Raw genomic sequence first — 72,089 nt, forward strand, 5'->3', positions numbered from 1 at the left:
AAATGTTCAACATCATTAGCCATCAGGGAAATTCAAATCAAAATCACATTGAGATACCACTTTGCACCTGTTAGAATGGCAAGAATTGACAAGGCAAGAAACAACAAATGTCAGAGAGGTTGTGGAGAAAGGGGAACCCTCTCACACTGTTGGTGGGAATGCATATTGTTACAGCCACTTCAGAAAACAATGTGGAACTTCCTCAAAAATTTAAAAATAGAACTACCCTATGACCCAGCAATTGCACTACTGGGTATTTACCCCAAAGATACAGATATAATGAAAAGAAGAGCAACATGCACCCCGATGTTCATAGCAGTGTTGTCCACAATAGCCAAACTGTGTAAAGAGCTGCGATGCCCTTTAACAGAAGAATGAATAAAGAAGATGTGGTCCATATATACAATGGAATATTACTTAGCCATCAGAAAGGATAAATACCCAACATTTGCATTAACATGGATGGAACTAAAGGAGATTATGCTAGGTGAAATAAGCCAAGCAGAGAAAGACAATTATCATATGGTTTCACTTATTTGTGGAACATAAGGAATGGCATGGAGGACATTAAGAGAAGGAAGGGAAAATGAAGGAGGGAGAATCAGAGGGGGAGATGAGCCATGAGAGACTGTGGACTGCGAGAAACAAACGAGGGGTTTAGAGGAGAGGGGTTTGGGGGGACTAGCAGGGTAATGGGTATTAAGGAGGGCACGGATTGTATGGAGCTCTGGGTGTTATAACAACAATGAATTATGGAACACTACATCAAAAACTAATGATGTCCTGTATGGTGTCTAACGTAACATAATAATAATTTTAAAAAATGTACAGGGACTTTGGTAAATAAGTGTAAAGTTAAAGGTGAAAAAGAAAAAAAATGTGAACTTCTCCCTTTCCTCATTTGAAGGAGCTTCTCATATACTTTTCCAATTCAAGTTTGCACTAAATATGATGGCATTGCTATAACCGGAATGATTAAAACAGGTTTACATTGTTTATTAAAGGGGAATACACTTTTCTATACTGTTTCTTTTTTTTATATACATATATATGTTTTTACATATATGTATATACATATATATTTTTTTTTAAATAAAGTAAACTCTACACCCAATGTGGGGCTGGATCTCACAACCCTGACATCAAGAGTTATATGTTCTACCCACTGAGCCAGCCAAGAACTCCTTTTTTACTGTGTCCTTTCCTAATGTTGCAATAAATTTTATTGCATCCCATTTAGATAAAGTTCTCAGAAAAGATTCTTTTGGGTTTAATTTTTTTGTTTGTTTTCTTCCCCCTGCGTTGTTCATGGACCTTGGATTTCTACCTACACTAAGCATAATTGTGATTCTTTTCAGTAATTCTGTTATTTGAACTGTAATGATTTTATACATTTAATCATTATCTTCTTTGGGATTATCCTCATTCCTCTCATTGTCTCACTAATCTTTCTCTTGGCATAAGAAAAACAGTGAATGACAAGGTTTGGGGGTCTCCTAACAACTCGAAAAGCATCTAGCTGGTGGAGGTCTCATGGTATGGCAGGCTCTGAAATGTGATGTGTGACTGAAAAAAAAAAATTGATGCCATTCAATATGATCTGTGTTGGCATTTTTGAAACATGGAACACTTTAGTGAGAATAAGAACACATGAGTTCTTCTCTCCCACTCCTTCACTTCAGCTCATAATTTGAAATATAATGATAACAAATTTACTTCTACAAGAGACGTTTCTCCATGTGTACCCCAGAAAGGAAACCCTGGGTTAAGTGTAGTAAATAATATAATGGTGTAATCATTAATAAAAAGGCTTACTTCTTTTTCCTTCTATTTCTGAATGCAAGAAAACCTAAATTAGGGTCTGGGAAAGATTCTCTTTTTTAAAGCTTCCAAAAATCAACAGAATGTTGTCAAGTTTACAGTCAGAGGATGGAGTACTTCCTTCTTCATGCTAATGCGGAAATACGTTGTGTGCATTGATGATGGCAAGTTTTATATATAAGTAAATTCTCTGGTAATACCTCAAGATCCTCTGCAAGGGGAAGTCTAAACTCTCAGAGCATAAAGCCATGTGATAAACCTCCTTTATTTAGTTTAAACTGTCTCTTTCAGTGCTTCAACCCTGAGTGGGCAGTAAAAGTTTATGAAAAGTTTGTTCAAAAAGATGTCAATATGTGTACCCAACCTGAGTACCGCTGTGACCCAAATACTGGTGCTCTCAATACTTCAACATTGGAACCCAATTTGAAGCCAGAATTGATAGATAACCACTGATCTAAGTGTGATATTTGTGAATGTATTATTTTAATAAGCAGTAGAGTTATTCTTTAAAAGGTATGGACTTTTCATATCCTCCTGGCCTTATGAAATTAAAGGTAACTCAGTTTTTTCAGTCCTGAGTCAACTTCCATCTGTTTCCAATAGTCCACCCGCCAAATTTTCATTGCCAGTTTCCAAGGTCAGTAGTACCATTATCATTAGCTCATGTTATAAAAGTAAACCCATAATTGTGCTTTGTGCTGTACATTGTTTACATGGCAGCTATAATCTTTGTAGTAACTCAGTCTCCACTGGTATATCAGGGAGGTAAGACATCTACACATCATGAAAAAAAATCAGCTGATGTGATTTGGCAAAGTTACCATTACCTCTTTGATTCATCCATTTGCTTAACTAATGGTTATTGTGTATCCACTGATTCAGGCACTGGCCCAGGTTCTAGGGATAGGGCACACATAAAGTTCTTGCCCTCCTGTGATTAACAGTTTAATGGAGGATAATCAAAAAATATATGTAAATAAAAACTATTTATGTAAATAAATAATACTTTCAGAAGCTGTAAATGAACAAAAATAGATCATGGGTCACAACTAAGAGCTATTTGGTATGGAGCTTAACTTGAGACATCTAAATGAAGTGATGAAGTTAAGTCAAAGTTCTGGTAGAAGAACTTTCAAAGCAAAGATAATATATGCAAAGGTCCTGAGGTAGGATTGTGTTCAACATGTTCAAAAATGCTAGAAGGACAATGCGGCATGAGAAAAAGGACTGAAGGGAGACTTTTATCTTAGACCTAACTGGTAGCAGAGGAACTGCTGACAAGCTGTTCTAAGATTCAATGTGCAATCTTTTGAAGGTACAGCAGACAACACTTCCTGATAGTTTAGATATCAGATGTGAAGTCAAGGGCATGAGATAAAATGAAATATGAATATGAGATATATAATGTAAAATAAATTGGAAACTGTGAGAAAAAGAGATCATGAGACTGAAGATGATATTAGGTGAAAAACAATTGAAACGTTAAGTGACTGGTTTGAAGCAAAGGAAATAAAAGGGACAAATCACCAAAGAGCCAGGAGACTTATGTTGCTATAGGAGGTTAAGGAAGAAATTAGGGAGAAACCGAACATCAGTAAATGTACAACAGACTCTCAAGAGTATAGGCTACTCCGATTTCAAAAGGTTGGCCCTTGCAGACAACAATACAATCAGTCTCCAGAGCATCACCCCTTCTTCCCACTCCCTGATGAAGTATTTATGTCATGATCAGACTATGGCAGTAGTCACATTTGAATGTCAAAGGTTCTGATCCTATAGCTTATTACTGACACCAATGAGCTAAGTCAAATTCCATATGTTCAAGGCGAGGGAAAGTGAGAGCAGCAAAGCAGCCAGAACAGCAGGTGTATGGACTTCAAATATATCGTCCACTTCTCCAGCACCACCAGCCTCCTGACAGCAGCTACTGAAGCCCATCCATCTCTGGAGGAAGTAACAACCTATTTAAACCAATCCTTTCAAAACCAGTTTGTGTTAGTGCCCATTTACCTTTCTATTCTTGAAATGTCTACAATTTATTTCTGTTTTTATATCTGAAAAAATTGTTCCCTTATCAGAGAATATGAAGATGGCCCTACTTCCCCTGCACAATGGCACCAAGGCAACTGAGTTCATTTTGCTGGGACTGACCAGCCAACGAGAGGTGCAGCCTATCCTTTTTGTGGTGTTTCTCCTGATTTACCTCATCACCCTGACAGGGAACTTTGGCTTGATTGCATTAATCAGACTCACTCCCCGGCTGCAAACACCCATGTACTTTTTCCTCACCCACTTAGCCTGTGTGGATATTTTTTATTCTACTAATGTCTCTCCTCAGATGCTTGTGAATTTCCTCTCTGAGAAGAAAACCATTACCTACACGGGGTGTCTGGCCCAGTGTTTTGTTTTTGTGACTCTGCTCCTTACTGAATATTACATGCTTGGTGCCATGGCCTATGACAGGTACATGGCTATCTGCCATCCCCTGCATTATAAGAGCAGAATGTCCAGGCCACTTTGCATCTGCCTTGTCACTTTTCCCTACCTCTGGGGTTCTCTGGTGGGCACAATGCAGGTAATATTGACCTCTCGCTTGTCCTTTTGTGGACCTAACATCATCAACCATTTCTACTGCGCAGACCCACCCCTCCTCATGCTGAAATGTTCTGACACTTACATAAAGCAGACTGCCCTGTTTGTGTCTGCGGGGATTAACCTCACTGGTTCCCTACTCATCATCCTCATCTCCTATGTTTTCATTTTTTTTTTTTTTTAATCACCATCATGAGGATCCGTTCCAGTGAAGGGCAGTGCAAAGCCTTCTCCACCTGTGGCTCTCACCTGACCGCCGTCACCATGTTCTATGGGTCCCTATTCTGCATGTATCTGAGAACGGCAAATGAGCAGTCTGTAGAACAAGGGAAAATTGTGGCCGTGGTTTGTATCTTTGTGAATCCCATGTTGAATCCATTTATCTACAGCCTGAGGAACAAAGATGTGAAACAGGCTTTGAGATCAGTGTTTATGAGAAACCTTCGTACAGTGGAGAAAAGGTCTATTTTGACAGTCTCAAAATGAAAAAAATCTCAAAAACAATTGAAAAGCAATCCATGTTGGTTATATCCAAATGCAATTCTTTGAAGTAACAGTAACTTTTTTTTTATGTACACATTACTTGGAACCAAGTGATAATCCAAATGGAAACAATTAATGTGAATATTGTATGGATAGAATGACTGTTGGGAAGCACATCACCAGAAGTCAGCTGTTTACAATTAAGCAGGGCCTATGTTCAGTCTCACTCAAGAAATCACTTACATTTATTTGTAGGCAGAGAAGTTCTTCCTTTCAGTTTATAGGTCAATACTATTGACCATCACTGAGCTATTCTTATTAGCAAAGTGAGGTGTTTGCAGTAGGTTTTCTGAATATGAAAATGATTTACATCTATATGCTATATTACATAGTTTCCTTTAATGAAAGCTGAATATCTTCTTAAAAAAGGCTTTAAAAAGGCCAATTTCAGATGTTCATTCTCAATACACTTTTGGTGCATTGTAATGTCAACTGAGCCTAAATTGAAAACTGTCTGTATTTTATTATTTTCAAAAATAACCAAATTTTTTTTTACATTTTAATTACCCAAATTATTTGTTTTCTTAGTTTCCCCTAATCAAAACAGATACCTATATGAGTGGGAGATACCCATTCTGGATATAGAATTTTCATTCCTTATGTAAGAGGTTTTTATTATTTTGTTCCTACAATATTGACAATCATTTACTCTGTAATTCTACATATTACCATTCAGTTCTTGTCTACCCACAAACTATTTTAAAATAACAGCTGCTCTAGGGGTGCCTGGGTGGCTCAGTCAGTTAAGTGTCTGACTCTTCATTTCAGCTTATATCATGATCGCGGGGTCATGAGATCGAGTCTTGCCTTGGGCTCTGTGCTCAGCATGGAGTCTGCTTAAGATTCTCTCTCTCCCTGTTCCCTACTCCCTCCCGCTCACATTCTCTCTCAAATAAATAAGTTAATTTAAAAAAATAAAATAAAACATATTCCTTTCCTAAGAATCTCAGTTGATACAACAAAGAAGCAAACGATCTTAAATGATATGTCCTAATATGAATAAAGGCAGAGTGAGATAGTTACTCTCAAACAACCAGCCCTAAGTGCAAATGGCTGCCACTTCCTGAAAAGAATTTACCCCTAGAAAAAGTTAACCAAAACTTTAAAATTGTTCAGAGCATTTAATTCAGCAATTTCCCATCCTAAAGAAACAATTAGATATGTTCATAGAAATATGACTCAATCATAACAATAATGGATATAAAGATATGATGGAATAATGGTTTGCAAGACAAAGTATGTAAAAATCAAGTGCACCAAATGCATTTTTAATAAGAGGTTACAAGTAACTTTTGTTCTTATTCCAAAATTGAAACACTCTTTAGTGTATTTCAATTTGCTTTTCTACAACTAATAAGTAATATTTTTGCAACTAAATTCAAATATGATTTAATTTGGGGTATAATACTACTTTATAAGTGATGTTCACTAAAAATAGTCTGTATGAAAATACGAATATTACACCATTAAGTGGATACCAATGTTTAAACTTATAAATAGCAAATGATCCCCATTTTGTTTCATGAGTTATAAGAATATGCATACATATCAATTCATTGAGTAAAATATAACAAAATATAAACAGCAGTTACCCATTGGTTTAGAACATATCACCAAGGTCACTCCCTCACATCTGTTTATATTTTTATGTATGTATAGTTAACATGTTTGACAGAATCAGCCTTATTCAATTGACTGGGATGCAAGAATGGAGTCTAGGAGCCCCTGGGTGGCTCAATGGGTTAAGCCTCTGTCTTGGGCTCAGGTCATGATCCTAGGGTCCTGGGATCAAGTTCCACATCAGGCTCTCTGCTCAGTGGGGAGCCTGCTTCCTTTTCTCTCTCTCTCTCTGCCTGCCTCTCTGCCTACTTGTGATCTCTTTTTGTCAAATAAATAATAAATAAAATCTTAAAAAAAAAATGGACCCTGACTGCAGGTCCTTTTTTTGTTGTTGTTTTAAGATTTTATTTATTTATTTAACAGACAGAGATCTCAAGTAGGCAGAGAGGCAGGCAGAGAGAGAAGAGGAAGCAGGCTCCCTGCAGAGCAGAAAGCCCAATGTGGGACTTGATCCTAGGAGCCTGGGATCATGACCTGAGCCGAAGGCAGAGGCTTTAACCCACTGAGCCACCCAGGTGCCCCAAACTAACTGTGGGTCCTTTACGTGATGTTCTAGAAAATTATATGAATACATTATAGTAAGTATAGAAATTGATTTCATATAAGTGTTTAGTACGGTGGTCTTAGAATAAGAGCATACAATATAAGGGGCGCCTGGGTAACTCAGTTAGTTAACCTTAAGCTTGTATCTTCAGCTCAGGTCATGACCACAGGGTCCTGGGATCAAGTTCCTGTCAGGCTCCCTATTCAGTGGAGCGCCTGCTTCTTTCTCTTCTCCCTGCTCCTGCTCTCTCTCACTATCTCTGTCTCTGTCTCTCCAATAAGTAAATAAAATATTTTTTAAAAAATACACAATATTGGAATACAAAACATTTAAGGCAACTTAAACAAATTTAATATATATTTCAATACACAGCTATCTACTTGACTAATAATGCATAGATAGGTTAATGTGGATGAATTATGCATCTCTTCATATAACCTTATTTACTATAATTGGCACAATAGAAATTTGTGAACTACTGTAACATCCTTTTCTACAAAATAATGAGTCACAGACACTTTTATGAACCAAAGTAAACATTAGATGTTTTCCTCCAGAAAGATACAGAAGCTACTCTCATTTGTGTACTGTTTCAGGGCATTCTTAGGTCTACAGAACCAATTGATAGACTCTATTAACTCTGAATAAATTAGATCTAAATCAGAACTAGTACCTGAAAAATATACCTAGATTGCTATTACACTAAATTTATAAGCAGGTGTTGACAGTTTATTTTTAAAATCGAAGAGCATAAATAATATTTACCATAAGACAAAAACTCTCTCGGGATGTCTGCAATACATATTGGTTGGGAAAAATTTACTGAGTGCTTAAACCTAAGAGGTATCCATATATTTAAATTTCCCTAGCATGATTTAAGTGATTACTCAGGCACCAGAACCATCATTCTATATTATTCATTGGAGAATATATTATTTCATACTATTTTAAAGTAAAAAATTGATCACCCTATTTTGAAACTCACTGTAACTCTGTAGACCACATAATTCAGAAAAATGGATTTCCGGTGTTCTTACTGACTGAATTAATTCTAATACTTACTCCCAAGTAAGTAAAGACACGAAAGTATTATATGAAGTTATTGGACACCACTAATTTATATTCTGAGATTTTTTTTAAAACATTGTTTAACTTCAATGAAACAGTTTTTATTAAAACAAGTTGTCTTGGAGCTATTAATTCTGAGAGGAATTTGCGATTGTCATTATGAGTTTATGAAGAGACTCTATCATGACCATAGAGTGGTGGGTTTTCCCTGTGAAGAGATTTACTATGTTATTACACTTAGTAATTACAATGAACAGATGCCTACACTACAGTTTTATAAAAGAGATTTCCCTTAATGATTTGCTGCATAGCATGGATCACATCCCTGTTCCTTAGACTATAAATCAGTGGGTTTAACATTGGGCTCAAAAAAGTATAAAAGACTGCAAATATTTTGGACTCCTCTACGGACTTCTCAGATGGACTCCTTAAGTACATGCAGAAGAGGGTTCCATAAAATAGGGTGACTGTTGTCAAGTGGGAGCCACAAGTAGAAAAGGCCTTGCGCCTGCCTTCAGCAGAACGGATCCTCAAGATGGCTGCAATAATGAACAGGTAGGATAGCACAATGATGAAGAGAGAGCTTGACAGAGTCAAACCGGCAACTACCAGCATCGCCATCTTCTTGACATAGGTGTCAGAGCAGGCCAACAGCAGAAGAGGAGGATCTGCACAGTAGAAATGATTGATTTCAAGGGAGCCACAGAAGGACAAGTGAAAAGTCAGTAGGGTCTGGGAGAGTCCGTTAAGGTAACCACAAGCATAAGAGACCGTGACTAGACAGATGCAGATGTTCTTAGACATTCTGGTACTATAATGCAAAGGGCTACAGATGGCCACATAGCGATCCAATGCCATTGAAGCAAGGATGTAAAACTCAGTGATCACCAGGGCTATGAAGAGAAGACACTGTGTGAAGCATCCGGCATAGGAGATAGTTTTCTGGTCTGAGAGGAAATCGTGCAGCATATTGGGAGTGATATTGGAGGAATAGCAAATGTCTACAAAGGAGAGGTGGCTCAGGAAGAAATACATGGGCGTCTGGAGGTGAGAGTTGGCCCTGATCAGCACGATCATACACAGATTCCCTGCCAGCGTGACTAGGTAGATCACCAGAAACACCGCAAACAGGATCTTCTCTAATACTGGGTCATCTGTGAGTCCCAAGAGAATAAATTCTGTCACAGTAGTGTGGTTTTGAGAAGACATTTTCTTATTCCTTGAAAACTGAGAGTGGCAGAGAAATGAGAAATGCTGTCTGATTAAGATTCTGCATTTATTCCATCCATTTTATCATTTACTTATTGAAATACTCAGCCATTGGGACGTTTCCCTATTCAAAAAAACATATCAGTGGGGCTCCTGGGTGGCTCAGTGGGTTAAGCCTCTGCCTTCGGCTCAGATCATGATCTCGGGGTCCTGGGATTGAGCCCTGCATCAGGCCCTCTGCTGAGGGCCTCTCCTCCCCCTCTGCCTGCCTTTCTGCCTACTTGTGATCTCTCTCTCCCTGTCAAATAAATAGATATCTTTTTTAAAAAATCGAATATCTACATATTTTTATTCTGTATTTGCATTATCTTTCTTTTGTATCTCAAATGCATAAATACATAAACATATACTTTTGTGTGTGTATGTATATATTCATATATATGTATATCTTATATTAAGTGTAATAATGTAATAATATTGCATATTTTATGTGTATGCATATTCACACATTTATACCTGTCTTCTTGAGGAACTCCATATTTAATTTTTTTTCACCCTTAAGAAATAAAAAACAAAGGAACAAAATTCAGATATGAAAGTCACTAGTAATTGGCATCATTCAAGTGGGGCAAAAAAGGAATTAGGGTGTCTAGGATCCCACCAACTATGACACACTGCTGTTTCAGAAATTTTGTAATAGATAAATCTTCAGTACAGCATTTTACTTTAAAAAATTCTAGTTGTCTGGCTTAATTTCATTCAGAAACATTTATTTGGTGAAATTTATCTCTTGATATTTAACTAAGAGGTTACAGAATAAAGAATTCTTTCTGTTTTGTCAATTCACACATTCATTTATTCATTTACACTGTAAAAACTGATTTCTCTTCTGTTGTAGTTTCTGTGGTTACAGCAACTACCAGCCTCATGGAGCATACATAGTAGGAGACGGAACAGATTTAAACACACAGACAAAGAAATATATCATTATGTTAGTTAAAAATAAGTGGTATGAAGAAAAAATGAAGAGGAAGTACATTTAGATGCGATTTTTTCCCACATTGTTGGGATACTAATGTCCACACAAAAGAACATAACATATTTTGGTGAACAAATGTAGAAAGTGACCTACCTGTAAATAGGCGATTTACCATGTTTTGTAAAGACAAAGTGGGAAGATTTATACTGTATTTCTTAAGTATATTCCATAGAGTATTTAAAAAATAATTGTAAGAAAACAATTAAAAGAGTCTTTGCTCCTCATGGCCATAACCTTAATTTGATGCTTTGGGAACTGGATTCTCCTGTGAGCTCAATATCCCTACCTAACCTACACATACACAACTTAGTTCTGTCTGTGAAAGCTTTAGCATGATTAAAAAAATTAGCCATCTGTTTTAATACTATGGAAGGGGTAAAATAAAGGTAAATAAGTTTTGCTTTTTTGATATAGTAAAGTGGGAATTCCAATTAGAAAGCCTGTTTTTCCCTGTAAACCCTGAGGGGGCATCATGTCATGATGGTCCAGAAGAGGAAAGTAGAGTACGTGAGAGATCTGAGGAGAACAAAGACAAAACAAACCACAGACCAGGAAAAATTATTCATATAAAGTAATTCTGACAAAAAACCTAGATATTTAGAATATGTGCACATCCTCCACAACTCAGGGATGAAAATATAAACAGTTTCATTAACAAAGAAATAAGAATTGAACAGATATTTCGTAAAAGATATATGAGCAGACAATAAAGACAGGAAAAGAATGTCAACATCTATAATTGTCAAGAAAATGCAAATTACGACTACAGCTGGATACCACTTCACACCACCTCAGTGCTAGGAATTAAAAGACCAGCAGTGACTTTCAAGGAAGATGGTACATAGAAGGGTCCTAGGCTCTCTTCAGCCCCTGGATACACCTAGGTCACAGCCTCATCAGTGTAAATAACCCAGAAAATGACCAAAAGACTGCCAGAATAGTCTCTCCACAGTTAAATGTGTAGAAAAGGCCACACTGGAGAGGGTAGGAGGGGTGGAAAATGCAGTCCAGAGCCAAATAGACCTGTTGGGCTGGACACAGGATAGAGGGACATGGCAGTTGTGGGTAGGGGAGAGGAGCAGACCCCACACCAGGCACCTCAGATGGGGAAGACATGGGCAAGACAAATCCGTATAACATTTGGCTTTGAAAATCTAAGGGGTCTCTCTTCATAAGTTCTAATAGTCCATGGCACTTAACATCTAGAACTTTAAAACAGTGGGCTCAACTCGTTCAAAAAGATTGAAGTCCTTCATGCGTCTTTTCGGACCACAACTTTATGAAACTAGGAATCAACCACAAGAAAAAAATCTGGTAAGAACATGATGAAACTAGTTAACATGCTACTAAACGATGAATGGGTCACCTAAGAAATCAGAGGGGTAGTCAAAAAATACGTGGAGACAAATGAAAATGGAAACACAACAGTCCAAAATCTCTGAGATGCAGCAAATGCTATCTTGAAGGAAATTTATAGCAATACAGGCCTATTTAAAGAAGCAAGAAAAATCCCAAGTAAACAACCTCATCTTCTATCTAAAGGAACTAGAAAAAGAAGAACAAACAAAACCCAAAGCCAATAGTAGGAAGGAAATAGTAAAGATCAAAGCAGAAATAAATGATATAGAAACTGAAAAAAAATAGAACAGATTGATGAAACCACAAGAGGGTTCTTTGGAAACATCAACAAAATGGACAAACCTTTAGCCAGACTCATCCAAAAAGAGGGAGAGAGAGAACTCAAATAAAATCAGAAATGAAAGAGGAGAAATAATGACGCCATAGAAATACAAAGGATTATAAGAGAACGTTCTGAAAAATTATATGCCAGAAAATTGGACAACCCAGAAGAAATGGATAAATTCCTAGAAACATGTAACCTCCCCAAACTGAATCAGGAAGAGATAGAAAATTTGAAAAGACCAATTACCAGCAATTAAATTAAATGAATAACCATAAACTTTCAACAAACTAAAGTCCAGGACCAGATGCTTTTACAGGTGAATTCTACCAAACATTTAAAGAAGAGTTAGTACCTAGTCTCCTCAAACTATCACCGCCCCACCCCCACAATAAAAAAAGAGAGGAAGGAAAGTTTCCAGATTCGTTCTATGAGGTCAGTATTACCCTGATACCAAAACCTGATAAACACACTACAAAAAAAGAGAACTGCAGGTCAATATCTCTGATAAACATAAATGCAAAAACCCTCAAGAAAATATTAGCAAACTGAATCCAACAATACATTAAAAAAAAAAAATCATTCACCTTGGTCAAGTGGGATTTATTCCTGGGTGCAAGGGTAGATCAATTCTTGCAAATCAATCAATGTAATAAATTACATCAGCAAGAGAAAGGATAAAAAACATTTAATCATTTCAATAGATGCAAGAAAAGTATTTGACAAAGTACAACATCCATTCACAATAAAAACCCTGAACAAAGAAGGTTTGGAGGGAACACACCCTCAACATAATAAAGGCCATATATGAAAACCCCACCTTAATATCCTTTTTATTGCTGAAAAACTGAGAGATTTTCCCCTGAGATCAGGAAAAAGACAAGGATGTCCATTCTCACCACTTTTATTCAACATAGTACTGGAAATCCTAGTCACAACAATCAGACAAGAATAAGAAATAAAAAACATCCAAATTGGTAAGGAAGAACTTTCACTATTTGCAGATAATATGACACTATATATAGACAACAATAAAGACTCCACTAAAAAGCCAGTAGAACTGATAGGCAAATTCAGTAAGGCCATAGGATAGAAAAATCAATGCACAGATATCCATTGCATTTCTATATACTAATAATGAAGTAGCTGAGATAGACGAAGTGAGTTCTAATGGAAACAATACTCATTTCCTGATTTAGAATTTTTGTTGCTTACATAAGAGGTTTTTATCATTCTGTCCCTATGATATTGACCATAATTTGTTCTATAATTCTACATTTTTACCTTTCAGGTCTTGTCTATCTACTATCTATTTTAAAATAATAGCTAATTTAATAATCATGGAAATCTTTAATATTTTTAAATTTTAACTTTTAATTTAATTTTATTTTAATTTTTAATATTTTTATTATTTTTTATTTTAATATTTTACAACTAAGTTGTAGCATAGGATTATTCCATAGTGCTTGATACTTTATGAAATTGGTCTTTACTTAGGTGCCTAATGTAGCTAGATATTAGTACGACACATTTAATATATCTTTCCTTTTTTTTCTTTTTTTAATTTAAATTCAATTAGCCAACATATAGTACCTCTGTAGCTTTTGATGTAGTGTTCAAGGATTCAATATTTGTGTATAACATGAGTGTTCATATCACATGCCTTCCTTATTGTCCATTACTGAGTTACCCCATCCCCCCACCCACCTCCCTTTCCACAAAACATTTCTTGCTTTCTGATTTTTTTTGGAGTTTATTTTTTCTCTTGAAGAAAATCTTTTAATTTACAGCTTCTGACCAGTTATTAATATAGAGTTTCACAATTTTATTCCTACTTTTTGTTTAATTTCTTGCCTATTGGGTGTAGTAATGTGTACGGTAGCCATCAGTGAATGGATAACCAAGTTTTCCTTCATCCCCAATGGCACTAGGAGTGTTCATTTAATTGTGTATGTGTGAATAAAGTAGATATAAAGCATCATAAAAAACACTGAACGATCAGATATGATTTTTTTGGAACTGAAATTTGTTTCATTTCATCTCAATGTCACAGTATGATGATGATGTTCCAACACAAGAAGAAAAAAATATATATTTTATTTAAAGGAACTGTCTTTTAAGAAGTGAACTTCAGAAGGAATTAAAACTTCTGTTTCCATATGAAAACATTGTCGATACTGATATTGACTTGCTACAACCTCCCTCCTAACAAACAAATAAGCATTGTTCTAATTATCACTGAAGAATCTCAATATATTCAGAAGCACAACATTTTTAAGGGGAAAAATAATAAGACTTGAATTAGAAGGAACCTTGATGACCATCCAGTTCAATAACATATAACAGTTTGACCCCTGACTTTTCCTATTTTTATTTCTACATTCTAACTATTAATAAACCCAATCCTTTAATTTTGTATCGTGGGATCTGAATCATACTGGAAATATGCAGGTTTTTTGTTTGCTTGTTTTCTTGCTTATAAGAGATAACTGTTCATCATGGAAAACTGAGACATAGATACAAAGAACAAGATTTACTTTTCCTTAATCCACAATACAATTATCATATGTATCGATGCATCCTTCTTTTTTCATAAAAGACTACAAAATCATTTGCCCTGTCCTCAACTGGTCACTTCTTCATTTTAATATCAGCAGAACATTCTAATGTAAAAATCAGTCCCATGATATTCACACTCTCCTTTTTGACCTCAGCCAATACTACCTTGCAGAGACTCTGGTTATAGCTAGCTCCTGCTCTGGTTCCTAGGAGCATCTGCTTGTGTCTGTTACAAAATCAGCAACCATAACTGAGATTCAGGCAAAGCGGACATATTGGAATTCAGCACAAGTTTCACTTAACACAGTACTGTGCAAACTGAGGGCAGCCTGTACATCATAGATCATTCATTTCTTTTTTCTCAATTATAAAACAAAGATCACAATGAAAAATCTTCACCCACATGTTTTATTATGCTTTGGCACATTCTTAAAATTGGAAGAGCTGATTAAAATTATACAAACTTTTTTTTTTAAGATTTTATTTATTTATTTGACAGAGAGAGATCGCAAGTAGGCAGAGAGGCAGGCAGAGAGAGAGGAGGAAGCAGGCTCCCCGCTGAGCAGAGAGCCAGATGCGGGGCTCGATCCCACAACCCTGGGACCATGACCTGAGCCAAAGGCAGACACCTTAACCCACTGAGCCACCCAGGTGCCCCCCTTTTTTTTTTAAAGATTTTATTTATTTATTTGACAGAGAGAGATCGCAAGTAGGCAGAGAGGCAGGCAGAGAGAGAGAAGGAAGCATATACAAACATTTTTTTAAGACTCCTGAAAACATCCTGTTAAATTGATTTCCAGAAAAACTATATATTATTGTCTTCTTGACATCCGTGATGTAGAATGTACCAGTCTTTTGGAACTCAAATATAAATACACAAAAGTCTCTTATTTCAAGGGTGGTTTTGTTTTGTTTTGTTTTGTTTTTTGGTTTGGAATTATCACTATTTATTTAGTGGTGATTGGTTTTTGTCTTAGGTTTATTTATGGACATTTAGGACCAAGATCCCTTGAACTACACATTATGTAAGATTAATCTGATAATTACTGGAAGGATAAACCAGTGGTATAATAGTAAGCTGGAGGGAGCCCTGATAGGTAGCATTTTCCATTTTCATTGTTATGAAATGAACTTCCACACTGGCCAATTTCAAGACAATCCCTTTAACAACTGGCTTGCAAACCTGAATATTTAAGAATTGGCTCTATGGAGTCAGCTGAAATTCATCCTTAAAGAAAACCCCATCTAAACTAAACTGGTAAATTCTCTAAATCTCCACATTATTTGAATATTGGAGATAAAGTTCCTATGAAAAAGATAAACCCCAGTTCCAGTATCTTAACATATTGTTGCATTTCAGGTATGAAGTTGCCAAGTTGGAACACTTATTTTATATTTTTAATTATTAATATTTTTACTCATTAATTTTAGCATATTTTTACTTTTTTAAATTTAATTCCCTTTTTTTAAGATTTCATTTTATTTATTTGATAAAGAGAGAGATGACAAGTAGGCAGAGAGACAGGGGGAGAGATGGGAAGCAGGCTCCCTGCTGAGCAGAAAGCTCAATTCGGGGCTCAATCCCAGGACCCTGGAACAATGACCTGAGCTGAAGGCAGAGGCTTAACCCACTGAGCCACCCAGGTGCCCCGATGTATTTGTACTCTTATCAATATTCTTATTGATAAAATACTTTTATCAATTTTCTACACATAGCCTTTTATCAAATTTCTACATAATTTTCTACACCAATATTTATGGTGTTTTAATGTTTTAAATCATATCTTTATAAGTTTACCACTTTATCTTATCTGTGACAAATACTTCCCAAAATATGTTTCTTAATTTTAAACAGTTTTATGGTCATATTCAAGCAACTCTTCCATTGTGAATTTCTCTACTTGAATTGACCTCAGAAATATTTGTCTGATTATTTAAAAGCTTAATATTTACTTTAATTCAAATCAACATAGTTTTGGTATTTTTTCTTTCAGTGTTTGAAATGATACACAATTGAGGAGTATGTGTTTGCACATCAGTCTTTTGGGGGACAGTTGCTAGCAAAAGACAACTTAGTTGGAAATAAGATTCTATATTTAGATAGCATTGCTGAATAATAATGTTACCTTATGAATACTGGTGTGACACAAAAATAAATGTTTGTGTAACATGTTAATAAATATACCACATTAATATGAGTTCAACATTTTGCTCTTGATTTACAAGGCACAACATACCTTTGCTTCCCCCCCCCAAAAAAAAACCCTTAATTCACCCATCTGGAAATACAGCCATGATTCTATACATCTCCCTATTAGATGTGGGGACCAAATAATACAGTACTAAGACTAAAATATTTCTCCATATTTTTAAAAATAATTTACAAGGAGTACATATTAGAAGTATAACCATATTTGATTTTCATGTGTGTGTGCATCTGCTATCCAGATTGAGCTATCACTTCCATAATTTCTTGGTTGAAAATATTTGATGGTGGGGCACCTGGGTGGGCTCAGTGGATTAAGCCTCTGCCTTCAGCTCAGGTCATAATCCCAGAGTCCTGGGATCCAGCCTCTCTGCTCAGCAGGGATCCTGCTTCCCTCTCTCTCTTTCTGCATGCCTCTCTGCCTAGTTGTGATCTGTCTGTCAAATAAATAAACTCTTTAAAAAAAAAAGAAAAAGAAAAAAAATTAGATGGTTAGAAGCATTCGATTTGCATTATCCTACTATACATTGAAATGTCTACCAAAAATTAACACTTTTTAAACTTTATATTAATTATGTGAATTTGGTTTAAAATATATGTATCAAGTGGTCAAAGGAATCGAATCAGCCAGAAATAGATTCACTTAGTGTACAACAAAGGTGATGTCACAGACGAATAGAAAAACAAAGGGTTGCTTAATAATTAGTAGGGAAAAATGGTTTAAAAATGTGCAGAAAAGAGTTACATACAATATTACTACATATAACAGAATTGTATCTAAAATAATTCTAAAATAAGATACTCCTATAATAAATGGTAATGAAAAACACAATATACATACCTCCTTATTTAAATTTGAGTTGGAGAAAACCTACAAAATATGAATAAGTTTTTTCCAAATAAGAATGTAAATATTTTCATGAGAAGAATCATCAGAAATGGAAGACTATCAGCAAATTGATATATTCTCCTTACTTGTTAAATATATATTTCAAATATTCCTCTCTCATAATAAACAGACTACTCTCCTAAGAATTTTCTTTGAGATACAAAGAAAGAAATATCCTTAGAGGATATTTCCTAATATTATTAACAATATAGTGAAATGCTTACTTTCAAACATGACTAGTTATACATGTAAATGGCTGATGCTTTCCGGAGAAAAAAATTATCCATAAAAAATTTAGCTAGAGCTTTAAAAAGGGCCAAAACATTTAATTCAACAATTGCCTTCTAAGCTTGATCCTAAAGAAACAATCAAAAAAGTATGTACATAAAGATATGGGTCAGTCTTAAAAATAATAGAATGCATAGATAAGATGATATAATGGTTTGCAAGATAAACCCAATGAAAGAAAATACACCAAAATGCTGAAAGCAGCTATCTTTGGATAGGAGATCATAGGTAAATTTTGCTTTTATTCCATAGACATTTCAGCTTATTTATGTATTTATTTTAGACAAAGAGAGGGAGAAAGAGCATGAGCAGGAGGCATAGAAAGAGAGGGAGAGAAAGAATCTCAAGCAGACTCCCCACTGAGCCTGGAGCCTAACACTTTTGGGGCTTAGTCCCACAACCCCAAGATCATGGCCTGAGCCTAAACCAAGAGTTGGACACTTAACCAACTGTGCCACCCAGGCGCCCCAGACATTTCAGAATTTTTCAACTTGCTTTTCTATAATTAACATGTTGTTTTTGTGATTAAGTTCAAGGATAATTTAATTATAAAGTATTAAGTCACATTAAAAATTGTGTTCACTAAAAGTATTTAGTCTGTATTGAATGTAAACATTACATTATCAGGTGAAAATCAATATTCATATTTGTATTTGGCATAGGATTACAGTTTTGTTTTATTATGATCGTTCGATCATAATATACATGCGTATAAAATCACTGAGCATATGGAAAAACATAAACACAAATTGTCCATTGATTAAGACATTACTGATACAAGTTATTCCTTTACATCTGTCTGTATTTTCTAGTTGTTCCTAATGAATATGTGTGCTTTTATAATCTGGAAAACATATTTATAAAAGACAGTCTAAATATATCTGTCGTATATCAAAATTGTCTGCTTTACATGAGACAGTAAGACAGTTCTACTTTACACACAAACTATCATGTTTACCTGAAATGTCAGAGGAATTACACAGTCACTATTACACCCTCATCACAATAACCAAGATTTCATCTGGAGCAGTAACCTCATCCCTTCATTATCCCCACCATTCCCCCCAGCACTGCAGCATGCTGAATTGAGCCTCGGTAAATTGGAAAGAGGGAATTTGAAACAAGAGATTTGTCTTCTTGATACTTAGAAGCTGAATGACTGTAGAAAGTCATTTGATCCCTCTGTGCCTAAGACTCCAAATGTTATAAATAGAGATAATAATTTTGAGGGTCAAAATAAATAGTGATGGGGCACATGGGGGCTCAGTCGTTAAGTGTCTGACTCTTGATTTTGGCTCAGGTCATGATCGCAGGGTCGTGGGATTTAGCCCCACATGGGGCTCCATGGTGAGTATGGAGCCTTAAGAGTCTCTCTCTCTCCCTCTCCCTCTGCTTGTCCCTCCTGTTCATGCTCTCTCTCTCTAGAAATAAATTAACTAATTAAAAAAAAAAACAGTTATATAAAAGTGAGCATTCACTATAGAGTGACACATTTATTTTTGTGCACATCAATTTTTGTTGTATCATATCTCTAAAGAATTTCTGAGGTGGCCTTCATCCAAGGAGTTATACAATGGAAAAAATTAGATCACAAATAGAAGTAAATAAATAGAATATAAAGAAAGACTACAAATAGGTCAACCATTTGGTTTAGAAGACTTGACAAGATTAAGTTTAAAGATTGGTTCTTGGAAGCCCCAGTGGTCTCAGAACTAGAAAATAAAAGGAAACATATGATTATTTAGACAAAATATTTAGACAAAATATAAAGCACTTGTATAATTTTTCAGTTAGGATTCTAAATGTGGATATTAGCACACTTTGATTGCTAAAATGGGAATGCAACTCCTCGCTTAAAAAAAAAAAAGAAAAAAGAAAAAAAAGAAAAAAAAAGAATGAAAGAAAAGAAAAAAAAAGAAAGAAATTTTATTATAAGTTAAGGAAATGAACTAAATGATGATAATCCTCAAAAAGAAAATGGAACATAAACTGTATAAGAGGTAGCACTTCTCTGTTATTTATTTCTAATCACTGTATTATCATAGGCAGTCATTTCAAATGAACAGAGATTCAAATTTCAATTTTATAAAAGATATTTTCCTTAATCACTTGCTGCATAGCATGGATCACATCCTTATTCCTTAGACTATAAATCAGTGGGTTCAACATTGGGCTCAAAAAAGCATAAAAGACTGCAAATACTTTGGACTCCTCTACGGACTTCTCAGATGGACTCCTTAAGTACATGCAGAAGAGGGTTCCATAAAATAGGGTGACTGTTGTCAAGTGGGAGCCACAAGTAGAAAAGGCCTTGCGCCTGCCTTCAGCAGAACGGATCCTCAAGATGGCTGCAATAATGAACAGGTAGGATAGCACAATGATGAAGAGAGAGCTTGACAGAGTCAAACCAGCAACTACCAGCATCGCCATCTTCTTGACATAGGTGTCAGAGCAGGCCAACAGCAGAAGAGGAGGATCTGCACAGTAGAAATGATTGATTTCAAGGGAGCCACAGAAGGACAAGTGAAAAGTCAGTAGGGTCTGGGAGAGTCCGTTAAGGTAACCACAAGCATAAGAGACCGTGACTAGACAGATGCAGATGTTCTTAGACATTCTGGTACTGTAATGCAAAGGGCTACAGATGGCCACATAGCGATCCAATGCCATTGAAGCAAGGATGTAAAACTCAGTGATCACCAGGGCTATGAAGAGAAGACACTGTGTGAAGCATCCGGCATAGGAGATGGTTTTCTGGTCTGAAAGGAAATCATGCAGCATATTGGGAGTGATATTGGAGGAATAGCAAATGTCTACAAAGGAGAGGTGGCTCAGGAAGAAATACATGGGCGTCTGGAGGTGGGAGTTGGCCCTGATCAGCACGATCATACACAGATTCCCTGCCAGCGTGACTAGGTAGATCACCAGAAACACCACAAACAGGATCTTCTCTAATACTGGGTCATCTGTGAGTCCCAAGAGAATGAATTCTGTCACAGTAGTGTGGTTTTGAGAAGACATTTTCTTATTCCTTGAAAACTGAGAGTGACAGAGAAAGTGAGGATTCTGCATTTATTCCATCCATTTTATCATTTGCTCATTGATGAATTACTAAGAAATTTCTCTTCTGTTTTATGAAATACTTCAGAATGTCTATATAAGTATTTTTGTCCTGTGTCTCTCTGTTTCCTCTTTCTCTTTTATCACTCTCTCTTGTTCTTGCTCTTGCTCTCACCTGTGTGTGCGTGTGTGTGTATATAAAATCACATTTATACTTGCCTTCTTAGAGAACTCCATATGTGGTTTTTTTTTTTCAAATTTTATAAAAAGAAAAGTATAGGAATTAAAAGCAAGTATGAAAAGCAGGAGGTTGTTGGTATCATTCAAATGGAAAGATAAAGGTAGTTAGATGTCCAGGGTCTCTTTAGATCTGATACCCTATATTTCAGATACAAAGTAGAAGAAATAGGGGCACCTGGGTGGCTCAGTTGGTTAAGTGTCTGCCTTCAGCTCAGGTCATAATCTCAGGGTTCTGGTATGGAACCCCTCTTTGTGCTCCCTGCTAAATGCACAATGTGCTTCTCCCTCCCCCTCCCCATGCCCCCCACCTTGGCTCATGCTTTCCCTCCCACTCTCTCTCTATCTCAAATAAATTACTAAAATCTTAAAAAAAAAAAAAAAACCAACAACAAAACAAAATGAAAGAAATAATTATTACAGAATTTTCACCTGAAACCCATGGTGGGTTTTCTTAATTTTATTCAGAAGGCATTGAATTAGTAAATTTATCTCTTGATATACGACTAAGAAGGTACTGAATGAAGGATTATTCTCTGTGTTTTTTGAATCTACTCACTCATTTACATACACTTGTATGTGTACACTGAAAATATGTTTTTTTTCTGTTGTAAGTCTGGGTTTATAGCTTTGAACAAATTCCCCATCCTCAAGAATGATATGTTGTAGGAGAAGTACAGATATCCCCACATAGACAAAGCTATAGAATGTGATGCCAGAAGCAAGCACTATGAAGAAAAATGAAGGTAGGATGCTTTCAGGTAAACATTCAGAGAAGACTCTTCCAAGAAAGTATCACTTAAACCATAAACACAGAATCTCAGTATCTGGAGAAGAAGGTGGAGGGTTTTTCCCCATTTTTTGAGCAACTAACACATACATGAACATATTTGTTTTGAAAAGCACAGATGATGTTTAAATGTGGTCTTGCCTTTCAGCTGGAGCCACTCTCTCAATGCTTTATGAAAATAAGGTATGACTGGAAAACAACGTGCCTCAAAAGCTGTGCCTAAAGCTATTTTTGTTTGGTTTTCACATACACATCAGAAGGGCTTGCACATAATAATTGATTTTTAGAGATGCTATAAATAATTAACATGTGAATAGAAAAATCAAGTACAGTTGATGAAATTAATTTTGTCCACATTGGTGGGATATTCATCTTCATACAAGAGAACAAACCTATTCTTAGTGAAGAAATATAGAAAATGACATACCTGTAAAAGTTGACTTACCATATTTTGTAAAAACATGGTGAAAACATTTATAATATATTTCTCAGGAACGTTCTCTAGAGTATTTTAGAAAAATTTCTGAATGACTAATCAAAATAGTCTTTGTTCCTCAAGGGTACAACCTTAATTTGGTGCCTTGAGATCCTCGATTCTCCTTTGAGGCCAAAATCTCCATCTAATATCTAAGTACATGCTTGGTACTGAATGCATGAGATCTTAAGCACAGATAGTATAATTAGCCATCACCTTTAATTACCATGGAAGAAGGAAAATATCAAGTTTTTTTATATTTTGTTTAGTAAAGGTGAGAGAATTCTCATCAGAAAGGCTTCAGTGTTTCTCTGTAGATACTGAGGTTAGGTTATCTAATGAAGAAAGGTGGAGTAAGAGATTTGAGGAGCAGAGACAATGTAGAAAGCAGAAGAGCAATGTAACCAATGAAAGGAAGTAGAAGCACAGGTCAAGGGTGAGGACCCTTTAAAGAGCCGACACCATTATTTATGCTGGGACCAATCTGACCCACTAGTTAACTTCATCAACATGCTAAAAATCAAACATGAGAATGGAAGCCAGAATCTTTCATAAAATGGCTCATTCATAAAACTGGTGATTTAAGAGGAGGGTGGTGCAAAAATAATGAACACTGTTATGCTGAAAATAAAAAATAAATTTAAAAAAAAGGATGTTTGAACATTGGCACTGTACTTGGTAGAGAATAAAAGAATCTAGAGATATTTTCTCTGGTCTGTATCTTCTAGGGCGTGGATAGTTCCAGGTCAATACAATCCAAGGAATCAAATTGTAGGCTGCCCCAGACAAGAGAGCCATCTGGTTTTGTTAGATCTCTAAATGGTGGTGTAAACCTTAAAAATGGACACTGCTAGTTATTTTGCCAGCAAGTAAAACAAAGGAGTTTATTTGGGAATAAAAGAGAATTACAATCCAGGAAAAACTAGTAAAATTTTGGGCAAATCCAAGGAACAAAGGAGAAGAGCACATCTTAAGGAGATAAGGGGTACATTGGTAAGGGTATTAGAACTAAAAGTCCATTGGAGGAAAGTGGGAGTAGAGTGTGATGGCTTTTCATTGGTGGAGCTATTGCTGGGGTGTGTATAAAAGGAGCTGCTGAAGAGGACAGTGTCTCTTCCTCAGGCTATAGGTCATGTGCTAGGTCAAGCCCATGGTGAAGTCCATCCCTTCTTGTTGGGTCTGCAACTGACTAGAGAATTAGGACATGAGAGCTCTCCCTGTGGAAACCTCCCAACTCCATTTTTAGATGAATCAGTGGAGGATCTCAGTTCTGTTCAGAGATCAGTTGGGCAGAACCTTTGGCAGCGGCTACCTTTTTAAGTGTTCAGACATAGAGGGGTCATGGCTGAAGAGTCTGACAGTTGCTGCCAAAGTCTTCCCCTTTTTAAAGGAATTTGATTGGCTTCAGGTCTACACAGACCTCCTCTGATTCTGCTCCTTACCAGTTCTGGGTGTCTGCTGAGGCCGGTCCCAGTGATATCTCCTAGAGTCAGTACGTTTAGCTGTTTGTGTCATTGTCAGACACAGGCTTCTGCTTGACATGAGAGACTTCATTTTGCTCTCTACAACATCATGCTCCAAAACTCCAATATTAATGTGTGTGGATCACAGGAATAAATATAAACACTAAACCTACAAGTTCTCTAGGGACAAAAATAAAAGAATGTTTTCATGACTTTAAGGTAACCAAAGGTTTCCTAGAAAGGACAGAAAAATCATTCATTGTGAAACAAATACATAAATTTTATGTCATCAATTTCAAAACATGTGCTTTTCAAAAATAATGTTAAGTTAATAAAAAGGTGAGCCACAGAGTAGAAAAAAAAATATTCATATGGAGTTATTCTGACAAAGACTTGTATTCAGAATAGATGAAGATCCTCCAAAGCTCACTAATCAAAATGCAACAACAAAAGGTAACAAATACTTCATAAAGGAAGATACATGAGTGGTTAAAAACCACATGAAAATAATTTCAGTATCTGTAATTGTCAAAGATGGGTAAACTATAACTACAACAGGTAACACTTCACATCCAATCTCCACAGCAAGAATTGAACCAATTATTAAAAAAAAAAAAAAATGAAGCAACTAGAACTCTCATAATGTTATAGGATTACAGGGTTCTTGTCTCATGGTTTCAAAGAATGAATCTTGGAAACACAAAGGGGTGACGTGAAATGAAAGTTTATTAAGTTAAAGTGAGAGTAGAAAAGAGAGAAAAAGCTCTCTAGAGTGAGAGGGGTCCCTGAATGGGTTGTCACTGAGGGTTTCCAGGGCAGGTCCTTTATTGAAAACAAGTTGAGGAAGCTTGTGGCCTTGAGATTCTTGTGCCATCTTGGTTTGAGCAAGGACTATTGACAACACCCTTAATGACTTACTTCTTTCAGGTCTGGTCATTTTCTGTGATTACACCATGGTGTAATCCCTAACATCCGGGGCCAGGTGGTCTGGTCTATTCCCTTATCTCTTGTTCACTCTGGCTTAGTTCTTTTGCCTGCCAGGGTTTCAGAGCCTGGACCTCTCTTTGTCTATACCTTAACCCTTTCCTTACTCAATAATATACCACTTGATGGAATGTAAAATAATTGTTAACTACTTTAGAAAACTGGCTATTTCTTATAAAATTTCTTAGAAAGTTATACCTTCTTACAAAACTATGACCCAGCAATTCCACTCTCAACTATGTATCCGAGACAAAAGAGAACACATGCCCTCTGTGCTCTCCAAGAAGCTCCAATGTGTATTGACAGATGCATAGATATGTATGTCCATATAGTGGAACACTGCACAGAAATAAAAATGAGCATACTATTCATACATATAAATGAATCTCAGAAACATTTTAGATGGGGGGTTGGGAGGGGGCAGGATCAACTTCCTGGGTGGTAGAGTAAAGTCTCCTCCATAAAAGAAAAAAGAACACTGGCAAAAGGTATCTAAGTCAACTTTTTCAGAACTCTGGGAATTAACCAAATGATTGCAGCAATCCCAGGAAAATGGCAGGGAATCCTGCTAAGCAGGGTGAGGTTTGTGGCAGTTTCTACTTATTCTATTCCCACACACTCTCTCCAGTTATATCGGAGCCTTGAAAACTGGAATTAGGACTACCTGGCTGTACACATTGGTCAGTCCGCATTGGGCTTTACATTTAAATTTTCTACATTTCAAATTGGACTCTGACTTCTTCGGAGTCCAGCAGATCTAATTATTTACTGTTAATTCTGGGGTACAATGTTATAAGAGCTCTCGTATACTGAAATTATATGCTATAGATTAACATGCAGAGCAAAAAGTTTAAGCACTGAGAGCTAAGGTTTTCCTCAAACTCATTCTTTGGTAGAAATTTTTTAAACAGTTATATCAAGCATGGAACCCAGAAAGCTATCTGGCTTATGTATTAGTTCTTCTCCTGCCTTTGTTTCTATTGTCACTGAAGCCTGGGAGGAAAAGCGGTGTGGGGAATGAAAAAGAGAGAAAGAAGAGAAGTCCTTAAATGAAGAATTCTCAGTAGTGAATAGGGGTTGTCAAGGCAACTACTTCAGGGCTTTCTCTAAGCAATAGGAGCCCAAACAGTTTTTACCCAGCCTGCTGGGACCATTTACTTTTTGAAATCACAAATTGCATATTCTTAGAGAATCAAGTACACTGAATGTTCAGTAAAGGATGATATTTGTATGTTTATATACAGTCTGACAAAGGCAGAAAAGGGAAAGCACATGAAACCCTTAAATCTAGAAACTATAGAAAAACCAAAGGAGCAATTTTAAAATTTTAAAAATTTTAAAAGTTTTGCCCTAAAGGTCCTGTGTCTGTACTGCCTTGTGGCCTGTTTTTTTTTTTTTTTTTTTTTTTTGGTTTGTTTGTTTGCTTTTTTTTGTTTTGTTTTTTGTTTTTTTTTTTTTCCTGATCCTCTACCCCATAAGAAGAGCCTGGCTGCTAGTCTAATCCAAACATTCATGTGTAACTATCACAAACATAGTAAGAAGCTTCTGACTTCTGGGATTTGTTTTTAAATATATTAGAATAAGTAGCGGTAAGCAGGCTAAGTAAGCCAAAATGTAGTAATCTTAATACACTTAGTTGAGGGGACCCTGATCATTTCATTATGTGAAAAGTAAGCTCAAATCAATCATTTTCAATATAATAATATTATGCATCATTGCAACCCAGTGTACTTTTAAAAACACTGCACATACTTGTATTTTTCTACAAGCAGACTTCTATGTGCTGTGATAGGCATGGTAGAAAATATGTAGGAATCCACAAATGGTATCACATGGGAAAACATCTGACCCATCTACTACTAAAGTTAACACTAGTTTTAACATTCCTGTTGACGTGTAAGCAGCATAAAGTGCCAATTCCTAAACTAGAAGTCCGTAAATGAGCAGTAAGTAGGCAAGGAATTTAATTATACTGAGTAAATGTACAGTGGGCTGCACTAGCTATTATAAAGCAAGATTTCTTCTGATATTTCATAACTCCACCCTCACTTCCAACGTACACACACGTACACAAACAAATACATACATACCCAGCTTGCCTACACATGATGAGTATCTGAGCCATTTCAGGCAGTACTGTCCTTTCTAAAGAGATACAGCCTTGCCTGTAGTGCAATTGTCCTGAATGTATTTAAAACTGAGGCCACCATGTGAAAAGTCTGTGCAAGACAGTGAGTGAATTCCTAGTATGAGAGAGGAAGCAACAGACAGAAAGACAGAAGGAGAGATAGAAAAGACACAAAGGCCTCATGGCACTGAGAACTCTAGGCCTGGGTTAGTTTGAATTAGCTTTGTGTGCCTCCATTGAAAAAGTCCTGAGTGCTCTATTGCTGTACTAAAATCACATTTACTTTACATAATATGAAAGGTATAGGATGCTGAAACATCATGCTTATTAAAATGTTTAATATCTAAGGAGACAAGACAATTTGTTTCAAAAAGAATGAAACGATATCCAATACTTCATCCAACCAGCTACCAGGTAACTTTTCTAACACTGACATTCTAAAATGGTGGTTCTAGACAACTTTGGTTCCAGTGCTAGAAGACATTTTGTCTTCCATCACCCTGTGTCTTCAGTTGGAATGATCTCTTTCTTAATTTTTAAAACTTTTCCTGATGGCCTGCTTATAAAGGCATGGAGATGTGTAGCTTGATATAAAGAGGTTTTGCTTCTTAAGTACCTCTTAGTTTTTGTGTCTTCTTTTAAAGATTTATTTATTTATTTGAGATTGAGAGTGAGCAAGAACAGGGACAAAGGGAGAGACACACACAGAGAGAGAGAGAGAATCTTTAAGCAGACTCTCCAATGAGCGTGGAGCCTGATATCGGGCTCAATCTCACGGTCCCGAGATCACAACTTGAGCTAAAACCAGGAGTCAGCCACTTAACCTACTGAGCCACCCAGGTGCCCCTAGTCTGTATATATTACACTGTATTTTCATAATTTTTTTCTCTAGCCAAGAGCTTGATTAAAGCTGCAATATCTATAGAATCACAAGAATAGGCATAGTAAGTGTCTACCTTGGGAAGGATGACAGAGGGTCAGGGCAATCATAAAGGAGGTAATATTTGTGCTGTGTCTTGAACTAGGAAGAGCTCTCCAGAAAAAGAATGATGAGATAGAAAATGTTTTTTTGTTATGCAATGTCTGAAATAAAGAATAAAGGAAGATAAAAGGATAAGATTAGGATTTAGTTTCTTATCAAAAACTCTATCCTACAACGAAAGCAAAAATTATTTTTTCATCTTAAGTGCCAACTTTTCTATTGTGATCACAGTCTTTCCACAGCAAATTGGTACAACAGGTCACACTTAGTATACTTTACCCAGTTCCAAACAGTTTGAAACACTTCCTGTTTACATGTCAGTCATCACTATAAAGAAAATCCAGTCCTACTGTGGAAATATCCCAGTGAAGAAAATACCAGTCAAACCAACTGAGAGCTTTAAATATATCCCAATGAAATTGTTGCCAGTGTTAAAACAGATATGTATGATTGTTTGCTAAGGCACTAGGCAAAGTCTATCTATCTTGCTGTAGCTCTTTAAGCTTAAACTGTTTACCCATTCAAAAATCAAACAACATGACACTTTACCTACAGGATTTATAGGGTATACCTCTTTTCTAAGTTCAGAAACCTCTGCTATATAGATCCTTAGTGTTCTTGTTCTTTGATCCCTGCTTATATTTCCCTTATCACTTGTTCCCTCAGGGATCCAGATTACTTGTCTGGGTTAGAAATGCTTGACATGGGGGGCACCTAGGTGGTGCAGTCAGTTAAGTGTCCCACTCTTGGTTTCAACTCAGGTCATGATCATACGGTCATGAAATTGAGCCCCATGTTGGCTCCATGTTCAGCATGGAGTCTGCTTGAGATTCTCTCTTCTTCTCCCTCTGTCCCTCCTGCTCCTTCTCTCTCTCTCTCTCTCTGTGTGTCTCTCTATTTTTCAAAATAAATTAATAAATCCAAGAAAGAAAGAAAGAGAAAAACTTAACTTCAGCACCTCTGTCAGGATTAAGTTCTGATTTTATTTTCTGGTTCACTGAGGATAAGAAGCAGTCTCTAAGCCCTATTTGGGTCCTCTGGGTCAGCCTACTCCATATCACCTGTCCTCTAGCAGTGTATATATACCACAATTCAATCATGGAGCCATCTTTCCTCCTGTATTCTCATCCACTTTTTATACTGTGTCTTATGCCTCTGAACAGGGAGTTAAAATGAGATCTTTGATTATTTTCAAGCCTATATGTTTTTTGGAATTAGTGGGATTTACACAGGGTCACCACATTCCCCAGGATGCCAAGATGCTTGGTCCATCTCCACTATCAAAAACAACAATAACAAAACTCATGATGCAGTGAAGTAGACCCAGGGTGAACGGAGATGGATTTGGTCATTTCTATGTTTCCGCCGGAGTCCTAAAATCCCATTCTTTTCCTAATTCTAAGCACAGAAGTAAAAAGAGGTTGTTTTAAAAATTTTACCTAAGGAAGTTTTGACCTCCTTGTTTCTCAAACTATAGATGAGAGGATTTAACATGGGGATAATCACTGTATAAAACACAGATACCACTTTGTCTTGGTCCATTGCATAGCTGGTGCTGGGGCGCAGATACATGAACAGAATGGTGCCAAAGAAGATAGTGACCACCATCAGGTGTGAAGCGCAGGTGGAGAAGGCTTTGTGCCTTCCTTCAGCAGAATGGATCCTCAAGATGGCAACAAGAATGTACAGATAAGAAATGAGAATAATCAGGAGGCAGCTCAGTTCATTAAAACTGGCAAAGGCAAAAATGACTACTTCATTAACATGTGTATCAGAACAAGAGAGTTTCAGGAGGGGTGGAGTGTCGCAGAAAAAATGGTTGATGACATTTGAGTGGCAGAAAGACAACTGAAAGGTGAAGCCAGTATGAATGGCAGCATTCAGAAAGCCTGCAAGATATGTGACCAACACCAGAAGGACAATAAGATGAGGGGACATAGTAACAGTGTAAAGAAGAGGCTTGCAGATGGCCACATAACGGTCATAGGCCATCACAGCCAACAGGAAGCCTTCAATGCCAGCAAAGGAACCAAAAAAGAAGAATTGAGTGGCACATCCACTAAACGAAATGACTGGGTTCTCCACCCAGAAATTCACTAGCATATTAGGGGTAATGACGGAAGAATAACAGAAGTCAACAAGGGACAAGTTACTAAGGAAAAAGTACATTGGAGTGTGGAGGCGTGAGTCAATCTTGATTAATAGGATCATGCCAAGATTTCCAAACACGGTGATCATGTAGATGACTAGAAACACCATAAAAAGAAGGCACTGTAGTTCTGGATGATCCCCAAATCCCACAAGAATAAATTCAGTCACTGTTGTATGGTTGTTCATATCTTTGTCTCAGAATGGATGATTTTTTTGCTAGGATAAAAAAGAAACCAAAGGAATGAATTGGACAAAGAAAAAAATACCAGGAAAGTGAAATACGTTCATCACTGCTATAAGTAAGATTAGCTCTTTGAATGCCCTGAGAATATGTGTATTAAAGCTCTTAATTTTCTTATGGAGGCGGAAAGAAATTCCTTAAGCAAACTCCGTAACCCATTTTATTTATTTAAAATTAATGTGTGTGTGTGTGTGTGTGTGTGTGTGTGTGAAGTCTTTGATGATTGACCCTATCGGTCTATATCCTATCTGACCTCCCAACTTTTCTCTCCTCCTCCCTTTGTCCTACAGCCTTTACTTCCTACGATCCAATTCCTCACACTCGTCTTGGCAATTAAACATACAATACAGTTGAATACCCTTGCTGTATGCAGTTCTGCTCTGCCTGTTTTCTCTCAAGGCCACTCTGATCAGGTTTGCAACCTGTCATTCCACAAAATGTCTCTTGTCTAAGGCATCAGGAATCTTTACATTGCCAAATCCTGTGGTCAGTTCTCATTCCTCATCTTTTTGATCTATCAATAACATTCGACAGAGTTGATTTCTTAACTATTCCTTGAAAGATTTTCTTTTCTTATCTTCCCAGAAACCAGACTCCGAGTTTTCCTCCTACTATGTGGGTCCCTCCTTCTCAGTCTCTGCTTACTCCTCCTCTTCTCTCTGACTGTTAAGGTTAGAGTAGCTCAGTCCTTAATCTTTCTCCTTTTCCTCTTTACACTCTACCTTGGTGATTATTTGATTTTGTAAATTTAATTACCATCTATATACCTAAAACTCCTAAATTTATATCTCCCGCCCTGAACGTTTTTACAAATTCCAGACTTAAAATTCAACCACTTACTCACATCTTCATATTAATATCAAACAACATTTCAGCATGACTCAAAGCTGAATTCCTCATGCACGACCCTAATTTGCACCAAACACAGCATTCCTTATCTCAAGTTAATTACAACTCTATACTTTCATTTGCCCAGATGAAATTAAATAAATAGATAAATATTCTTACACACTATATAACCAGTCTATCAGATAATTATGTTGGCTCTACCTTCAAAATATCTGTATCAACCACGTCCTACCACCTCCATTCCTACTAAAAATCAAGCCAACATTATCTTTCACCTAGATTACTGCAATAGATTTTTAGTGGATCTATATTCAAAATTAGCTAAAAACTTACCCTGTAAAATAACCAATTTTAAAATTTTGTAGAGCTCAACTTTATACATATATATACAAACATACTTGTATTATATATGGCATTCTTGCTACAAAAAGTTCAGTAAATTCCCCTGTTTTGCACACAGACACATACGTGTATGTGTATATGTATGTGTATATGTATATATACACACATAGATATACATGTATATATACATTCATGTATGTATGTCTGTATATGCTGAATATTCTATAAAATTCTCATTTTTTATTAGTGATCCTAAATCCCTGTCATATAAAGACAAAAATCCAGTTTAGTTAGGAACCTTAAATTTAGTGTTTCAAACATATCCTAATGGAGATCTTTAATTACTTTATACGTTTTTAGTCCTCTTGGAAACTTTCTATATATGAACACTTTGAGATCAATTAAATCTTCTTACCTTTGTTCTTAATATTCACCTGTAGTGGTTATTAGTTTAGTTTTATTTTATTGCTTTTTGGAAGCACACAAGATTTCTGTCTTATAATGCAACAAAAATGGAAGTGGTAGAAGAGATCTAAGTATGACAGAATTAAGACATGGTTAATTAATTCAACAAAGAGTAGCAAATGCTGCTTCTGAATCTGAAACAGTCAGCCTTATTAAGTCTGTGATGATCCTCTTGAGATTTTGTTTCTGCAAAACACTAAAAATCTAAAGCTTGAAATGTGTTATTCCAAAATTAAAACATGCATTTATTTTCCACTGAGGTAATTGAACTATTTTCTCCCCAGTGAACCACTTACACCCTGGAGAGTAACAGGCATTTAGGGAAGTACAAAAACAATTTCATGGTCTTGAGATTCCATTGAGCATAACATTGAATTAAATGTATGAGATTGATGAGATCCTGCTCCCAAACTTCAGAATTCCATTAAAATGTGATTCTTATTCATTTCTACTAGAATATGGCTCTCAGTGCATTAACTGATTAGTTCAACAAATGATTTACTAGTCTTGTGTTATGGAGCATACAACTATCCTTGGTACTGGTCAAGTAGCCAAAGCATCGATCTCGTTTATTACTTCATGCAGCTTGCATTCTGGAGTTGGGGTTGGATGGCTATTGCAGGATAATAGGGAAAGGTAAAGTCCAAAGCCTATTCATGAACTACCACACTTATTTGATCAGTCACTCCTTCCCAAACACCTTGATTGCAATTCCTTTCCTTTTTTTCATTTGTTCATGTTAACCCACATGTTTGTTGCCTTCTTACTATTCTTTTAACAAACCAGGGAAGATCTTGCCTCAGGGCCTTTATATTTACTATAACTATACCTGGAATGCACTTCCTTAGACAGTCAGAGGATACTATCTTTAGTCAGTCCTTCTCAACCGTCATTTCCACAGAAAGCCTGTGTCCGATGCTACCATTCCCTATTCTATTGCCTGCTTTACCATTCTTCAAAACACAACTCTACCCACGCCAAACACACACACACACACACACACACATCTAACAGCTCTATACACACACAAGATTATTTGGTATAGACAGTCAAGTCTTCACTCAAATATAAGGAGATGGGAAGAAGTTTCGGGAGATAAGAAATTTTAATTTTTTACCTGCTAAATCTCCAGTACAGGTTGTATGCTGGTTTTTCCATTAGTAATTCACCAGTTTTATTGAAGTATGTGTATGTCCAAATGTAACAATTACAGACATTAAATGTATGCAGGGTTTTGTATATTTATGAATAATCTCTGAATGGATGATGGGTAAAGATATAAAGGGTGTCTATTGTCTTATTTTAAACACAAACTGGGGTATATGGCAAAAGATACAATTTATAACACAATGTGAAAAGGGATATTTTAAGGTCAATAACACACAAGTGTGATGCTAAGATACAGACCACCCTCATAGTACAAAAGGTACGATCATTCGATAGATGTTTGAGTATGATAACTAAGTGGAGGAAGCTAATTTTATAATCGTTTCAAGTGTCCAGAGTCCCTATAAACTAGGTTATCAATTCAATGTATGAATCCGGAACCCAAGGAAGAAGTCAGGGTTAGACATGTGGATTTTGGAATCATTGCAGAGCTCTCAGATCACCTAAGAAGTGGGTACAGATGGAGAACCAAAGTACCATGAACTAAGTACCATGAACTAAGAATATAGGATTAAACCTTTGGCTCCAAGATTTGGAGAATAGCCTGAGGAAGAGGAGGAAAAGCTATCACAGTCACCTGGGAAAAAGTGGCAGCAGAAAAAGAAGGAAAATAAGAAGACTGAAGTGACATAGAAATCTTAAAATGTGTGTTTTGGGGGATAGTTGAAGAAATTAATGATGGGAAATCATCTTGAGATACCAAGTACAAGTATGATAGAAGAGTTATCTTTAGAGGCAATAATGTTAAACTCTCATGTGTCCATGACAAGACTGGAGAAGTGGCAGAGAAATACAACTGGAACATGTAATGGGATTTGAGGAAATAAGGATAAAGATGAGGGGTAGTTCTTTTGAAAGATTCATTGGAAATAGAGCAGAAAAATATGTCAATGGCTGGACGGGACTTTCAGCCAAAGAAATTATTAAGAAGGGTGATATTAGATGATGTTTATTTACAGATGAGAATACTACAGTAGAGTTTGAGAAGCTGGTGCTTGGAGAGAGTAGAGATATGATTTCAGAACTAAAATTCGTGGAGAGCTCCAGAGGTGTGAAAGAAGCAAGGGACACATTATCCATATGATAAATGGGAACAAAAGTATGTGCATGAAGATTATAGATGGTAAGATGGGGATAATCTTATTTAATTGTTTTTATTTTGGAGGAAGAAGTGTGACACAAGATCAGCAATAGCCAGTGGCATGCTGAGAGCTTTTCTCTAATTGTACTAAGCAGCTTCAGCGTAGGACAGAACAACAACAACAAAAAAAAAACAATTAAGTTTCCCTAAGTTGGAATTTAATCAGATGAGCAGAATGAGAAAAAGTAGAACCATGGAATTGCAGGTGATTTAGAATGAGTCATTATTTGATGGACCACAGAATTTCAGTTGGGTAATGAGTTATGATGAATATTGATCAAGTGCCACTTTTCTTAGGTTTGTGAATAAGAAGCAGCGAAAAAACAGATACTATATACTATACCCTTTAGAGTAAAAGGGAACATGAAGAAAGATATCAAGCATGATACAATTTTGAATGCCTTTGAGAGAAACCTTGATTAACAGTTGAAAGTGGAGTGGTGCCTGCGTGGTTCAGTTAGTTAAGCATCTGCCTCTGACTCAGGTCATGATCGCAGGGTCCTAGGATTGAGCCCCAGGTCTGGCTTTCTGCTCACTAGAGCGTTTGCTCCTCCCTCTCACACTTCTTCTCTGCCCTCCCACCACCTTTATCTCTCTCAAATAAATAAATAAATAATATTTAAGAAAAATATTAAAAAAACAGTTAAAAGTGGAAGTTATAAGGTGATGGAAATATTCAGAGTGGACAACATGACTTCACACATCTTTTGTGGTCTCTAACCAATTTGGTGGGGGAAAGAGGTGTTCTTACGGGGAGCATGAGAAGCACTGGTGTTCTTCCTCAAGGTCTGCAGTGGCTAGAGGGATGGAAAGAAATAGGGAGTAGACATTTACCTGATTCCACATCATCAGGCCTCCTTTGACATGCTATCTCAATGAAGAACATGGTTTCCCCATTCCTCCCACATTGACAACCCCCATCCCACTACAGCGAGCAATAGATAGATAATTCATTTTCAGTAAATGTTTATTGAAAATTATGTGACACTCTGAAAAGTACATGAAAGATTAAAAGTTAAAGTACATTGATCACTACCCTCATAATATTCCAGTTAATTTACAAAATCAGTAGAACACACATAATATATTATAACCCATGATAAGACTCCTTTTTGTATCTTTTTGGCATGCTTGACCTCCAGGTGAGTAGAGTAGTGTTATTATTTATGAGGGATGCTGTGGCATACCATCCAGATTTGCCTTTCAGGATTGAAACATTTATTTTCTCAGCTTCCGAGCAGCCACTGACACTTCACAGTTGAGTTCCATTCTGGGAATTGCTTCTGCTGAAAGAAATTACCATGCCCAAGGGAGTGAGCCACTTCCAAAACTGGTCATTTTGAAGGTACAAACACCTTATATTTTTTCCCACAATTGGGGGTATCTCTGGAGGATCCTCTTGGAATGGGATAGGATGTGGGATGGGATGACTATTCAACTGCAACTTCATCACTGTTCAATATCTATCAACTCAACCCTGCTTCCCTCATTCCCTTCTAGCCATCTAGGTAGGATTCCTGGGAACGTTCTCCACTACATTTCCTGCATGCATACAGGTATCCATCTCAGAACCTGTTTGCTCAGATCCCGAAGACTATATTTTCTTTTCTCAAGAAAAGCTAAATATTGAAATTAGAACTTAAACCAGGTCAGCCAAAACCAAGAATTTTGATACTTTACCAATCACCGACCTCCCCATTATGTTTATTCATCAGGTGGGCCCATGGATACACATTTAAGACACCAGAAGATTCAGAAGTATACACCATTTTAAGCAATCTACTTTAACACATACATGCACACACACACATACACATACACACACACACACACACACACACACACACAGCTTAAGGAACCAGACAATAAAATTAATATGAAAGCATATTTTCTTCTGCATAACAGGATGATATGTAACGTGGCTTTACAGTATGTGTTTCTGTAAGATCTTCTTTAAGGCATCTTTCACATCCTTATTTTTCAAACTGTAGATGAGGGGGTTTAGCATAGGGATCACCACTGTATAAAAGACTGATACAATCTTGTCCTGTTCCATTGAATAGCTAGATGTAGGGCGCAAATACATGAAGAGAATCGTCCCAAAGAATATGGTGACAGCCATGAGGTGGGAGGCACAGGTGGAGAAGGCTTTGTGCCTGCCTTCTAAAGAAGGCATCCTCAAAATGGCAATGAGGATACACAGGTAGGAAATGAGAACAATCATAACACAACTGATGACATTAAAACTGGAGAAAGCCATGATCACAATGCCATTGATGCGAGTGTCAGAGCAAGAGAGTTTGAGCAGGGGTGGGGTGTCACAGTAGAAATGGTTGATCCTGTTAGAGCCACAAAAGGACAATCTGAAAGTCATTCCTGTGTGTATGGCTGCATTCCCAAAGCCTGCTAGGAAAGAGGTAGCTACTAGCAAAACACAAATTTTCCCAGACATGAGAACCGAATACAGCAGAGGGTTCCAAATGGCTGCATAGCGGTCATATGCCATCATGGCCAACAGAAAGCATTCAGTCCCCAAGAAGGAGCCGAAGAAGTAGAACTGGGCAGCGCATCCATTAAAAGAAATGGCTTTATTCTCCGCCAAAAGGTTCACCAGCATCTTAGGAGTGACGGAAGAAGAGTAAGAGGCATCAACAAAAGACAGGCTGCTAAGAAAGAAATACATGGGGGTGTGGAGACAGGGATCAATCTTAATTAACACAATCATCCCCAAATTACCCACCATGGTCGCCATATAGATTAACAGAAACAATCCAAAGAGGACAATTTGTAGATCTGAATTGTCCGAGAGTCCTAAGAGGATAAATTCTGTCACTTCTGTTTGATTTCTGCCTCGGACCCCCTTCATATATCTTATCATTTCAGCTGCAATACAAAAGAAGGGAAACATGGCAATTTGGTCAGATTAATACATGATAGAGCCGTAAACATCTTTTGTTGAGATATATACATAGACATTCTACAACTGTTTTGGACATGATGTCAAGTTAAAAGATATCAAAAGACTGTGCTAAGTTCTAGGTGTACTGTCCACTAACTAATAACCTTGAGATGAGTGACTTAATATATCCATTAAGTAAGAGCACTTCTAGCATTAACATTTATTGGATAATTATAGGAACTTATCTTTAAGATGTATTTCACTTCATTATTTATGACAAATAAATTCGTTGATATATATATTAGCATATTAGTTGATATATTAATGTATGCCTTCTAGGGGTGGGTAAGTGTGTGTGTGTGTGTGTGTATTCTGGAGAAAGATGGCAAATGAATTCAAGCTTCTGCCTGTTCCTCCACAGTATTAATGGAATAAGTAAAAAATAGCAAAAGTTAGTAAAATTAGTCAAAAGTACCAAACAAGAAGAAAAGAGTTGAATCTTCTGGGGATGGGGGGATTTTTAAAAACTGATATTCCAAGGAAAGAAACAGAGGAAATTTGCATGCAACTAGCACGATTGCAACCTTGCTGGAATTTCCCAGTATCAGCATGTACAGGAGGGGATAAATTGTTAGTTAAATATTGAGAGCGTTGAATAATTCCCTCCAATATTTAGAGAATGTGATTGCAGGAATGAGGTGGAAGGAATAGAATAAGCCACAGCAATGAGAACTCTACTTAACACTCAGATTCACAGGATTACATCAGACCCAGAAAACAGCAGCAGCAGCACATGGCATCTCCCAGTCACAAGGCTGAACTGGGGGAATAATGCACTGCCAGGTCATCTAAATGAAAATTAGATTCACCCCACGCAAAGTGTAAGAAAGCCAAATACAAGGCAAAAGTAAGAAGGGAAGGCAGGAAGGGGAAGGAGGGGGAGGGGAAGGAAAAAAGAAAACCCAGCATAGAGCTTCCAAGTCAACAGCTCCAGTGGAATTCTTCCCCACTTCAAACCCAACCCTCTACCCCTTCCACAACCTCAGATTATTGAACAGTAGATAATACTGTCCTGGGTTAGCTGTCCAGTCATAGCTCAAAGTGTTAAATCCTTTAACATTCACAACAGGAAATTATTTGATACTGTCTAAAATTAAAACATGGGACCAAAGTAACCCAATGTTACTCTGTGCTAACTCTGGAGATCATGGATCTTGAGCCCCGTTGGGGAGAAGAGTGGCAAGAAACTGATTCCATTCTCATAGACACTACCATACTCAGAAGTGCCTATCCCTGCTCTGCTCCAGCTGGTTTCCAAGAGGATAGGGACTCCATATCCTCACCAGTCATCAAACCCGCCATTGTGATAGAGTACTGGAATGCTTTCAAACTATCGGTGCACCCATTATCTTACCCTAGCTGTGCGGCAAATCCCTGCGGGAGATAAGCAGCTATTACCCTACAAGTATTAATAATATTATCTTTTGTTAGATGAGGTCAGTGAAGTGTAGGGTTTTCTTGGCTATTAGTCAAGAATGGTGAATTTGGGACTAGAACAATCCTGGGTTTGAGGCCAAGATATGGTGGTTCCTCAATACTGCATTGCCCCGTCTTCCTGTTTCATAGGACATATGTACAGCCCAAGCCCTCTTCCTTGGAATAATCTTGTTGTCTGAATTTCAAAGAAGACCACCTCCAGAAGGAAATAAAAAGAAGAAATGGATCGTTTTCTCTCATCTTCAATCAGAAACTTTCCCTGAGAGGGGACTATTCTATCAGCAATAGTGAAAAATAAATAAATGAAATGCAGTACACATTGCGTGTGCGTGTGTGTGTGTGTGTGTGTGTATGCGTGCGCTAGAGACACAAAGAAAGGTAATGATGAATTAAGTACTAAAGTATGTTGTGCTTTTGCTGTGCTCTACAGGCACTGTGTTAAGTACTTTTCCTGCAATATTTTATTTAAATCCTGTGAGACAGGCAGTATTATAATCCTCATTTTGCACACGAGAAATTGGAGCTATAAAAGATCTGTGACTCTCCCAGAGTTACAGAATTAACCTAATGGAATCTAATTTATACCCAACTAATGCAATTCTCCTTCTCTTAGCATTTGAGATTATTAAGAATGGCCCCATCAATAACAGATGTGAGCACTAATACACAGAACAATTGCTATTATAATTATCAGGGTTTCATTAATATACTAGAATACATTTAGTTACAAAAAGAAAAAAAAAAAAACTGTATATCTCCTAGAGAGAAAATTTAGTTGCAGTAGCTGACAATTGTCTTTCTTAGAACTTGCATTCATTATTTGCATTATTAGCAAAATACCACTTGTTTTGCACCTGCTGCTATGAATTGCATGCTACCATCTCTACTCTCCCCTGGAAAATACACCCTCCCCATAACCCCCTTGCTGAGATTTTGCGGTCATCAGTCCAGAGATTCTTATCAAAAGTTTTCAATTCCTAGGAGTTTCTGAAAACAATAGTGAGATCTGAGAATTTCTAGCATTTAAAAAGGCCTTCAAATCATATTATTTATTGCTGCTTATATTTCTCTTAATGACTTACAAATATTATCGCAAGAAAAACAGAACTTATTTAACATACCTTCTTACCCTCTCAGTGCTCCTGGTGCTTTGGGTATATAGGTAGTTGGAAAAAGGTGCAGCCTTGAGGATTTTTCTTCAGATCAGTAAGTTACTTGGGCAGAACAATTTATATTTTTTCCTGACCTTTCTTGACCGCTTGACTTCTTTTTGGTACTTTTGCTCGTTTCTTTCCAATGTTTAAACTCACCAAAAACAAAACAAAACAAATCAAACCTTCTTCTCAGAGAAGGCATTCATCAATTCTCCCACATCAAGAAGAAGATACTGGAATGGATTTAAGGCATCACCCACTACAGAGATCACTAAAACCCTTCACACCTTCCCTCTCAAAAGAGAATTACTTTACCTTCTTTCTTACTTCTCCTTGAAAATAAAAATCCTAATTTGTTATACCAGAGTATAATACATTTTAAAATATGGAATACATCACTGCAGTGCAGCTGTAATATTGTTTGCAATTATTTCCAATTGTAGAGTCTCTGGACCAGATTCTGGAGTAAGCATTCTGAAGTATCTTAAATAGGATATATTGCTTGTTCTTTAATGCCTGGGGACTGCATCCCTCATGTCATCTCATTTTAATCTACTTGTTTTTCCCCCTGAAGCTAAGGAAATCTTCTGTCCTCTTCACATGTCGCTCCTTTGCTCTAGGGGCACCAGTGGAAAATGAATTTCCAGTTCCATATTTCTTGCCCTCACTAAACATCCCTCTTATGTCTCCCCTAACAGGTGGTGGTCTGATTCCCTTAAGAGCATTGAAAGAATCCACAAAATAGCAGGTTAGCTCTACCTCCACCTTCTGGAAGGACTTTGTATACATCTAAGAAATTATGCTCCCTGGATCATGGTGGGGGGTCTGATTGGAAGAAATGCACAGAGGTAGCTATAGAGTGGGAAATCTCAACTATCTTCAGAATAAGAAGAGAACTCATTTCTAATCCTAGCTTGAGTGTCATTGAAGGAAGCACCAGATGATGCTCTATCTCCCTGACACCAAGATGGGAACCATCAGAAATTAGGGTACAATGTGATCTTCATGGAGCACTGAGAATTCACACCAGATATTAGAATATAAACTTGGTGTCATAAAAGATAACTCACTGACAGCTTGCAATGAACTTTTGTGAAGAACTATGGAACTCTAGGGGCTGCCTGGGTGGGTCAGTTGGTTAAATGTCTGCCTTCAGCTCAGGTCATGATCCCAGGGTCCTGGGGTCGAGTCCCGCATTGGGCTCTCTGCTCAGCAGGGAGCCTGCTTCTCCCTCTCTCTGCCTGTCTCTCTGCCTACTTGTGATATCTCTTTCTCTCTCTGTCAAATAAATAAATAAAGATATCTAAAAAAAAAATAAAAAGAACCATGGGACCATAAAGCCCAAGGAGGCAGGCAACAAGCTTTAAAATTAACTAATAGATACCACACTAACTTGTAAAGATGGGACCTCCCCTTTAGAGGAGCTTGTATATTAATATGAATTACAACCAGCTGGTCATCTCCCAGGTCATAATTAGAAGAGAGTAAGGCTAAGCAATAATAGCAACTAGTAGATTAACTGAGTGTGTACTATTTGCTGTGTGTCCTCCTAAACAGATGCATTTTCAGACTGCTGTTAAGCACCTTCACCAAAGACAAGTAAACTAGGGCCTTGAGAAGTCACTTGTCTAAATAGCTAATACACTCGACCTGGGACTCGAACATGATTTTTTCTCACTCCAGAATGAGCACTGCTGACCATTTTGTGTTACCACAGCCCAAAAGTAGCAAAGAGTTTGTGAAAAACATCCTTCTGTTAAATACAAAGAACACATCAACCACAATAATGACTAATGACTTCTCTGACATCCTCTGGACAAGACTGATTAATTGGGAGGAATATCTGTGGTACTCGTGATGGGTAATTTTACATGCCAACTTGACTGAGCTAAGGGATGCCCAGAGAGCTAATAAAACACTGTTTTTAGATGTGTCTGTGAGAGTGCCCCAGGAAGACATTAGCATGTGCATCAGCAAAGTAAAGAAGATCGCCCTCATCAGTGTGGACAGGCAGGATCCACTCCTTTGAGAGCCTGTCCGGATCTGCATATCCATCTCCCACTGGGTCTGCTTCTCTGGGGGTGGTGCTGGTTGCTGAGAAAAGAATGCATCTAAATATCAGTAGAGATATTAGGGGTCTAACTTAGCAAACAATATCACTCCTTAATTGAGAACTACTATTTAATAACAGATGCGTAGCATTTCAGAAAGATCTCCATGGAGGTGGTGTTTTTCCTCGGGGAGACATTATGGAAATTATGGAAATTGATGGTGAAGAGGCTACACTATAGAATCTGGTGAGTAAGGGGCAAGGATGCTAAAAGCCTGCAGAGTGCAGTACATTCCCTAACAACAAAGAACTCTTCCTGCCCCACAGAATGCAAGTATATCTCAAGTATAAAACAAAAAAAAAAAAAAAATCAATCAATCAATCAATCAATCAATACTAAAGTCTTGTGTTATAAATTATTTTCTTTTTATTTCTCCTCTTTAAGTTATGTGTGAAGGTAAATCATCTATGAATATCATTTCAGGGACATAGAGGAACAGCATAAACAATTTGCTATAAAACTGTCATTTCGTTTCTGAAAGAATACATGTCCACTGTCCCAGGGGATAGCTACATACCACTCACTAGCCACCAAGAGTTTCAAACAAACAGATTTTATATAATCTGGCAAAACTCAGATGAGAATTCTCTTGTTAAGCTTTGGAGGCTCATTTCATTTTAACTAAAGATTTATTTGGACAGCAGAAGATGCAAATACATTATAACACACCTAACATAAACATGCTACTTTGACTACTACTGTACTATGAATTTTAAAAAATGGAAAATTTACTGAATTAATAAAATGTAAAATTAACCTAATAACCTCACAAACAAACAAATCTCCAGTTAGAAAATTTATGTGGAAGATCCTGATTTTTGATTGCTAAACATAAAAGATCTAAGTATAAACCAAATAAGAAATATTCAAAACTTCTGTGAAGAAAAAGAGTAAAAGATACAGAACTAGACTTGAACAAGTATGAAGACATGCACACTATTTGACAGCAAGACCTGATGGCATAAATGTGGCAATTCTCCCTAAGTTAATTTATAAATGCAATGTAGTCCCAATAATAATATTCTCAAATTTGTTTCCCAAATAAGTTGACTATAAAGTTTACATAAAAGATTAAAAACAATATTCCATTATAGCCATAAAAGCCCTGGAATAAAACAAAAGAGAAGGAGTGGACATGGAGACTAGATTATATCACTGTTTAAGGGCACTTATAATTGAAAAAATTATTGGTGAATGAATTGTATGAAATGGTGAAAGAACAAGGAAACAGAATAGAATAATACACATATAGACAATAGGAAATGAAATTAAAATCCAATTCAAAACAGTAGGGAAAAGATCATTGATAACTGGGTAAGCCCAAGGTTATTTATTGCTGCATTTTTTAAAGATTTTATTTATTTATTTGAAAGAGAGAGAGTGCATGGGTGCTCCAGAGAGAGAAAGAGAGCATGAGCAGGGGAGGGGCAGAGGGAGAGGAAGAAGCAGACTCCCCAATGAGCAGGGAGCCCTACAAGAGGCTGGATCCCAGGACCCTAAGATCTTGACCTGAGCTGAAGGCAGATACTTAACCAACTGAGCCACCCAGGCACCACTGCATTTTTTTCTTCTGATAGCAAAAGATTAGAACCAACTCAAATGTGTATCAACAGGATACTTGATAGATAGACAATAGTACCTCTACACAATAGATTATTATGCAGTTGGAGAAAAGTTTGACTTAATAATATATATTATAAGTGAATATGTCAGTGGTATTAGGCATTAACTTTTCATCATAAAAAAAGATTTAAGAATACAAATAAGAAAGTCAGATAAAAACAAAAAAAGATCCACCATCTTCTACCTACAAGGGCTCACTTCAGGGTTAAGGGTTGAAAAGTGAAAGAATAGGGAAACGTATCACAAAAGGTTGTTTGTTTGTTTGTTTGTTTAATTAGCTTTTTAAATTTTATTCTTGAATCTCTTCTTTTAGGATGAATTTTATCTCAAGTCAAATAGCACTTCCAAATTAAGCACCTTTAAAAAAAAAAAAATACCATGCAGGCAGCGAGAATCTTACCACGGCTCACTTCCCTTTTCCTTCCAGTAATGGGAAGGTAAACCGATTCATGTGTCATCTCTCCCATGCATTGCATGTACTGGTCTACCACTCTTATGCCAGATTCTCTCAGAGAAAAGTCTGCTTTAAACATGGCTAATCCAGGAGCACCAGGATGGCTCACTCATTTGAGCTTTTGCCTTCAGCACAGGTCATGATCCCAGGGTCCTGGGCTCAAGTCCCACATCAGGCTTCCTGCTAAGTCTGCTTCTCCCTCTGCCTCTGCTGTTCCCCCTGCTTATGCTCATGCTCTCTCTCTCTCTCTCTCTCTCTCTCTCACACACACACACACACACACAAATTAATTAATTAATTAATTATCCATCTCCCATTTAATAAATAAATAAATGGAATTTTTAATGGATAAATAAATATTTAAATAAATAAATAAATAGATAGATAGATAGATAGATAGATAAATAAATAAATAAATAAAGATGGCTAATCCATAAAACATGGAAGGTATCACCCTCTGTGAAAGGACTTTCAGGCATCAACAGACCTTTCAAAATTACCATCAAAATTACACCCAGTAGGGAGCTTTTAGAGGCCAGAAAAACAATGCTGTACTAAGCTGCTCTTCTTCTCAATCACCACCACTCCCTGGAGTGGTGGAAAAGAATTCCTTTGTGTTTCCCTCTGTCACATTAAGGTTCAAGGCTCAGGGAATGAATTCCTCATGGGGTGACCATTCATCAGCTCTTCCAGTCTCCCCTGAGAGCAGAAATCATGTCATCTCTTTTCCTCTGGGGATAACGTGGGACTCTGAAACCTAATAAAGCTCCTGCACACAGAAGCAAAGGTGGGTGAGCAAGGAGCTCAGGCACAGCTACCTGAGTGAGACACTGTCTTCGGATCCTTCTCAGAATATGTGTTCACTGTAACTCATCAAGCGAAGAGGAGACAGTCAACCTCTCACCATCAGGTAGAAAACACGTCAGAGCACAGATCAGCACTGGAACAGAGAGAGAGAGATGACCTCTTAGGAGTGGAGCATGACCCCGTCCCTGCTCCTCTCAGCATGGCTTTGCCTGGCTTCAGGTCCATGCAGTTCCAAAATTTCAAGAGGAGACATGGACTCTGGGTTTGGCTTTCAGGTACCTCATAAGGAGTACGAACTCAGAAAAGGCTAGAATTGGAAAGTTACACAGAGTTTAAATTCTTCACCCCATTCATTTCAGAGATAAGTAAGTTGCATCTAATGTAGCAATTCATCAGCTCAAACACTACTTAGTGGAAAAAATAGAACAACAACAAAAATAGAAAAACAACAAGTTTTTTACTCCAGAATTCTTTTCATAGAAACATGCAAAAGCAGGTGATGCATAGAAATCTAAAATATCTTTGTCTTATATTTGTTTCTATAAGACAATACTTTTGCTGACCTTTTATTTTTAAAAAAAAAAGAGTTTAACAAGTTTGGAATATACTTATTTATTCACTATTCTACTATTTCTTCAAGAGTCAGATCGGTTGACATTTAGCTACACAAAACTAAAAATCTACATATAAGGATTTTCTTTTAACTCTGATTTTGAATTTGATAGCCTCATCTCTACTTGTTTTGTCATTTAATACTGTGGAATTAAAATCACACCTTCACTAAAGCCTAAAGCAGTCCATGATACATCCATGTATGGAATAAGTGTGGGAACTTTTTTTTTCTGGAAGCTGTGAGCACACAATCATCTACTGAGTTAAGTCTTACACAGTTACAGTTGCACTGACACAACTGCCAAATGAATTAAGCATTTAGCACATGACAATCACTGAATTTACTACCAGATGATTGATGGATTATTGATTAACTGGTTGATTGATGGTAGACAGATGATAGAATATACACATACTCTAACCAACTTTTTTGAAGAAAGTTACTAAGTAAGACATTAATCTCATCCATAGGTGAAAAGCTGAGACTCTAAGTAGATGCGTAGTGTGCTAGAATTCAAAAGCAGTAAGTGGCAAAGCCTGAATTTGTCCGCTATAAGCGAGAATGGGCAGGGTGCTTTCTGACTGGTGAAATCCCTGCTCATGCACGTCCTCTTTAAACTGGAACTTGAATTTATAAGGGAGGAAAGAATGACTTTCTGATCCCATTTTCCAATTGACTGAAATGAATTAGTAGACACATGCTCCCCTGAAGATCATTCCTGAGCCCCGTGCTGCATCCTGACCAGGAGTCTCTTACTCCTAAAACAGCTGCAGCTTGGCATCCCCTGTACTTTCAAGCTGGATGTTTGGGTCTGTCTCCTCCTCTATAAAACTGAGGTTAGACAGAATGAGTCCTCCCAATTGCAATAATAGCAATATTTTCCCTTTTTGCTAAAGGGAAAGAACAAGCTGAGAAGTGGGAAGACTGAGGTAGACCACTTATATCCTTCTCATGATGGGTTACTTCCCTATTTCTAGGTTAAGCAGTGAGAGAAAAAATGAACACAGTGTGGTGTATGAAATCGGTAGTCCCAGACTCACTTGCCAGTTCTGCTCCCAACTCACTGTGTGATTTCACAGGTCTCCTTATTAATATAACCTGTGAAGTGACATACCCATCCATATAGAGTGACAACGAGAGGAACTGAAGTAGGGACAAGTACTTTGTTGCTGGTTTTGTTTTGTTTTGTTTTGTTTTGTAACAGCTTTGTTGAGCTATAGCTGAAATACACTGTTCCTCCCACACACACCTCCACCCAGGCAATCACTGATTGGCTGTCACTATCGATTAGCTTGCAGTTTCTAGATTTTTAGAAATGGGATAACATGAGGTCTATCTCTCTTCTCTCAACCTAGTTATTTTGAGATTCGTCCATCATATTGCATGTATCAATCGTTTGTTGTTTGTTTGTTTGTTTAATTGTTGAGTAGTAGTCTATTTTATGGACATACTAAAATTTGTTTATCTTATTACTTATGGGTGGGCCTTTGGGTTGTTCCCAGGTTTGGTGTTTTGTGGGGGAAATGGCTGGATGTTTTCCAAAGTGGTTGTAGTATTTTATACTCCTAGCAACTGTGATGCAATTTTCAGTTCCTCTGCTCCCGGGTCAACCCTTAGTATGGTTCATCTTTTTAAATTTTAACCATTCTAATGAATGTGTAATAATATCCCACTGTGATTTTAATTCATGTGCCCCTAATACAAAAGATTTGAGCATTTTTCATGCATTTATTTGCTATTCATATATCTTCTTTGCTGAAGCATCTCTCTAAGTCTGGCCCATTCCTTTTGGATTGTTTGTTTTCTCATTAATGAGTTTTAAAGTCCCTTCCATAGTATGGGTACAAATTCATTATGAGAAGTGTATTTTTCAGATAATTTCTCCAAGATTTCTCTTTTTATTCTCTTTTCTAATTGACCTGATGTATGAAATGATGCATACGTTCACAATATATTAAGAATGAGTCTGAAAGTATTTTATAAACTATATTCACTCTCAGGCAAATATATGGTATTGATTATCCACTATTAGACCCCTTCTTCATTGCAGTTGATTATATTCTATGCAGAAACTGAAAGATGGGAGCACTACTTTCAACCATGCTAGGATTTAAGATAGCCTGTTATAAATGTCCACACCCCCCTGAAAGACACATTATACTATTCTGCTTTCCTGTCTTTTTTTTTTTTTTTAAGATTTTATTTATTTGTCAGAGAGAGCGAGCAAGAGCGAACACAGGCAGACAGAGTGGAAGGCAGAGTCAGAGGGAGAAGCAGGCTCCCTGCAGAGCAAGGAGCCCGATGTGGGACTCGATCCCAGGACGCTGGGATCATGACCTGAGCCGAAGGCAGCTGCTTAACCAACTGAGCCACCCAGGCGTCCCACCTGTCTTTCTTAAGCAGTAAACCAGATAGAGGAGACACAGTTGACTTCTCCCTCAGATTTAATAGAGAATGTTACTTATTTCTAAAGTACTGCCTGTTCTGTCCTGATTTGGTTTGGTGCGGTGCGGTTTGCCCACTTTCTTGTTACAACTCTTCAGTGGACTGAATATTCATCCAACCACAAAGGAAAAAGTTGATATATGCTGCTGTCTGGCCACAGAGTTGGATAATGCTTTCTCTATCCCCTGAGTGAGAATTCCTGAATCTGAACTCTGAACTAAGCTATGGAACAACCTGTTGGCTAATCCATAGAATTGTCCAAAGACACAGCTGTTTTTTCATCCTGATTATGCCCCACACCAAATCCCTGGGTGCTTCTAAGTATTAGGGAAATGAAAGGACCAATTCTGTGTCCATGCCTGATAGGCAAGACAGCAAGACAAAATGCAGGTGCAAAAATAAAGAGGTATAACCTTCATTAAACCAAATATACACAGAAGACAATAAAGTGAAGTGAACCCTGGAGTTCAGACAAACCCAGCTCTGCTGCTTACTGGCTCCTGACATTGTTGATATTACTTAATGTCTAACCTTATTCTTTTCAGGTATAAGATAGAGACAAGGGTGGTACCTGTTTCACGGAGTTGTAAGGATGAAATTATGTAACGTGTAGAAGCACTCAAAGGTCTGGCAAAGAGTTAGCACTCAGTAAATCTTGTTTTGAGTTGTTTTGTTTTGTTTTTAATTATTATTACCAACTACCTTTTCCAATATTGCTCACTTTTTGCTCCAAGTATTTTACTTTCTCCGTGTGTGTATGTTTGTGTGCATATGTGTGTGTGTCATATGCTATAATTCGAGATTTGAGGGATTTTCAGTTTTCATTTTTGTGCCTACCTGCAAAGAGAATTAATGTTTATTCATGATTTGTGTCCATATTTGCTTTGTTTTAGAAAGAAAGAAGGCATGCTCAAAACAGTCCTTTACTAATTAACAAGGCAGATAATTGCACAGATAACATCAAACAATTGGTAGCATGTGATAAATTGCCTCAGAGAATCGAGGTCCATGGAGAAGCAGAATTTGCCATCCCCACAATCCTAACATCTTCTATTTTGACTGGGCACCTAGAGAGGACACTTTTATCACTTTCACTAAAGTCATTTGAGTTACCCTATGGGTCACAGAATCTGATTTCTGGGAAGATTTTTAAAAACCACTTCAGACAATAAATCAAATCCAGGCACACATAAATTGAAAAGATGGATAAAGAAAACCACTCCGTGGTGACGGAGTTCATCTTTATGGGCATCACTCAAGACTCCCAGCTACAGACCATCTTCTTCGTGGTCTTCCTCTTGGTCTACCTGATCAATGTAGTAGGGAACGTTGGTATGATTATCCTGATCATAACAGACTCTCAGCTTCACACACCCATGTACTTCTTCCTCTGCAACCTCTCTTTTGTTGACCTGGGCTACTCCTCAGCCATTGCCCCCAGGATGCTGGCTGACTTCTTAACAGAGCACAAAGTCATCTCATTCTCTAGCTGTGCCACCCAGTTTGCTTTCTTTGTAGGTTTCGTGGATGCTGAGTGCTATGTCCTGGCTGCCATGGCCTATGACCGTTTCGTGGCCATCTGCCGACCCCTCCACTATAGCACGCTCATGTCCAAGAGAGTCTGCTTGGCTCTCATGTTGGGCTCTTACCTGGCTGGCCTGGTGAGTTTAGTGGCCCACACTTCCCTCACCTTCAGTTTGAGTTACTGTGGCTCCAACATTATCAATCACTTCTTCTGTGAAATCCCACCTCTCTTAGCCCTCTCTTGCTCAGACACCTACATCAGCGAGATCTTGCTGTTCAGTCTGTGTGGCTTCATTGAATTCAGCACCATCCTCATCATCTTCATCTCCTACGCTTTCATCCTCATTGCCATCATCAGAATGCGCTCCACGGAAGGCCGCCTCAAGGCTTTCTCCACCTGTGGGTCTCACCTTACTGGTGTCACCCTTTTTTATGGCACAGTCATGTTTATGTACCTGAGGCCAACATCCAGCTACTCCCTGGACCAAGACAAGTGGGCCTCTGTGTTCTACACTATTATCATCCCCATGCTGAATCCCTTGATCTACAGTTTACGGAACAAAGATGTGAAAGCTTCTTTCAAAAAGCTAATTGGAAAAAAATGTCAAGAGTAACAAAATATGAAAATTTCTTATGACCACATGTAAAAATGGTAGTGGTCAAAGGACAGTGGTAGGAGATAGAAAATGTAGATAGTTTCTAATAAACACAATTCAGCTACCATCTACTTGCAGTGTCGATCTTAAATTCTATAGGGTTTTCTATAACCCTTAACAGTCTGATATAAAGGAAATATAAATTAATATTTTTGAAAAGCATGCTAAACTAGATGCATTTGTACTTTACTTGACTTTGGCTCACCTATTTGTTAGAAACTAAGACAAAACTTGAAAGGGGAAATAAATAGCCACTCTAAATTATAGTTTTTCAGTCATGAGGTATGACAGATCCAAATGTTGAAAGTTTCTCTACTCTAAAAACAAGTCAGAGAAAATATAGTCAAATATGTAGGGAATGGAACTTGTATGAGAGATTACCCAACTCAGCCTGGTAGCTGAGCTATATGTATTCCTATATTCAACAAAAACTTCTAAGTGCTAAATACGGGCCAGGTTCTGGAGGATAAAATCATAAGACGCATTTGCCAATGAGGAGTTCGTTGTGCTTCCAGTTACTGTGCTCTCTGAAACTGCTGCCACCAATGACCAAATCATGAGCTATGTAAACCCCAAGAATAAGAGCTGCAGACTGAGGCTCTACTGTTTATTGTGTGTGCTCAGTTTTCCCTTCTGTCTAGCACTTGGTTTCACCTAATAATGACTGGATCTCCTTGGTCTCCCTTGCCTAATATCCAAAAGAGATGGGCATCTGGCTTTTGTTACCTTCACATATTGACATCATTTTAACCTTCAGGGAAGCCCAGGGACTCTGTGATCCTAAGAAAGAGACAGTCTGGATCAATCCCTGAGGCCAACTTTAGCTGGATTGTAATGTCTGTAAGATTAGTAGAATTAATGTCCTACTCCTCACATCCTAAATCCCTCATGCGCCACCACCCTCACTTCTATACTACCTTTTTAAAGATTTTATTTATTTATTAAAGAGAGAGAGAGCACAAGCAGAGGACTGGCTGAGAGAGAGGAAGAAGCAGACTCCCCACTGATCAGGGAGCCTAACACAGGGCTGGATCCCAGAACCCTGAGATCATGACCTGAGCTGAAGGCCGATGCTTAACCAGCTGAACCACCCAGGTGCCCCCTCTTCCTCTCTTCTAATAAGAGTTAAACCCTAGCTTTTTCCTAGGGCACCAGGACTCTTCATGCTTTCCACCATTATCTCCAGACCCTTATCCAAGAATAGTTTCACTAACCCTGAGGTATCAATGACCGACAATAGAGGAGACAAACTCTTCTCTGCAATCTTGACTTAAAAATCAAGAGTGTTCAGGGATCAGCAACAGGTAAGGTGGGCAGACCGAGATGGAGGAATGCGAACTTTTTCTTAGATATGCTAAAATTCCATCTGATGGTGTCATCAGTTACAAATACTTCCCAGCAATAATGTTGCTATGTCTCCTTCTCCCAGTGCCATATAGTCAAAGGTCAAGGAAACACAAGAACTATCCTAAAGTGTATAGTGTTCCCATTCATTGTGAAAGGTACAAAAGAGTTTTCGGGATAAAAGACCCAGGCTTTCTAATAGATATCATTATACATGCGATGAAATTTACCTGGTGCAAAATTGCACAGCCCTATCATGAATTTCTAAAAACATATTTCTGGTTTCACGTTATGAAGAAAGTACAGCAACTAATGGACAGATGTAGAGCTGATGGTCCAGAAATAGTTCAGAGATTCAGGCTTTGGTGTCTTTTTTTTTTTAATATAATCTAATGTGCAAATCTACATGATGTGTAAAAAATTTAAAAATAGAGCTTTCCTATCTCATTAACTACATTAGCAACTATAATGTAAACCAGGGTCTACATTATAATTGAAAGAGTAGTTGATTTAGAATCAAGGAGACCTTTGTATCCCAGTTCTGCAATTCTAGTAGTGACCATCCTTCTGGAGGACATCTCTTTTTTCTTAATCGATTGCTGTATCCAAAGTTAATGATAAAATCTAAAAACTGACCCTAGGGCTACCCTTGCCACTCTGACTAATAATGGTAAGTATTCAGACTTTGGACTATTTAGAAAGAAGCTCTCATGTAGGTTCTGCTGTTTTCTTGCTCTGTGCCCCTGGGCAAGTTACTGAATCTCTATCAGACTAAGGTTCTTCATCTATTAAATGAGATGATGCTTACATTCTAGCATTTTTCAAAGGATGTGATGTCAACTCTGTAAAGAATCTGCACGTAAAAGATAATAAACATTAGTTGTTTATATTTTTCCTTCACTTATATATTAAATATTCATGATTCTGCTATCGATGTGATGCAATATAGAAAGGAAACTCATTTTTCCCAAGTAATTGGTAATGGAGGTCTGCATATCAAATTTATAATGGCAAGAAAAAGATGGATAGAAGTTGGGTCACCTTAGTCTTCATTCCCACTTCCATCAATAATTATATCAGATAAATCCCCTAACGATCTCTGTTCCTGAGTCTCCTCATCAATAAAGTAAACACTAGTATTTATACCTTATCAATCCTATTAGTTTTCCCAAACAAGTGAATATTATTATAGACTGCAAATATCACATTTTTAAAAAATTTTATTTATTTATTTGAAGAGAGAAAAAAAAATGAATGATGGGGAGGGAGGGGCAGAGGAGAGAGAGAGAGAAGCAGACTCGGCTGAGCAGGAAGCCTGATATGGGGCTTAATCCCAGAACCCAGAGATCATGACCTGAACAGAAGGTAGATGTTTGACCAACTGAGGCACCCAGGTGTCCCCAAAATTACCTTTTCTATAACTAAAAAAAAATCCTACTCATTCTCCTGGGAGCTTTGGAAAGCAAAAATTGATGCAGAAGTGTATTAAGAGGGGAGATATCAGAATGAGATAAAGCTGAGACTACATTCTTTCCTTTCTGGGGCACCTCCCAGAGAGGGCTTCTTTTCCTGCTTCTCCTGCTTGTGTTCCCTCTATCGCTGTCTATTTTAAATAAATAAATAAAATTGTTTTAAAAAAATAAAAAATAATAATAATAAATTCTTCTCCCTCCATTTTCAAGCTATGTGACTTCAGCTGAGATTTTTTTAAACAATCTTTGCTTAAGACTTGGAGATAGATAGATCTATATATATCACATATATATCCTGGCTTCATGGATTTGATATCCATAGGGAGATAAAATAAATGCAAATGTCTTATACTACTGGGGAAAAAACTGCCAAAAGAGAATTGCAGACAATGGGCTGTGAAGTCTCACAGGCAACACTCCCTCTTGGGAGATCAGGGGATTTCTATGGAGAAGGGAGCTTGTGAGTTATTTTGGGAAGCAGAGCCTGGAAATTAAAGAAGGAAGCAACTGGCAGAAGGAAAAAACATAGTGAACAAAGGCAAAGAAATTGGAAGCCAGGGTGGGCCATTTGCCTGGGTGTCCGTGGAAGGATTTGGTGGTGAAGCTGGAATGTAGGTCAAGATCAGACACAAATTTAGGAAACGGGAATTTATTGCTTGGGGAGTAGGGAGTTTATCACTGTGGATTCAAGAGAAGTTTCCTCTTTGTTCCTTGAAATTCTGTCCCTTATTCATCCCCAGAGCAACCTTTGGGGAAACCAGTATAACAACATGGACTTCAGGTTGGTACATTCAAGTAGCTTCTGACAACTTCAGGCAGGTTTACTGACCTAAGATGGTGTGCTCTTCTTAATGGAGCTTGGATAAATCTCATATTTAGCTTTCTATCTCCTAGGGGAGGAACCCAAAATGAAGTCCTTGCCTTCATTCTCTGCCTTAGCAAGAACGCCTGGAATAACTAGGGTCTGAGATCCCTTATCTAGCCCATAGTTACCCTCTTCCTTAACTCAGGAGCTATAACATTGCCAGTGTCCTCTGTTTGGCACTCCAGGCCCTCTCCCTTAAATCACCTCTCTGGAATGATTTCTTCCTGTTCTCTTCGTCCAAGAGATTCTCCTGCAAAACTATTTCTTGAGTGGCACTCCCATTTTTCTCCCTCTATATCCTTCTAAATGCCTTCTCTTCTCCACTCTGTGCTTCCCTAATAGTCCCAGGTCCCCATCTCAGACCGTCCAAATTTCTCTCTTTTTTCAAGGACCAACTCAAATCCCACTCCTTGAAATGCTCTGTCTCTGAGCTACTGGACTGCTGATCAGCCCCACTCTTCAGAAGCTTATGAAAAGAAAGTTGGGTGATGAACTCTTTATTTGACTGCTCCTCACAGCTACTGCACTGTAAACACGTGCAGCCCTTTGAGGGCTCTGGGAGTTGCTGTATTGAGATCTGTGTGTTTAACTGTGATCAGGTGTTCATGAGGATAGGACACTAGAGGAGAATTCCATGATAAAATCCACACTGTGAATGGCATCCACACCTGACATCTGAAATTCTACAATTTCAGCCTCATCCCAGCCGTCTCCCTCCCTATCCCACCTCCCAGAGGTTCAAGTCATATTGAAATGAAGGATATCATGAAATATCTCCTTTTGTATACTTTGTTAAGGCCAGTCCTATGCTTCAAAGGCCACTAACCAACCTAGAAAACACTGTTTTATGTCACAAATCAAACATCACTTGTGTAAATTGCTGGACTCCTCTCTTCTCATCTGCAAAACGGCGCCAATTATACCTGCTTCATGGGGTTGCAGTAAGAATAAAGAATAATCTAACTGTGGCCAGTTGTCCCTCTTGTGCAAGACTATTTTGTTTTTGCCTATTATCCTAGAGCAAGTATCAGTACATCTACTCCTCACTCTTAAAAAATAGTCAGATATTAAAATATAGGGAAAACCTAAGTAATGCATTTAAGCACCTTGGGCCTTAATAAACGGCAGCTTTCCCTGTGCTAAAGAAGTCTTGGGCCCATACTGCTTTGATATAAAGGCTTCCTTGGTAGACTGCAAAACTTTAAGGTAATCTCATTTTTTGTCCTCAAGTCCTGGGAATATAATAAGTGAATAATAAATGCTCATTGAACAAATGAATGACCATGCCTCCCTGGACTAGAGAACTACCTGAACCTAGTCCCAACTCTGGGCCTTGGGAAACCTACCAAAAATACATCTGAGATCTTGAAATTCTTAGGACAACAAGTATATCTAAAGATGATGAAACCAGAGTTATAAAAGTTTAAATGGGGGATGCCTGGGTGGCTCAGTTGGTTGGACGACTGCCTTCGGCTCCGGTCATGATCCTGAAGTCCCGGGATCGAGTCCCGCATCCAGTTTTCAGCTCCATGGGGAGTCTGCTTCTCTCTCTTATCTTCTCCTCACTTATGCTCTCTTTCACTGTCTCTCTCTCAAATAAATAAATAAAATCTTTAAAAAAAAAAAGTTTAAATGGCATGCTGATGTGCTCTTGGCTTTTAAGTAGAAGAGCTGGGATTGGAACAAAATTTTCTGATTCTTAGTCCAGTGTTCTATAAAATAGGGAAATGTGCAGCTTTAAAGAAAGTGATAGGCATAATCAGAACTGGGGAACCTGTATAAAGGTCTTGTCTGTGGCTATATTCAGTCTGATGATTTGATTAGATAGATCAGTCAGGATTGTATTCTGAAGCATTTGTTAAAAGTTTCACATTTGCCTATGACCATAGTGAGCTGAACCCTTGCAAGATCAGATGGGCTGGACAAGTCACTATATCCTAAAGAAGTGAGGGAGAGAGGCAAAATAGAAGATGTTATAAAAGAAATAGATCAGCTTCAGATCATGTTGAAAGAATGGTATCAAGGAGGAATAATAAGTTTCACCATGACTTTCTTCCCCTTCAATATTTTACAATCCTCATATTTACTGACTGGTATACTAATTAATGTTTGCACTTTAAGGGGGAAGATACTCATTAAGAAAATTGGTGACATGACATATGACCACAGTGTGTATTATATTCTCTATACCTATGGCAATGACATTAAAACCTTTCAACATTGCATTATTATCCTTAAAATAAATTAACCAAATCCAAAAGGTGAAACTATAAAGACATTTCAGAAGAAATTCTCACAGGTTTATGATATATCAATCTGGTAACAAATTTATAATAAATCTATTCCAGAGAGGACAGAGATAGCTAGATACAGATAGAGACGTGACTGATTGATACTTAAAGATGATCTAATCCAACAGCAATCTTATTTTGCAAATGGAGGAAATGAGGTTCACAGAAATGGAATGACTTCTTCGTAGTAACATAGCTAAATTAAAACCGTGAAATTACAACTTCATTATTCTCATTCCAAATGTAGTCTTACAATACACAATAATACTGATTAGTCAAGCTCTGAGAGAATGCATTTTATGGCAACAGTCTATTCTCTAATTATTTTATTTACTCTGGGCTTTAATTTTATTTCAATATGAACAAAATGCTAGTTAGTACTTACCCTAGCTATACTATCAATCTCATTAACATAATCCCAAACAAATGTAAGAAGAAAATAATTCAATAGGACATTTGATGTTGTGAAAGACCAGTAATTGCTGAGTTCACCGTTATTTGTGTTAATCTTAAAATTAATTGTCTTTTAGGGGCGCCTGTGTGGCTCAGTGGGTTAAAGCCTCTGCCTTCGGCTCAGGTCATGATCGCAGGGTCCTGGGATCGAGCCCCGCATCAGGTTCTTTGCTCAGCAGGGAGCTTGCTTCTTCTCCTCTCTCTCTCTCTCTCTCTCTCTCTGCCTGCCTCTCTGCCTACTTGTGATTTCTGTCTGTCAAATAAATAAATAAAATCTTTAAAAAAAAAGAAGACTAGAACACAGTGAATATTTAAATATAAAAAACATTATTGTCTTTTGTTCTAGGAATTATCCTCACATACAGTACATAGAATTATCAGTTAAATGTCTTTAAGTGTTACATTTTCCTTTTCTGTACAAAGAAGCGAGTCTAGGAAAGGACAAAAGTTTGCTTGAAAAGGCTGAGCTGGATGGGAAACAAACTGAGGGTTGCTGGAGTTACTGCCCGCTCAGTGGGGGAATGGGGTAACTGGGTGATGGGCATTAGGGAGGGCACTTGCTGTGATGAGCACTGGGTGTTGTATGCAGTTGACAAATCACTAAATTCTACTCCTGAAATTAATAATACAGTATATGTTAACTAAACTGAATTTAAATAAAAAATTTAAAAAAGAAAAGAAAGGACAGGTTCTAGCTAGGCACTAGGATAGGGCATGGGCTGCTTGAATTGCATTATTATTCTTCATTCAACCAACTCCAAGTTACTACTGATCAAAACAAACTAGTCAGAATGAATCGATTAAGTCAAGCATTTGGTCTAAATAAATATTTTTAGAAAAAATAAACAAAAATATTCACTTAAGTTTGTTTGCATATTCTGGTATGTGTCCCCTTCCCCCCACCATGAGAAAAGCTTTGCAATTTTTTCTGCATTTTTAACTAAACCATTCATTTATAGAGCTGAGAGGTAAGGTGGATTAGTAATTTTTGTGAGACAAAAGATAAACTTTCTATTTGTTATAGCTTCAGGCATTTCATGTCTTTTCTTCAAAACTAACTTAATGTTGTTTCTAATTAATTAACAGCCAACTAAGTATGAATTTCTTGTTTGATAGTAAATGAGAGAATTTTAAATGTTACTTTTCACTTTAAATTGTTCAGAAGAAAGTTGGTTAGAAGTATATGTTTCATCTTTGTCCGTGAATTAAGCAAATATATGATATATAAAGTCATCTGTCTATTAAGGCAAATAGACAAGAAAAGCACCCTGCTATGTAGTGAATTTGACTAGTTGATTAGTGATTTTGCTTTTTACTTTTTTTAATTTAATTTAATTTGTGTGTGTGTTCCAAAATTCATTTTACTTTTTTTAATTTAATTTAATTTGTGTGTGTATGTGTGTGTGTATTCCAATATTCACTGTGCTCCATGCAATATGTGCCCTCCTTAATACTTTTTATTAAAGATTTCATTTATTTATTTGACAGAGAGAGAGATCATAAGTAGGAAGAGAGGCAGGCAGAGAGAAAGAAGGAGAAGCAGGCTCCCTGTTGAGCAGTGAGTCCGATATGGGGCTCAATCCCAGGAACCTGAGATCATGACCTGAGAAGAAGGCAGAGGCTTAACCCACTGAGCCACACAGGAGCCCTTTTTTATTATTTTTTTTTTAAGATTGTATTTATTTATTTGACAGAGAGAAAGAAATCACAAGCAGGAAGACAGGCAAGCAGAGAGAGAAGGAAGCAGGCTCCCCACTGAACAGAGATGCGGAACTTGATCCCAGAACCCTGAGATCATGACCTGAGCTGAAGGCAGAGGCTTAGCCCACTGAGCCACCCAGGCAGCTCACCTCATTACATTTTAAGTTAATTTTAAACAAGTGGAGTCCACTTTACCTATATTCCATCAGAGGTACCTTATTTACTGATTGTGTGTGGCATTCATATTTAGGTGGGAGAAATAGTTGCATTTTAGTTGTTGAATATCTGTGAAAGTGAATAACCTTTTTTATATTTTATTCTAAATCATAAAACAACAAGTGAGAAAATTTAGAAATAGGGTAACTAGCTTAATAACATGTTAATCAAAGTCTATATTTAAGCTTATTAAGTACAATAATGCTAAATTATATTTTCTATTCTCTTAATTCAAAAAATTATTTTTTTAAAGATAACACTGATTGAAAAGCTTCAAAACACAAGAAAAATTCATTTCCATAAATTTGTGAGATAGATATATTTATATAGACATATAGATAGATAGAGTCCACACAGCAACCGGAAAACCTTTCCAAAAATGTAAGTTGTGTCACACCACCCTCCTTCATAATACTTACATTTTACTAAGAATAAATCTTTACTCTTCACGCAGTCATCTCAGCCCTGCATGGTCGGCCTGCTGCATGAAATTTACATGAAGTGATATTTCAATCGATTTGTTGCAAAACAAGGCTATATGTAAGGGGTCAAAATCAGTCTCACACAAAGTAGATGCAGTCTTGTTTCCTTATAAACTACAAAATTAAGACAGATGTAGGGGTGCTTGGGTGGCTCTGTAGGTTGGGGAACTGCCTTCGGCTCAGGTCATGATCCCGAAGTCCTGGGATCGAGTCCCACATCTGGCTCTCTGCTCACCAGAGAGTCTGTTTCTCCCACTGACCTCTTTCCTCTCATACTCTCTCTCATTCTCTTTCTCTCTCTCTCTCTCTCTCTTGAATACATAAAATATTTTTTAAAAAAGACAGATGTAAAATGTTACATCCAAAAACTGTTATCTGAAGTTCTCTACTTGAGTTAAAAATTCAGAATGTTTCTCTATATGAAGATGATTTAGATCCTCCAAACAGGAGTAAGATCTTTCATCTTACAGTTATAATTTCAAACAAGTAATTTCAGACAGTCTATGATTTTAGAGAACCAAGATTTCTCAAGGAGTAAGCAAACAGTCATTCAATAAAGGGAGTTGTTTTCACACATTAAAGCCATCATTTGTCCTTGGGGAAATGTGTTTCCTGATGAGTTTGCAGCTGTATTTATGCGTCCATTATGAATGGCAAGAGAAACATCGGCTGTCCAAGGTTTGATTGTCTCAATTCATATTCAGAAGTCAATTATCTTAGATTAACAATTAACTCTAGTAACCCATTGAGACCCTTCATGTCCTCTGTTTTGCAATAGCTCTCCTTAAAGCTCCTTTCACATCCTGGTTCCTTAGGCTATAGATCAAGGGGTTGAGCATGGGTGTGATGACAGTGTAGAACACTGCAATGATCTTGCCCCCGGCCCTGGAGGACTTCGACTGGGGTCTCATGTACATGAAAATGGCAGTTCCATAGAATAAGGCCACCACCGTCAGATGGGAGGCACAGGTGGAGAGTGCCTTATGCCTCCCGGAGGCTGACCGTATCCTGAGAACTGATAGAAGGATTCGGGCATAGGAAACAACAATGAGGAGAAAAGGGATGAAGACAATGATGATACTGAAGATAAAAACAACCAGCTCAGTAAATGAGGTGTCAGTACAAGCCAACCTCAAGATGGAAGGGACCTCACAAAAAAAATGGTTCAGGACGTTGGGCCCACAGTAGGGCAAACTCAAGGTGAGGACGTTGATAACCATGGAACTCAGGAAGCTGCTGGACCAAGAAATGGCTGCCAGTTGGACACAGATATTTTGGTTCATAATGACAGTATAATGGAGAGGATGACAAATGGCTACGTATCTGTCATAAGCCATGACCCCAAGGAGAACACATTCAATCATCCCAAAGGAGAGGGAGAAGTACATCTGAGTAGCACAACTAGAGAACGGGATGGTCTTTTTCCCCATCATGTTGGACAGCATTTGTGGGACATTAGTGGATGTGTAGCAGATATCCAGAAAGGATAAATTAGTGAGGAAGAAGTACATGGGGGTTTGGAGACGAGGTTCTATCTGAATAATAGTGATAATTATAATATTCCCCACCACTGTTAATAAATAAAAGAACAAGAACATAATAAAAAGAATGAGCTGCACCTTTGGCTGAGATGACAGCCCCAGGAACACAAATTCAGTCACAGTGAAGTTTGTTTTTATCATATTCACTTTTCAGGCCACCTCCCTCCCTCTCACAGAACCATCCCCCTAAAGAAAAACTTCAAATGTCCTATGTTGATAGCACAGTGTTGGAAACTCAAAACAAATAAGAAAGCAAAGAGACGTCTTGATCTGAAATTACATACATCTTGAGTATCTGATGGAAAGCTTTTCTTCTAGTTTTGGAGGGCATATTCTCTTGATGAGATTAAGAATTTCCCATTCAATTACTGATTGAGTTGAGCAGATATTCTTGACTTTTCTCCAAGGGTATGCTTCTTTACCTGTTCATAATTGGTCCAAAACCTATTCATGCTTCATTCTTCAAAGTTTTACTCATGGCTCACCTCTTTAAAAAGATCCAATTATGTTTTTGCTCCACACCTAATAACAGAGCAGCATGATGTAGAACTTAAGTAAAAAACAGTGAAGGGCATTACTTCATACACTAACCTAAAAGTAAAGGCAGGAACAGCAGCTTGTTCTTCCTCTGTATCACTCTGAGGCAAACGTCTCATGCTTGGACACCCTGATACCCTAAAAAACAAAGACTGCACATACCATCAATAAAACCAGTCATGGGTCACACCAATGACCAGTTCTACCAGCCTCACCATTTCCATACTATGGGGTCTTGGGTAGTTTCATCATATATAAAGTGGGAATAATTGATAAAATAATGTGAATAAATTTTTGAAGATTACATTAAATAATGTGAATAAAGAATTTAAGACAATGTCTACATGTAGGAAATAATCTACAAATAACAACTATTATTAATAGTTCTACGAATGTGGGTGCCTGGGTGGCTCAGTGGGTTAAGCCTCTGCCTTCGGCTCAGGTCATGATCTCAGGGTCCTGGGATCGAGCCCCACATCGGACTCTCTGCGCAGCAGGAGGCCTGCTTCCCACCCACCCCCACACCTGCCTTTCTGCCTAGTTGTGACCTCTCTCTCTGTGTCAAATAAATAAATAAATAAAATCTTTTAAAAAAAGGTTTTAAAAAATAAAATCTTTAAAAAAATATTTCTACTAATGTACAGCAATGCTACATTTATCTTGAATTCAGTTCTCTAATAAAAACTGTTTCAGAGAAATATTAATAAAAAAGATCCAGAAAACTAAAGTTACCAGGTCTATTCATTGAGAACTCCTTAGCCCTGACCCTGTGCCTACTTACCCTAAATTTATTTATGCACCAAGTTAGCATGTTCCTCTAATGACTTGCAGCCATGAACAGATTAAAAGCAGTGAGAACACAGGTAGGAGGTAAAGAAGAGTCCTACAGTTAGGTACCGTTACAGCAGCCAGAGAAAGATGACAATCATTCATTTGTCCATTTGTTCACCCTTTTTGTGTCTTTCTTTTTCATTCTTTCTTTCAAAAATATCTTGGATAATCTAATATGTACCAGATGCTGCGTATGCGCTGGTAAATACAACAGATACTTTCCACAGTCTCGGAGCTTACGTTCCAGTGGAAAGGTGTGACGAAGGAAACAGCCCCAACCCTGAAAGCATGGGGAATCTTATCAGGAAAACATTTAAGAACCAGGTAGTTGTGGGTCATGAAAAAGACTACTTTAGGTAGCACATCCTTTCTCAAACAATATCTATTTCCATGTAGTGTCTTTTAAAGGGCTTTCTTATGGGGCGTCAGGGTGGCTCAGTCAGTTAACTGTCTGCCTTTGGCTCAGGTCGTGATCCCAGAGCCCTGGGATGGAGCCTGCTGTTGGGCTCCCTGCTCAGTGGGGAGTCTGCTTCTTCTTCCGCTACCCCAGCCCCTGGTACTCATGCATGTGCTCTCTCTCTCTCTCTCTCTCTCTCTCAAGTAGATATATACAAACTTTAAAAATAAACTAAACTAAAATAAAATAGGGCTTTCTTATATTTTGATTTAAATCAGGGCATTTCAAATCAAATAATTTAGTCGACTGAAAAACTAAATTATCTAAAATCTGAAGTCCAGGGATAAAGGAGGGATGGGTCTGGAAAGAGGAGAGAGAGGTTAGGTTACAGTCCTGTTTTCACCAGGAGCAGCAGGAAAGGAAGCAAGCAAGGAGGTTATCAGCTCCCTTCCAGGCCCTTCAGTCAGCAGTAATCAAGTTCTGCTGCAAACAAGAAATGTTTTGGTGATTTTAGGAGTGATTATAATGACAACAAGTGACATCCCCAGTGAGTTTCTCAGTTGACAAGATGGCACACAATCAGATCACACCACTGGTGGTGCAGTACACGGAATCGACCACAGGAGAGAAAGATGACATGCCTGGGGGCTTTGTGCAATCGTGACATGAACATGGACCAACTGTCCTTCTCTAAGGTGGGGGCAGGATAGCCTCAGAATTGATACACAAGATAAATGAGATAATGCATGTAAAGCACCTAAAACAGAGTTAGACATATATAGTAAGGGCTCAATATATGTTAACTATTATCATTATGATTCACATATGATCCTCATTAGAGGATCTTTAAGTGCACAAATGTGAAATATTTGTATCCTCACCCACTCCTTTATAGGGAAGAGAGACTAAGTCTTTAAGACAGTAAATAACTCACCCTAAATCATTGAATTACTGAATCTATATGCAAACACCTACAACACACATATATAGAATATAGCTATATCTACAGTAATAAAGCCACACCAAATGAAATAGTCCTGGTCCCCTATGCATGTATGTATGCATAGAATTGTGTTCACATGAAGGAACATAAATATATTGGTTCAACATTTAAACTGTCTCTATATTTTGAAGGCTCAATGAAGGAGGACATTCCCTTAGTTCCTCTAAAAGTACAAGTTACCATCCATCTTTTTCAAAGAAATGGAACAAATAATTCTAAAATTTATATGGAACCAGAAAAGACCTCGAATAGCCAAAGGGATATTGAAAAAGAAAGCCAACGTTGGTGGCATCACAATTCCGGACTTCAAGCTCTATTACAAAGCTGTCATCATCAAGACAGCATGGTACTGGCACAAAAACAGACACATAGATCAATGGAACAGAATAGAGAGCCCAGAAATAGACCCTCAAATCTACAGTCAACTACTCTTTGACAAAGCAGGAAAGAATGTCCAATGGAAAAAAGACAGCCTCTTCAATAAATGGTGCTGGGAAAATTGGACAGCCACATGCAGAAAAATGAAATTGGACCATTTCCTAACACCACACACAAAAATAGACTCAAAATGGATGAAGGACCTCAATATGCAAAAGGAATCCATCAAAATCCTTGAGGAGAACACAGGCAGCAACCTCTTCGACCTCAGCCGCAGCAACATCTTCCTAGGAACAATGCCAAAGGCAAGGGAAGCAAGGGCAAAAATGAAATATTGGGATTTCATCAAGATCAAAAGCTTTTGCACAGCAAAGGAAACAGTGAACAAAATCAAAAGACAACTGACAGAATGGGAGAAGATATTTGCAAACGACATATCAGATAAAGGACTAGTGTCCAGAATCTATAAAGAACTTAGCAAACTCAACACCCAAAGAACAAATAATCCAATCAAGAAATGGGCAGAGGACATGAATAGACATTTCTGCAAAGAAGACATCCAGATGGCCAACAGACACATGAAAAAGTGCTCCATATCACTCGGCATCAGGGAAATACAAATCAAAACCACAATGAGGTATCACCTCACACCAGTCAGAACGGCTAAAATCAACAAGTCAGGAAATGACAGATGCTGGCGAGGATGCGGAGAAAGGGGAACCCTCCTACACTGTTGGTGGGAATGCAAGCTGGTGCAGCCACTCTGGAAAACAGCATGGAGGTTCCTCAAAATGTTGAAAATAGAACTGCCCTATGACCCAGCAATTGCACTATTGGGTATTTACCCCAAAGATACAAACGTAGTGATCCAAAGGGGCACATGCACCCGAATGTTTATAGCAGCAATGTCCACAATAGCCAAACTATGGAAAGAACCTAGATGTCCATCAACAGATGAATGGATCAAGAAGATGTGGTATATATACACAATGGAATACTATGCAGCCATCAAAAGAAATGAAATCTTGCCATTTGCGACAACATGGATGGAACTAGAGCGTATCATGCTTAGCGAAATAAGTCAAGCAGACAACTATCATATGATCTCCCTGATATGAGGAAGTGGTGATGCAACATGGGGGCTTAAGTGGGTAGGAGAAGAATCAGTGAAACAAGATGGGATTGGGAGGGAGACAAACCATAAGTGACTCTTGATCTCACAAAACAAACTGAGGGTTGCTGGGAGGAGGGGGTTTGGGAGAAGGGGGTGGGATTATGGACATCGGGGAGGGTATGTGCTTTGGTGAGTGCTGTGAAGTGTGTAAACCTGGTGATTCACAGACCTGTACCCCTGGGGATAAAAATATATGTTTATAAAAAATAAAAATGTAAAAAAACAAAAGTAAAAAAAAAAAAAAAGAAAAAGAAAAAAAAAGTACAAGTTGCCTTTAAAACATTTTTAGTCGCTTGATGGCTGAAGCCACTGAAAGTGAGTTAGAGCCCACTCAGCTGTCAGTTTCTAGGTTACAAATCTGTTTCTATTCCTATCAGAACACAGAGTTGCAAATCCATTATAAGGATAAGAGGAATAAAGACACTTTATAAATGAATGTATCTCCCATAATACGAAGGAAACTCACCAAATTAAATACAGGTTGAAAAAGTTCTGGATGGTTTGTAATTAATTACCTGTAATTCTACTCGGGCATCTCAACCAAGCAAGCAACACCTAGCAAACTGCACACCCTTTGTGTTACCTCACAAGGCAAAAGCTACTGTTACTAATTGCCTCTTCCACTCCCCTGCCTGGGACACTCATATTCAAGCATGCATGAAGTCCTCTTGGAAACCCTAACCTAATTCAACCAGACAGAGTTAATCAGAGTCCCTTCTGCTGAATCATTTCCATCCTTTGAACATACTCAATTTTTGTACTTATATGTGTGTGTGTATTAGTTATGAGTCTGTCCAATGGCTTTGGGTTTCTAGTGATACTGCCGTATTTGTTTTTCCACTCCCTACCACATAATAAACACCATTAAATATTGATTTAAAAACTCAGGATGCCTGGGTGGCTCAATTGGTTAAGCCACTGCCTTCAGCTTGTGTCATGATTCCAGGGTCCTGGGATCAAGTCCCTCTTCAGGCTCCTTGCTTGGTGGGGAGCCTGTTTCTCTGCCTCTGCCTGCCACTCTGCTTGCTTGAGCTCACTTGCTCTCTGACAAATACATAAATAAATAAAATCTTAAAAAAAAAATCCTCAAATAAACCTTCCTGTTTCCTATTTTTCTTAAGGTTTAAGCTCAGATTAAGAAAAAATTTCACCCTCATGCTAGCCATAATTCCAGTCAAAGAATATAGTCCAGCAAAATCATTTACTCTCTAATTGCTTCTTTTTTCTAAACAACACTGTTTATGGCTCAGAAAGCCATCTAATTCAGTTTTGGGAAAAGGGTGGGGGGGAATGATTAATGTGGCTTGATGCCAAGAAGGTATGATGTGTGCTGACAAACTTTACTCAGCTCAGGTTATTTTTCGCATCATATAGACACTGCATATCAGGCACTTTATGTGTTCACAGAAAAATGACTCCTCTTTCTGTTCTGCAAGTCACAGGAAGAAATCTAAGATACATTTTACACCAAACTAGAGCAGTCTAATGTTCCTTCATAAATTCAGGATTTTCAAAAGCTAAACCTTTAATTGTTGTAATCCAAATCATTTGTACAACTGAACATGCTGTTTTTTCTAACTTGTAGTTAAATTGTTTATTAAGTTTGGTAGATATATTCGATATCTATCAATGATATTGCTGCTCTTTGATAATACCTCCTTTCCCAAGGATAAGTTTGCATGGCACCCTAGCGTAGGGGTGAAAATCAGCTCTGGGAAAAGACAACCTAAATATGAATTATGACTCTGACAGTTCTCTTCTGTGTGACTTGGGTGAGTTTCTAAGCTTTTCTAAGCCTCTTTTATCTCCTAGGTTAAGCGGGATCTGTATTACTATCTCATTCATAAGATTATTTTAGATTATATATTATTTTATATATTAGAAAGTCCATCTAGCAGTTTTAGCATAGTATCTAACACGTAGTGAGAACTTAAAAAATTATAGTTCACAATATTATATAAACTTCGGGTTTATCCAATTTACTATAAATAAACTTGTGTTAGAGCAGAAGGACTACAAGAAATAATTATATTGGAAGTTACTTTATACATCACTGTAGAAATATTTAGAGCCTACGCAACCTCATACAATCCCTACATGTGTATCATAATGTCAAAATCTGTGATGTCTTTTCATTGATTACCAGTTCATCCATCAATGACATTTATTGTTAAAAATTGATCTAAGCACTAAGAGTTTTAAAAATTAAGAAAACTAAAGATAACATCATAATCCTGTTTCCTACCTCATTAAAGAAAACCATCAGGAAAACCTACCAGGAAGACTTTTCCTGTGAATCCATTACTGAGTTTTGAAAATTATCCTAGGGGAAAAAAATGATTTTTTTTTGTAAAAACACCACTTACAATATTTACAAATTGTGCTGTAGATGATAATTAATCAGATGATAATTTGTGAATTAGTTTCACAAAACCTTTTAAACACATAAGGCAGATTTGGTTTTGATGCAGCATGAAGAAGGAGGAAAATATAAAAGCAGGGTCCCCTGGAGGCCATGCTCTGAGAGGGGTCCAACTCCGCACACTGGCAAGAATGCCATGACAGTTGGGATGCCTGGGTGCCTCAGATGGTTAGGCATCTGCCTTTGGCTCAGGTCATGATCCTAGGGTATTGGGATCAAGTCATGCCTCAGGCTCCCTGCTCGGTAAGGGAGTCTGCTTCTCCCTCCCTCCCTGCCTCTCCCCCTACTTGTGCTCTCTCTGTCTCTCTCTTTCTCTCTCAAATGAATAAATAAAATCTTTTAAAAATGCCATGACTGTAAATATCATAACACAAGTTAACAAATTGTGATGTTCAGTGGAGGCAATTAGAACATCCCTCCAACCCACCTGCAAAATAAGCTTTCTCTATGGGAAAGAAAAAAAAAAAAAGAAAGAAAATGGTATTAATTGCTGCATATTATAATTCTCTACTACATGACATTTTTAGGTATACTAGGTATATTTAGGTGTATTAGGTATATGCTAATACTAAATTACATCTTTACAACTCCAAAATATATTTATATCCATTTTAATGATGAGAAAATTGAAGATCAGAGAAGCTATACAGAGTTCTCAGAGTAGTTAGCGGAACCATAATTTGTACTTCAAGTCTGCCTAATTCTAACGTCTTTTATTTAAATAAGTAATAGTTCTATTTTAATACTTTTTTACATCTCAGTAAACAATTGCAATCATAAACACAGAAGATAAAACATACCCTAAGGCCATAAGCAATGTATAGAAATTATACCCGTCCTCACCACAGACTCATGTACACAAAACCCCATAAAAGACAGCTGACATGATATCCATGTGCAAAAACCACAATTCCTTGGAGATAAAAGCAAATCTCTTTTTATAGTAACCCCAGATGAGATAGTGCTGTACCCCAACTCAGTCCTTTTATAGACAAAACATAAAGATAATTAATACATACATAGTGTAATCCCTAAGTCATCTGAGTTTTCTCACTTTAGGACCTTAGCCTGAACTTTAGATTCTTGTGGGATAATGTCCCAGATCAGTAATTAAAACTTAATTATTTATTCTGAGGGATTCTTGGTTGAGGCTTTTGTTGGTTGTTCTTCTCCTTGCCTGCGTGTGGACCTGTATCACGGTTAAAGTGACCCTTCCAAGTGACCGGAGCGTCCTCATCCTTCAGAATTGCCTAATACTGGAAATCATGAACAGGAGTGCATTCATCATAACAGCAAAACCTAAAATGCAGGGTGCAGAGATCAAACATAGTGCCATTTCCTGGAATCTACTAGAACTTAGCGATGATCATGTTGCTATTATACTCTCAACTATCCACAGAGCAAATTTGAACCCAACATTCTCCTCTCTCTGATCATAGCAAACCCTGGAACCATCTACGATTGCATAGTAACAAAACACAAACTTTATAAGGACACAGAATGACCATCATGGGGACTTCCCAGATGTGACCTCAAACATACCACTTCATTTACATGAGCCTCAGCTAATTCATCTGTAAAATGGACATAAAAATACCTAGACAACTACATGACTTCCTTGTTATAAAACTAAAGTGAGGAAATGAAGAAAAAGAGAAAGAAAATAAGGACAGAAGAGAGTAAGAGAGGGAAGTAAAAGTTAATATCAATTAAGTCCTTCCAATGTACAAAGAGCCACATAATCAATTCATGCCTCCACATAATGATCACTTAATCTGGTAATTCTCAAATCCTGAATGGTTGTAGTTCAGTTTTAATATCAATGCCCAGACTTATCTTGAATCAATTAAATTATAGTTCTTGATGATAGGACTGTGGCATAAGTATTTTTAAAAGCTCCCCAAGTGAGACCTTAAAGCCTGATTTTCCAATTTTTTTATGTTTTTTTTTAATTTATTTATTTTCAGCATAGCAGTATCATTATTTTTTCACCACACCCAGTGCTCCATGCAATCCGTGCCCTCTATAATACCCACCACCTGGTACCCCGACCTCCCACCCCCCCGCCACTTCAAACCCCTCAGATTGTTTTTCAGAGTACATAGTCTCTCATGGTTCACCTCCCCTTCCAGTTTCCCTCAACTCCCTTCTCCTCTCCATCTCCCCATGTACTCCATGCTATTTGTTATGCTCCACAAATAAGTGAAACCATATGATAATTGACTCTCTCTGCTAGACTTATTTTACTCAGCATAATCTCTTCCAGTCCTGTCCATGTTGCTACAAAGTTTGGGTATTCATCCTTTCTGATGGAGGCATAATACTCCATAGTGTATATGGACTGGAAATACAGTAAAAATACACTTGTGGATCTACCCAAAATAAACCTCAAAATATTCAACCTCTTAGGGAGTCCCATATTGTTACTTCTACATTTTCCCTATTGTATTCCAACATTTAAGCCTCAAATTCTGGGAAACAGAGAGGATGCCACTACCCTGAAATCCAGAAGGAGCAATCACTTTCCTAGGTTCCGATAATTTGTAAGTGAAACAGAAAACACTCAAAGTTTTCTCACATTCTCAATAATTCCACATTAATACATTAATTGTCTTAGGCCAGGGTCAGCAGAAAGACCTATTAAAAATTCTGGGAGCCTGACCACCCAGTAATTACACTACTAGAGATTTACACCAAAGATAAAAATGTAATGATCTAAAGGGGAACATGCACCCCAGTGTTTGTAGCAGCAGTATCCACAAGAGTCAATGTATGGAAAGAGCCAAGATGTCCGTTGACAGATGAATGAATAAAGAAGATGTGGTTCATAAATAAAATGGAATATTACTCATCCATAAGAAAGGATGAATATTTATCATTTACATCGATGCAGATGGAACTGGAGGGTATTATGCTGAACAAAGTCAGTCAGTCCGAGAAAGACAACTATCATATGGTTTCATTCATATCTGGAAGAAACAATGCATAGGATCATAGGGGAAGTGATGGAAAACTGAATAGGAAGTCGTCAGAGAGGGAAACAAACTGAGAGACTCTTAACTATAGGAAACAAACTGAGGGTTGCTGGAGGGCAGGGAGGGTGGGAGGAATAGGATAGTCGGGTGACGGGCATTAAAGAAGGTACATGATGTAATGGGCACTGTGCTATACACAACTGGTGAATTATTGAGCTCTACATCTGAAGCTAATGATGTACTATAAGTTGGCTAATTGAATTTAAATTAAAAAATAAAAATAAAAAAATTCTGGAAGTTTTTTGAAGCCATATGGGATCCTACTAATGACATGATGACATAATCAACATACAGAAATCATATAGAAAATCATACAGAATCATATAGAAGTCATATACAAAATCATATAGAATATAACTATATAAAAATAATAATATAGAAAACCCAAAAGACTCCAATCAAAACTCGTTAGGACTAACAACAACAACAAAATTCAGTAGCACTCCAGGATAAAAAAATCAATATACAGGGCACCTGGGTGGCTCAGTTGGTTAAGCAACTGCCTTCAGCTCAGGTCATGATCTTGGAGTCCCCAGATCAAGTCCCCCATCAGGCTGCCTGCTCAGGGGGAGTCTGCTTCTTCCTCTGAACTCTCCCCTCTCATGCACTCTCTCTCTATCTCATTTTCTCTTTAACCTTCTTTTCTCAAATAAATTTTTAAAAAATTTTAAAAATCAATAAACAATCAGTTGCATCTCTATACACTAACAATGGGCTATCTGAAAGGGAAATTAAGAAAACAATCCCATGTACTATAGCTTCAAAGTGAATAAGGTACTTAGGAATAAATTTAACCAAGGAGGTGAGATCTGTACACTAAAAAATAAAACACATTGATGACAGTGAAGAAGACAGTAAATGAAACAATATCCAGAGTTTATCCGCAGAAAGAATAAGATTGTTAAAACGTCCATACGACTTTAAAAGGCCCATACTACCCAAAGCAATCTATCAATTCAATGTAATCCTTATCAAAATACCAATGTCATTTTTCTCAGAAATAATAAAAAAAGTTTTTAATGCATATGGAACCACAAAAGACCAGAAGTAACCAAAAAATATCTTGAGCAAGAAGAACAAAGTCGGTGGCATCACACTTTCTGATGTGATAATAGATTATAGAATATAGTAATTAAAGATTACGGTACTGGAATAAAAACAGACATATACCTGAGCCCAGAATAAACCTACATATACATGATCAACAGATCTTCAACAAAGGTACCAAAAACACACAATGGGGAAAAACAGTCTCTTCAGTAGATGTTGAGAAAACTGGAGATCATACACAGAAGGATGAAATTGGACTTTTATCACACACCATATACAAACATCAACTCAGAATGGGTTTAAAACTTAAATGTAAGAACTGAAACTGTAAAGCTACTAGAAGAAAATATAGGGAAAGAGGCTCACCAACATTCTCAGTGCAGATTCTTTTCTGCACTCAGTGCCTTCTGGTGGGCATTTGTGATGGAGTGCGAGTATCTTCACTGTCCTTTTCAAGAGTTCCATCTGTATACCTCTCTCAGACTTCCTTGTCACTAACTTTCCAGTTTTATTCCCCCTGTTCAGAAAGTCAGTTCACTACTTACTGTTCATTAACAGTATAGAGACAAAATTCATTCCACCA

At 37.5% G+C, this 72,089-nt stretch overlaps 7 protein-coding genes across 7 annotated transcripts; 2 read left to right on the forward strand and 5 right to left on the reverse strand.

Moving 5' to 3' along the window:
- Positions 1 to 3,910: 3,910 nt before the first annotated feature.
- On the forward strand, positions 3,911 to 4,899 carry LOC309841304 (olfactory receptor 5M5-like; the record flags this gene model as incomplete). Its single annotated transcript, XM_082684193.1, is given in 2 exon segments — positions 3,911 to 4,583; positions 4,586 to 4,899. Coding segments are annotated over 2 exon segments (987 nt in total).
- Positions 4,900 to 8,449: 3,550 nt separating this feature from the next.
- Positions 8,450 to 9,397, reverse strand: LOC309872854 (olfactory receptor 5M1; the record flags this gene model as incomplete). Its single annotated transcript, XM_082747822.1, has 1 exon — positions 8,450 to 9,397. The coding sequence occupies one exon, from the start codon at positions 9,395 to 9,397 to the stop codon at positions 8,450 to 8,452; it is 948 nt and encodes a 315-aa protein (XP_082603948.1).
- A 10,732-nt stretch (positions 9,398 to 20,129) lies between these two features.
- On the reverse strand, positions 20,130 to 21,077 carry LOC309840391 (olfactory receptor 5M1-like; the record flags this gene model as incomplete). Its single annotated transcript, XM_082682440.1, has 1 exon — positions 20,130 to 21,077. The coding sequence occupies one exon, from the start codon at positions 21,075 to 21,077 to the stop codon at positions 20,130 to 20,132; it is 948 nt and encodes a 315-aa protein (XP_082538566.1).
- An 8,496-nt stretch (positions 21,078 to 29,573) lies between these two features.
- LOC309840392 (olfactory receptor 5AP2-like) lies at positions 29,574 to 37,364 on the reverse strand (the record flags this gene model as incomplete). The annotated part of the gene is made up of 2 exons (XM_082682441.1): positions 37,314 to 37,364; positions 29,574 to 30,443 (listed from the first exon to the last, which is right to left on the reverse strand). The coding sequence occupies exon 2, from the start codon at positions 30,432 to 30,434 to the stop codon at positions 29,574 to 29,576; it is 861 nt and encodes a 286-aa protein (XP_082538567.1). The 5' UTR covers positions 30,435 to 30,443; positions 37,314 to 37,364.
- Positions 36,456 to 37,409, reverse strand: LOC309872841 (olfactory receptor 5AP2; the record flags this gene model as incomplete). Its single annotated transcript, XM_082747812.1, has 1 exon — positions 36,456 to 37,409. The coding sequence occupies one exon, from the start codon at positions 37,407 to 37,409 to the stop codon at positions 36,456 to 36,458; it is 954 nt and encodes a 317-aa protein (XP_082603938.1).
- An 11,927-nt stretch (positions 37,410 to 49,336) lies between these two features.
- On the forward strand, positions 49,337 to 50,272 carry LOC309872888 (olfactory receptor 5AR1; the record flags this gene model as incomplete). Its single annotated transcript, XM_082747855.1, has 1 exon — positions 49,337 to 50,272. The coding sequence occupies one exon, from the start codon at positions 49,337 to 49,339 to the stop codon at positions 50,270 to 50,272; it is 936 nt and encodes a 311-aa protein (XP_082603981.1).
- Positions 50,273 to 59,893: 9,621 nt separating this feature from the next.
- On the reverse strand, positions 59,894 to 60,820 carry LOC309872959 (olfactory receptor 2G3-like; the record flags this gene model as incomplete). The annotated part of the gene is made up of 1 exon (XM_082747927.1): positions 59,894 to 60,820. One exon carries the CDS (start codon positions 60,818 to 60,820, stop codon positions 59,894 to 59,896), a length of 927 nt encoding a protein of 308 aa, XP_082604053.1.
- Between the last annotated feature and the right edge of the window lie 11,269 nt (positions 60,821 to 72,089).

Source organism: Mustela nivalis (genome assembly GCF_964662115.1).
Source record: "Mustela nivalis genome assembly, chromosome: 9".
Taxonomy (NCBI): Eukaryota; Metazoa; Chordata; class Mammalia; order Carnivora; family Mustelidae; genus Mustela; species Mustela nivalis.